The 60,948-nt window shown below is 37.5% G+C and overlaps 1 protein-coding gene across 1 annotated transcript; it reads right to left on the bottom strand.

The window, feature by feature from the left end:
- Window positions 1–5,705: 5,705 nt before the first annotated feature.
- On the bottom strand, window positions 5,706–44,949 carry TMPRSS11A (transmembrane serine protease 11A). The gene is made up of 10 exons (XM_054553605.1): window positions 44,871–44,949; window positions 42,941–43,059; window positions 30,285–30,352; window positions 28,185–28,345; window positions 22,436–22,474; window positions 21,065–21,236; window positions 17,269–17,528; window positions 12,890–13,032; window position 10,802; window positions 5,706–5,710 (listed from the first exon to the last, which is right to left on the bottom strand). The coding sequence occupies exons 1-10, from the start codon at window positions 44,947–44,949 to the stop codon at window positions 5,706–5,708; spliced, it is 1,047 nt and encodes a 348-aa protein (XP_054409580.1).
- Between the last annotated feature and the right edge of the window lie 15,999 nt (window positions 44,950–60,948).

Genomic DNA, 60,948 nt, shown 5'->3' with positions numbered 1-60,948 from the left:
CCAAAAACTCTTAATTTGCCCTTTTTAGGCCATTTTCTAAATCTTGTAGGTGTGCTTTTTTTTTTTTAATTCTTTCTTCTTTTGTTTCATCTGACTGAATTTTCAAATACCCTATCTTCAGGCTCACTAATTTTTTCTCCTGTTTAATTACTTCTACTATTAAAAAACTCTGATGCATTCTTCAGTATGCCAATTGCATTTTTCAACTCCAGAATTTCTGCTTAGTTCTTTCTAATTATTTCAATCTCTTTGTTTAATTTACTTGATTGCATTCTGTATTCCTTCTCTGTCTTGTCTTGAATTTCTTTGAGTTTCTTCAACATGGCTATTTTGAATTATCTGTTTTAAAGTTCACATGTCTTTCTTTGTCCAGGATTGGTCCTTGGTGCCTTATTTTGTTCATTTGATGAGGTCACATTTTTCCTGGATGTTGTTAATGCTTGTAGATGTTCTTCAGTGTCTGAGCTTTGAAGAGTTAGGTATTTATTATAGTTTTCTCAATCTGGGCTTATTTGTACCCATCCTTCTTGGGAAGGCTTTCCAGATATTCAAAAGGACTTGAGTGTTGTGATCCAAGCTCTATCTGCTTTAAGGGGGCACCCGAGGCCCAGTAACACTGTGGTTCTTGCAGATTCATAGAGTACCGCCTTGATGGTCTTGGACAAGATCTGAAAGAATTCTCTGGATTACCAGGCAGAGACTCTTGTTCTCTTTCCTTACTTTCTCCAAAGTGAATGAAGTCTCTTTCTCTCTGTTCTAAGACACCTGAAACTGGGGATGGTGTAACACAAGCATCTCTATGACCAACACTACTAGAACTGTGCTGGGTCAGACCCAAAGCCAGCACAGCTCTGAGTCTCACCCAAGGCCTGCTGTAACCACTCCCTGGCTATGACCTATGTTCATTCAAGGCCCTGGGACTCTACTATCAGCAAGTGGCAAAGCCAGCCAGGCCTGTATCCCTCCCTTCAGGGTGAGTTCCCCCCACCCCTGGGCATGTCCAGGGTGCCTTCTGGGAGCCAGGGACTAGAGTCAAAAACTTTAGAAGTCTACCTGACTTTCTACTGTACTGTGCCTGAGCTGGCACTCAAACCAAGAGATGCAGTCCTTCCCTTTTCCAAAGGCAGAGGAGACTCACCCCATGGCCATCACTGTCACAGGCCCATGGGAGTACTGCCAGACTACTATTGATGTTCCCCTAAGGCCCAAGGGCTCTTTTGTCAGCATGTGGTGAATTCTGCCTGTCCTGAGATTCAACCTTTAGGGTGAATAGGCTCCCTTCTGGCCCAGGGAAGGTCCAGAAATGCCATCCAAGGGTCAAGTCCTAGTTGGAGACCCTAAGGGCCCACTTGGTGCTCTATCCCCTTGTGGCCAAGCTAGTACCGAAAGTGCAGGGCAAAGTCCCCTTTGCTTTTCCCTCTGCTGTTCTTAAAGGAAAGGAGTCTCGTAGCCACCACAGCTGGGAATATGCTGAGTCTCATCTGAGCCCAGCACATCTTAAGAGTCTTACCCAAACCCTTCGACATAGTACCTAGGTATTGCTGCTGGCTCTTCAGGGACCAAAGGCTCTTTCGTTAGGGGGTGATGAATCCTGCCAGAACTGGGTCCTTCCTTTCAAGGAAACAGGGTCCCTTCTGGCCCGGGGTGTGTTTAGAAATATCATCCAGGAGCTAGGACCTGGAAAGGGGGCCTCATGACTCTGACCAGTGCCCTATCCTGCTGTGGCTGAGCTTGTATCCAAGATGCAAGACAAAGTCCTCCCCACTATTCTGTCCTCTCTCCTCAAATGGAGGGAATGATTATCTTTTGGGGCTATGAGTTGTGCAGCCTGGGCTTAGGGGAGAGGTGATGCAAGCACTCTCTCAGCTGGTGTCTCAGTAGGTTACATGTCCTCTCCAATCCACTCTCTCTGGGCCCAGTTCAGCACTGGAACACACCTAAGTGTTTCAATCCTTGTTGCCTAGCCTGCCTGTCAAGTTTATTTGGAACCACAGTGCACTTTAGCCCATGGTGGTGAGGCTCGCAGGAACACAAGGCTGGACCACTGGGATAGACTATTCTCCTCTGGTTACGGCTGGTTTAGATACTCCCTCCATGGGTGGGTGTCAGCTGAGTTTAGTCTATGTTTGTTTTCTGTTATAATAGGGCAGCACTGAGTTTAGTGCCTCAAAAATACTGTCATCTCTCTCTGCTTAGCACGCCAAAATATTCTTTGCACCACACCGCTGCTTCCAGGGTACGGGGGAGGCATGGTGCCAGTGATTCAGTACTGTTTCTCCTACCTTTTCAGTGCTTCTTTCAGTGATATAAAGTTAAAACCAGATACTGTGAGTTCTCACCTTATTTTTGGTCTTATGAAGGTGATCATTTTGTGTAGATAGTTGTTAAATTGGTTTCCTTTGGGAAGGGGGACAATCAGTTGAGGCTTCTATTCTGTTATCCTGCTCCACTCCTCCCCAAATGAATGTTAATAATACACTAAATGCTCAGACTTCACCACTGCACATATATCCATGTAACAAAACTGCACTTTGTACCCCTTAAATTTATACAAATAAAAAATATAATAGTGAATGATTATTTGAGAACATTTATTGGCATTGCCGGTCATGATTGATTAGATTGTGAAATCAATTTAGTCGACAGGGTAAATGTTTCTTTAAAAGTAGAATAGAATTGAGTAGCATAGAGTACAATAAAGTAGAAAATATTAGATTTCATTACATTTTGTAATGGTAAGTATTGTTTTATGAAACTTCTGTTTCAATTTTTGTATATATTTGGTTGTATATGTAGGGAGCTGTGATATATGGGTGAGCTGTGATATATGGGTGTATATGTAGGGAGCTGTGGATTTTGGTCAAGGTTGAGAAACTCTGCTAGAGGGTGTTTTTCATGAAGCCCTATCTTCATGGAAAACTTTAATGGTGCTCTATGACTATACTCTAGTTCAGGCAGAAGCATAAGACAAATTCTTTGAGGACATTACGTGTGGGGAGATCAGTCTGTATTTGAAACAGCCACAGGCTGAAGCACCAGTCATGTATTCTGTTATTTATTTTAGGAACATGATAGTGAATGTTCAGCTTGATCAGAAAACTATAGTTTCTGAATATTTGATGTCATAACTTTGAGTCATCTCTCACATTTCTAAAAATGATCAAGTGAATCCAGAATAGTGGTTCTCAAAAGGGGACAATTTTATACTTTAGGGGACCTTTGCCAATGTCTGGAGATATTTTTTATTATAATAATTTGAGAAAAGGGGTATGCTACAGGCATCTAGTGGGATGCTGCTAAGTATTCTACAATGAACAGGATAGCCCCTTACAATAAAACATTATCCAGATCAAAATATTAATAGTGCCAAGTTTGTGAACTCAGCTTCAGAGTGATCCAAACTAGTTATTTAAAAGAAATGTGATTTTAATGACAGTTGAAAGATTCATGATATTGACCTAAAACAAACTCAGTGATATTGTTTGTAGAATGCTCTGATCACCAACTTTATTAGATTAAAAATGACATATCAATATCTGCTTACATGTGACCCAAAATGAAATGCTGCACCAAATAGTTTAAAAATACAAAGTTTATAATTCTAAGATCATTTCCTGAATCTGAACATCCAAAGTCAGCATTAAATTTTACCACCATAATATAGAATAATTTATATGCCTATGTATATTTATATATGAAGAAGAAACTTTGTCTTGAAGTGAATTCAGAGAATTGGCAGCCAGCTGCCTAAATGAATCTCATCATTTAAAATTCTTAAGAGTTTTCTACCTTAATACAGGTTCAATAGCTCTCACTTAAAATTTTATAGATCTCATGATTCAATAAAAATAGGCAATAATAAAGATACTTTGTAAGCAAAAGGGAAGGTGAAACTGGTATCTGTGTTCTAGGCCCATTGGTGATTCAGACTACCTATTGCTTCACTGAGTCATTTATGTTTTCTGGCTTCAGTTCTCTTAAACATAAGTATATCGGCCTATGTGACATGCAATCTCTTCTCAGCTTTAAAATTCTATGAGTCTAAATTATGAATCAAGTGTTTTATGAGTGAACTGCATATCTCTTTTAGATATTTTGGGATTATTTTCATGCCTTCTCAATAGCATGTGAGGGAAATTATTATAAAGCAAGTTCATCGTTCCAATGATTTGTCTTATATTTGGGCTAAATGAGTAAATGACTCCCTAGCCTGCAGACCATAATATTTCACAGACATTGCCAAGCAGAATAATTGCTTCCATAAAGCCTTAATTTAATTGTATTACAAAATACATGAGCCTTACTCTCCTAATGACTTCAGGAGACACGTTGCTTATGGAGTATGTTTTCTCTTGTGGACCACATATAACAAAGTGGTCCAAAAGAGAAAACATACTATATGTTATATGTTATAGCCACATGTGTTATATGCAGTAGGTGCTCAAATTTTATATTTATTTTCAAGTTTTTCTAAAACTAGGGTTTTATGATTGCAATAGTTGGGACATTGCCATAAGCCTTATAAGCTATTTGGCTGTAGCAATGCAAAGGCATAAACTTTTTCTTGCTACAGAGGAAGACGATGTTCTTTGATTTCTCAAGGTATTAGTAAATTCTTATTTTTTTTCAGACATTTAACCCTGCAATAATAATGCACAAAATGTCCCCCTTGTGGTCAAAATGTGTAAGTGCATCTGTGAAATGTCAAATTTCTTATGCCTGTGTTTTGGGACTACTCATGAAATTACTATCACCTTCTCCCAAATTTTTAACAAATATATAGTTTTGATTAACCAGTCACTCTATCTATCCATATATAATTCATTAATCGGGATTTTTCTGGTTATACCTGTAGGATAGGAATATCTATGTGACTGTGTGTGTGTATGTGTGTGTGTGTGTGTGTGTGTGTGTGCGTGTGTGTGTAGAAAAGTCACCAAAAAATTAGAGGTTTTATAACTAAAAAAAGTTAGAAGATCTCTGGCTTGTTTTACTATCAGACTTTGTTTCCTACATATGACTTTATTTTATTGGTGTCTCTCAAATGGGTGTAGAAGTAGAAAATTCATTTCTTATGGTGGAAAGGCACTTTGGAAAATCTGATTGAATAAGGAAAAAGAAAAAAAAAGTGTTTGTGAGCTCGAGAGAAATGTAGGGAATTGTACAAGAGTTTCTTGAACACTTTGTGAGTTCAAAAAGTTTCTCAGTTAAAAGGAGACCCTTGACAACGACATTCTAAAAATCCCATGGACTATCTTCAAAAATATGTATGAGTCTCACAGGTACTTCAACATTCGTGATTTAAAGAGCTAAGTATCTCTACTGTATTTTTCAAGCCAGATCCATTACTTTACAAATAAAAGTCCCTTATAAATTGGCTAAGGATTATTGGTTGATTAAAGTGATTCTAAATAACTTACGTTGTGTGTTTCATGTTGCTAGATCCAGTAATTTAATATCACTTTGTTGTACTACATCCACTAAATAGTTGAATTCTCATGCATATATGACCTGCATACAGCTCTCTTTGTTTAACTTTTATGGTGAATCAGACGCCTGTTTTTGAAGCAATCCAGTTTCGGTAATAAGTCACTTGTGTGTAGACTCCAGGCTTGTCCTTTTGACCACAGTTATCTCCCCAGCTCACAATTCCAATGAGATACCAGGTATCTTTCAGATCCCTTGTGACTAAAGGTCCCCCAGAATCACCCTGAAAATAAAAACGTAAGAAAAGAGAAAGAAAATTAGCTAAACATAAAGCTCATTTTTTAAGATATTTTGACGAATCACATATTTTGTTACTAGACAGTACATGTATAGACTATCAACACAGAATAATTAATTGAGACATGGATTTTAAAATTACAAAGAGCCCTAAGGTTTAACTTTCACATTTAAAAAATAAAATTTGTTTTGTTAGAGTAAACAGTACTTAGTTAAAAAAGGCAAAAACGAAAAAACATGAAGAGGCTTGAAAAGCAATTATGTCCCACGTTACCTCACGCAAGCTGTTCTCCAAGAGGTAGCCACTTCATGCTTGTTTAATAATTTCTTATAGTATCTAACTCCTTATCACTAGATAATATGCTCAAATTACAGCTTCTAGATTTAGACAGTAAATATTTATTTTCTCTTAGGTAGTTAGGGATTTAGTTGTTTTACAATTTCTTTGCAACTTTTCCACACCACATCTTTACATTATAGCATCTCTATTTTTGGTTCAATTAACAGCCTACGTTTAATACCAGTTTGTAAATTTTATTAATTGAAGAGTCAAATAACATATTTGGATTACAGAAATCTTTTTTCACTTTCCTAGAATTAATCACACAACTCTTTTTTCAAGTGGATAGTTTTCTATGTACCTGGTAAATGCTGAATGCTCCAAAAGATCTACCAACACCTGACAATAATGTTTACTAATGTTCAAGGAAATCAGATAGCTTGTTAGTTCTCTTGCTTCCTCTGAAGCTGTTCCACCATATCAACACACACACACACAATCTTTTCTTACTTCTGCTCAAATTCGAGCTGGTTACTTTAAGCCTGGTGCAGAGCTATGGTGTTGGGATTATCTGATACCACTCTTTAGTGTTGGATTAACAGTTTCAAGTCTTACGTCTTCCACTTTCTTGATTTATTCCCTCATTTTGCTGAGGTACCCTCTCAAGTAGTTTCCTAAGAAATAGGGTATCAGAAGTACATTTTTTTCAGTCATTGCTTGTCTAAAATTCTTAATTCCACCCTCACAGTTGATATTTAGTTAGCATGGGCGGGAATCTAGGTTGAAATAATCTTCCCTTTGAAATATGAATATGTTTTCCACCGTCTTCTACCTTCTAGAGTTACTGTTGAGGAGTTCTATGTAGTTCTGATGCTTCTTCCTTCAAAGTGTTAAGGTTGTTCTCCTTATCCCTGGCTTCTGACCCTTTACGATGGTATGTCTTGGAAAGAACTACTTCATTTATTGTGCCCAGCACTACTTGGACCTTTTCTTCAATAGGATGCACGTAAGCTTCAGAACTAGGAGCATTCTTTATTTTTTTTTATATTGTACACTCATGTTTTATGTTTTCAGAACTCCTATTCATTTGATGTTGGATCTCCTGAGCTTATCCTCTAATTTTCTTAATTTTTCTGGTTATTTTTCTCCTCTGTGTCTTTTTTTGTTGTTGTTCTTTCTGAGAGATTTCCTTGATTTTATCTTCCAATCCTTCCACTGGATTTTAAAAATTATGATTATATTATTGCTACATTTCCAGAGATGATTCTTACTGTTTGGTTCTAGGGTATGGTGCTAGAAACCAGATTGGAAGTTCTGTGCTTTTGTGCTGGGTAGTGCTATGGTTTGAATGTGTGCCCAAGAGTTAATAGGTTGGGGAAACTTAATCCCCAATGCCACAGTGTTGACAGATGGGACCTAAGAAGAGGTGATTAGGTCATGAGGGCTCTGCCCTCGTGAGTGAATTAGTATTATTACCATAGGGACGGGTTTGTTATCACAGGAGTAAGTTCCTGATAGAAGAATGAGTTTGGCCTTCTCTCCATCCACCCATCTTGTGTGCTTTCTTTGCCTTTTCACCTTTCTGCATGGGATGATGAGGCAACATGTGGGGCAAGGTGAAGAGCAGATTTGGGATCCTCAACCTTGGACTTTGCAGTTTCTAGAACTGTAAGAAATACATCTCTGTTCCTTATATGTACTTAGTCTTGGGCATTCTGTTACAGCAGCACAAAATGAACTAATACAGGTAGGTAGGAGGGCTTTTGGGTTGATACTCTTCATTCTAGTAGGGGCCTCTCAAATATCAGTATATGGCAGGGGTTTTTTTCCCCTTCTAGACTGTGGACTTCTCTAGAGAAGATTCCTGCAATCTCTTGCATCTGCTTTCTACTATGTTTAGTGCCACTGAGTTAAAGGGCCTCAGATTCAACTGCTACAGAGTACAAACTTCCCATCTCTGGAGCTTATACATTTGGAAAGAGGTGGTAGAGGTGGGGAAAGTAGAGATATGATATGGATTAGACTGGTTATTTAGAATAGGGAGAAACGGGGAGTTCCAAGTACTCTCTGTGAAGTCTTTACACATTTCTGCACCCATTTTCTAGCTCATGCCAGACCCCAAACTCCAGCTTTATAAGATCTCCCAAAATATTGGTTTTACTTAAAATTGGTATTCCACTCCCCTCTCCACCCAAGACATTTATGTTTTAACCTCTTCTTTACTAAGTCAGTTAAAACTCCTCCATCTTCTCTTTCTCTTTCAAAATTTTGTTGGGATTTTTTTCAGCTTTCTCTCTTTTGGTTTTTATTAGTTGATAGCTTTTTTAAAGTACAATTTGTAGATATATAGAAAATTATGTTTTGTAGATGATGCCAAACAATTTTTCAAAATGATTGTTACAGGGTTTTTCTGTTTTGTTTTTTTTTTTTTGAGCTGCTCTTTGTCTCCCAGGCTGGAGTGTACTGGCACAATCACAGCTCACTGTAGTCTCAAACTCTTGGGCTCCAGCAATCCTCTCACCTCAGCCTTCTGAGTAGCTGGGACTACAGGTGTGCACCACTCCACCCAGCTAATTTTTACATTTTTTGTAGAGATTGGGTCTCACTTTGTTGTCCAGGCTAGTCTTGAACACCTGGGCTCAAGAGATCCTCTCAACTTGTCCTTCCAAAGTGCTAGGATTATAGGTGTGAGCCACCACACCTGACCTTATCTGCCTTTATGGTCATTTTGATGGGTTTGGTGGAAAAGCAGAGATGAATTTGAATGTAAAATCTCCATGCTTAGATATTTCAATCTACACATTTTAAAGACGAACAAAGAAGAAACCTAGAAAATCTGGCTAATACAAAATCATAGCTAAGGGTGCAGTGGAATAGAGAAAAAAATAGGAAGTCCGACTTCTTGTCTAGTGTCCAACTGAGGGCAAATTAAAACCCACTCAAGAGTCATAAAATGCCAAACATAATTTAATCTTTCTTTATCCGTTCAAATGTTCCTTTGGGCTTTCATCAGGAACATCCATGATTACTGTACTGTACATGAACATTTTTTGAAGCTATAGTGGACTTAATTTATGTTCTAGAAATGGACTTTTCTTAAGTGTCTTCTAATAGCACCATGATTTCTTGACATTCATGGATGGTCAGCTTCTGCCTCCCTTTGAAGTATTGTTTAATAGAGTTTTTTAGTTAATGTGATACAGATTATATAGTTAACAAAAACAGTATAATGATCTTTTCACCATTTCCTTAAGTTAGAAAGTACAGGATTTAAAAAAAAAACCCCTCAAAAGATCAACTGAGATAAGATATAATGGAATATATTAAAATATAACAAGAAACATTCCATGCACTATGAAGGGTACGGAAACAGACAGGTGGAATTATTCAAAATCCTATTCAGAGCATTAAAAAGGCATTGGGCTACCTGTAGATGAGAAAAGATAATTGTATTACCATGAACATCCTGGGATTTATAACTGACATCAGTCTATCAATGTTTCTCAGACTTCATTCTGAATAAACGTTATGAAGGGAAGTTCTTAAATGCAGATCTCTAATGCCCACCTCTAAAGATTCTGTTGGACTAGGGTGGGATCCTAGACCTGCACTTTCAACAAGCATCCCCATTGATTTGGCTTCAGGCCAGCTGCAGAGCACTTCTAATTATAAATTTAGACAGATGATAGTTCAAATAGTATTACCTTCCCCTTCTTTCTCTCTTTCTTTTCACTACTTCTCATTTCCTATTCCTTAAATAATCAATCACTCAAGAAAAATTCAATTAGTAAGGAACCTCCACAGTCCTTACTATTTGAAGAGGCAGGGCACAAAGGCAGCAAGAAGCCATATTGAGTGTCAGGTGAATCGAGTGCCAGCTACTAACACAAAAGGACAGGGGATACAGTGGTAACAGACTTAGGAGTTTCACACATGAAAAGAGAATTACGCTAAAACTTAGGCTATCAATTGGTAGGAAGACAGAGGACATTCTTCTAGATAGGGGACTGGCATGGGTGGAGGTCCTCACTTCCTTACTTGTGTGTCTCAAAAGCACCTCCAACTCCATGTGGCTGATGCTGGACCCATGCTGTCTCTCTAGATCTGGACCTTTGTCACTCTTTCCTAACTCATTGATTATTAACACAATCCCTGCAGCCACTCAAGCCAGCAGTTTGTTTTATTTTTATTTTTTAACCATGAATTTATATATCATTCTTTGCCCCACCCCTTCTCTCCAACCATATGAAATCCATTACTTCATTTACCACTGTTACCTCTAAATATCTTTGTCTCCATGTCACCGTATTAGTCCAAACTAACATATTTCACCTGGATTTTTGCAATATCTGCTGATTGATCCTCAATTACCCTTTTCCAGATGTTTTCCTTACTTTGACCAGAACACTATTCACAATATTCAAATTTGATCATTCCACCCTTTTAATTTAACAAATGTCTAAATAGTACTCACAATATACCAGGCAGTGTTTGGGGAGCTTTACACATATTAATTAATTTAATATAAATCTCTTGATTAAAACTTTTTAGTGGTTTTCCACTGTCCTTACAAAACAGGGAATAATGATGTGGCTCACAAGGTCCTGCAAAGTCTGGCTTCAAACAAACTCTTCTACCTCTTCCTGTACCACTGGGTCATGTGAGTTCTGTGTTCCACCATGTGATGTTTCAGCTCCTAGAATTCTCCCTGCCCCATCATCATTTGCAGTCTTCCTAGTTAACTCCTACTCCTCTCCTAGATACTAGTTCACTCCATTCACTACTTAGCTTCACCACCCTAGTTAGTCATGTTCATTTCTTACAAATATACTCATAGAACAATGACCTTCTCCTTTCAAGTTTTCTTTTTCACTGGCATAATTGTTTGATTCATTCATATCTGGTCCACTAGACAGTAGTTTCCCTAAAAGCAGGTTCCAGGAAGGTTTTTGCTTGTGAGACTACCTTCAGTATATGTACGATGTATGGTAAAGAGTAGGGCACTCAAACTTTTTTTTAGTGAATAAGTGAAGAGAGTTAGAATACATGGGAAAATGACCAGGGATAGTTCTTGACAAATTTTCCTTTACAGCAGGTTCCCAGCAACCTGATTTTAAATTATACGTCCTTCAGAAAAATGTTGCCAACATCCACCTATCATTTTTTAAAATGCTTTTCAGTGTCATCTTGACAGAGTTCTCTAATCAGTGTAGCAGCTGCCTTTGTGGTGATTACAAAGGCATCCTTTTGTAATCCTTTTGTAGGGATCCTTTTCTAGGGATCCTTTTGTAAATGCTTGTAATCCTTTTGTAGGGATCCCTTTTCTAGGGATCCTTTTGTAAATGCTTAACTGAACTGGAAACAACAGCGGAATCACAAATCTCGATCAAGTTGTCAAAGCCTTTCATTTCTGGCTTTCCTATAAGCAATTCTGATCCTTTTCTCAGTTGTGTTTGGGTCTTGCTTGGCTAGACCTCTGGTTGAAAAATTAGGGGCTCTTTCTCTCTCCTTTCCCCCCAAAACAGGCTTTAGGATCAATCTTGCATATACAGGATGGGATTTATTGAGTTCTATATCAATAATTGGTAAATTGGAGAAAGACTAGCTGATGGTGGTGCTTGCACTTCTGTTGTATCAGACTAGGCCCCTCACCATGTGCCCCAATTACAATCACTGTATTCCTGTCTTGGATCCTTATACCTGAACCGCTGCCCTGATAACTTACTGTATTTTTCTATGACTAGAGCCTTGTTTTATCACTTACTTTGCACAGTTAGGCAGCAAGTTTACCTCTGCTCCCCAATCCAGTGAGGCATCTCTGTGACCACCAATCCCTCCTAAGGCTTTTCAGTAATGTCATGGTTCACCTGAATTCCCCGGTCCTCTCTGCTCCAAGACTCCTGCACCTTCCACCTGTTCCCTGTGGTATGGACCTTTTGTTGGAATCCCTAAATTCTGCCTGCCTCCCTCCACATTATCAGCAACCGAGGCTGGCTGTGGACCAGATCCTGCTTTTGCCCAGCCTCTATGTCACATAGGTCCCTGCTCCTTTTCTGATAGAGGTCGCACATGTGGTACAGTTTGTGGGACTCTGGACAGGACTTTCTGCCACCTGATATCAATACATCATTCCATCATTTCCACATAGAGTGGCCTCCTTAGAGTTCTAAAGAATCTCATGTTAAAAAGCAAGTGTCTCCAGGAAGAAACACACTGGTACCTTCATTGGGAAACATACATGTTAGAAGGCAGATGAGGGCACTGGGGAGGGCCCATGGAATCACAACATGGCCTAATCCACCTTCTCACGGTTATCTACTTGTTTCTCCTCTCATCCTCCTCATGCTGAGACCCAACCAATTACTTGGAGTTCCCTCAGATATGAACTGTAATTTCACACCTTCATAATTTTGGCTATGCTTTTTGTCTTTTCTATAACATTATTTTCTTATTCTGAAATTGGATGTTATATATTCTTCAGGCCTTATTTACATCTCATCTCTCTGACACTTGCTCCAAAAGTGTTTCCTTCAAGAAAAATATTTGCTTTTCATTATATTATTTATAACATCACTTTATACTTCTCTGTTTATGATTATTTTCTTTCTTGAATGTGAGCCCCTTGAGAAAATAAACTGTTTTATTAATGTTTGGATTTCTGGTTAAGAAATTCTAATTTTGTTTGTTTGATAGCATCAGAGAAACTCCTACTTCATTTATCTTAATAAAACATTTAAAAGTATTTTGTGCCATGAAATTTGCATTTGTAACTTTTTTGAGCTGACATGATATCTATGTTTTGTCCTTATGTAAAGAACATATAATATATCCTGAGCCAGATACAAATTTTTGAGTTAGTAATATAAAAAAATCCCTCCAACTTACCCTGCAGGCATCATAAATTCCTTCCATATATCCGGCACAGAACATTCCAGGTTTTATATCATTGCCATACACCTGTGGTTGCTTGCAGACATCATCACTTATGATTTTCACTCTGGCTTCTCGAAGATCATTTTGGGATTCCCCTTAAGGAAAAATAAAGTTATTCTAGTATTTACAATCAGCATCTTTGGCTAGTGTGAAGTGAGCAGACTTTCCTAATATTTTTTTCATAGCAAAATTGTCAATACAGGATGAAGTTAATATAAGCAGTTTCTAGAAAAAAGAATTTCTGGTTAAATCTGGCACATCTAATGATAATTATTGTCCAATCACATTTTTATAAAAACTTCTCAAAGCAAGAAAGCCATTTGGATTCTTTTTTCTGGAAAATCTAACCTTAAAAATAATCAATCAGCTTATATATTTCAGGAAGGCCTTTTATCTTTTGTAAAGCTTTTATTTGTGGGTTCCAGATTGTTCCCAGAAACTTTGCATGCCTAGATGGTTTTCTCCATTGGCTTGATAAAGTGCCTATAATACTATGTACATTTATTTTATTATTTAAAGTTTATGATGAGCCTTCACATATATAAAATATATGTGAAATATTCATATATATCATACATATATAAATGCATTAAATGGCAATGATTTCACTTCTAATGTATTACAAGTTGGTGGCTGCAGACTTTAAGCTAGGTTCTGAGTTTTAGAAACCATTATTACGGCAGGCTATGTAGAAAACTAAGAATAGCACAAGCATTCAGGGATTCTTTATACCAAACCATATATTGATTGGGAAACCATGACCCCATGGTTGGCAGAATTCTAGGATGGTCCCCAAGATTCCTGTGTGATTACCCTCCTCCTAAATATGGGCAGGATCTGTGAATATGAGGGATGCCATTCTCATGATTAGGTTATGCTATATGGCCAAGATGAGGGAATTTTACAGATGCGATTAAGACCTCTAATGAGTTTGACTTTGAATTAATCAAAAGGAGATTATCAAAAGCGGGCCTGACCTAATCAGCTGAGCCATTTCAAAAAGGGCGAGCCTTCCTGGAGTTCAGAGACACTTTCCTAAAGAGTTAAAGCAGCAAGCTGTCATGCATTCTACAGCTGCGAGTAAAGGAATTCTGCCAGCAAACCTTGAGGAAACCTTCAAAGGAGCCACAGATGTGACCACAACCCCAGCTGACATCTTGATTACAGTTTGGTGAGACCCTGAGAAGAGGACCCAACTAAGCTGTGTCTGAACGTCTGACATGAAAACAGTGAGATAAAAATAAATGAGTGCTGTTTTAAACTGTTTGTGGTTATTTGTTACACATTTATAAAAAACTAATACAAGAATACAATATATCATCAGCTATAGTCACCATGATGGATGAGAGATCGCTTGAACTTTTTCTTCCTAACTGCAAATATGAATTTGTTGACCAGCATCTCCCCAACTCCTTCCCCTGTAAAGACCCCCAGCTTCTGGTTGCCTACTGATGATATATTGTATTCTTGAGAAATGCTACAAGAGTAGATATTAAGTGTTCTTGCCACAAAAATGATAATTATGTAAAATAAGACGTTTCTTAGCTAGATTTAACATTCACAGTGTACATATACTATACTTCAACACATTATGTTGTACATGGTAAGTACATGCAATTTTATACATCAATTTTAAAAAAAAAACTAAGTACATTTGAGAAAACCCTAATACACCAGTTTCTTTAGAAGACCATTTGCAAGATTTATTTCTGAAGAAATGTTTGTAAACACATATTTAAAAGTGCTCAGAAGATTTAAGTGTGTAACTCAGAAGTATGCTAAGAGATTTTTCAGATTATTCTGTTATTTGAATACAATTGGTTTATATATATTATATATACACACACACACACACATATTTATATTGCCTACTATATCATCAGTTAAAAACATTCATGGCCTGGCGCACGGTGGCTCACGCCTGTAATCCCAGCACTTTGGGAGGCCAAAGCAGGTGGATCACGAGGTCAGGAGATCAAAACCATCCTGGCTAACACGGTGAAACTCCGTCTTTACTAAAACTACAAAAAAATTAGCCGGGCGTGGTGGTGGGCACCTGTAGTCCCAGCTACTCGGGAGGCTGAGGCAGGAGAACGGCGTGAACCCGGGAGGCGGAGCTTGTGGTGAGCCGAGATCGCGCCACTGCACTCCAGCCTGGGAGACAGAGCGAGACTCTGTTTCAAAAAAAATAAAATAAAAAAAAAATAAAAATAAAAATAATGGTGAGAAGAGTAAGGTGAAACTGACAATCTGCGTATTGTAAGTAGGTGACAGTGCAAATCCACAACTTCTTCAGCAAACTAAACTAGTTGGTAAAATGTATTCCAAGTCATGAAAAGCATAGCCCATAAATTCTGGACATCCCTGAACTATATCTCATCTTCTGTAAAAATGCTTAATGACATTTCTAGCAAAATATTGATTTTATCAAACAATCAGCTTTTTATTTATCAATTTTCTATAGTTTCTTATTTTTAATTTTATTCATTTCTATTCTTATCCTTATTATTTCCTTCCTTATGTTTGTTTTAGGTTTATTTTTTCTTTTTCTAGTTTCTTGGAGTGAGAACTTAATTATTGATTTGATATCTTTGATTATAATATGCATTTTCTGTAAATTTCTCTTTCTACACTATTTTGGCGCATCTGGCATATATTTATATATTTTTGTTTTCATTTAGTTGTATGTGTTTTTACAAATTTCTTTGAGATTTTCTCTTTATTTACATGTTTTTTAATTGGTAAGCATTTGGGGATTTTTATGTTATCTTTCTGTTATTGATGTCTAGTTAGATTCCATTATGATCAGAGAATATACTTTGTACAATTTCAATTTTAAAAAACTTCTTAAGGTTTGCTTTACAGACTTGAATATGGCCTCTCTTGGTGAATAACAAATGGGTGCTTTTAAACTATTAATGTGCTTAACAGATTAAGAATGATAGGTTAATTTAATCTATTTAATAGATTAAAAGCACCTGTGGGTCACTCACCAAGAGAGGCCGTATTCAAGTAGGGTGGAGTGCTCTATAAGTGTCAGATTCTGTTGCCACTCACAGCGCATTATGACAGGTATGTTTCTGTGCCAGTCTCAAACTCCTAAAAGTGATTTCTCCCACCAAGCCAAAGGGGATTTGTGATGTTTTTCCCACCAGTATGAAGCAGAGAATGCAAGCCCTATCTTCAGAGAAAATCCAACCAAGAGAGTGCAGACCTAGGGAGGTGTCAGGCTTACAGCAGCACGAGATCTACTAGAATTAATAAACTATAGGTAATATTTTCTGTGATTGGTAATACAACCTTAAAGAAAGCAATGCATGTCTCACTCTGTATAAGATGAAACAAAACCACATGGGACATCTGGAAAAAATCTAAAGACCCTAAAACCTATTGCTGCCTATGTGAGTGAAAGTTTATCCCTAGTTCCTTAATGGTAAACTGAGAATCAAAAGCTTATTCTTTATGATTTCTTGTATGTAAATAAATTGTATAGAATCCTGCAAATAAATTTAGTCATTCTCAGAAAGCCCTTTTGCATTTTCTCAAGCCCAGTGTTAAAGAAACTCTCTAGCTTTTGTTATACATATGTACCTGGACCACATGGTAGAATCCAGAGCGTGTCTCACTAAGATTGCCTAGAACATTCAGTAACTAAATCATTATTATTTCTTACAACACTAAGTTAGTATATCAAGTTGAATCCTTTTAGAGGGGGCAAATAATTTGACAATTTATCTCTACACTATTCTTATTCACCATCACACTTTAATTAGCCTCTTTAGTACTGAAGCAAATTTTGCTACATAGGCATAAAGAATATTTGAGTTAGCCACTCAATCTGAGTCCTCCTAGACACAGCTGTAACAATAGAAATTAATGTGAATTCTGGCAAAGAAAAGAAATAAATGTTCCTTTCTATGTATTTTTTCTTGGTTGAGGACGATGTGTTGAGGTGTTGTTAGCCACCTCTGACACTAGGTGAAGCTAGCATCCCTCTGAATGAAGCCAACATAGAGAAAAGCAGGGGCAAAAAATTCAAATTCAGAGACACAGAGCCAGATGACATCATATAAACCCCTGTGTCTGAAGTGAAACTTACTGCACTTTTTGACTTCCAAATTACATGAGCCAAATTTGTGGAAGTTTTTGTTTCTTTGTTTTTTATTCTGCACTGGTTAATGTGAATTGAATGTCTGTCACTTCCAAAATAAGAACCCTAACTAATCCAACCAGACTGTGTGGAAATGGCTGTCAGGATAATATTGATGGAGATGAAATCACATTGCCTTAGACAGGGCTTAGCACTCTGTTAGCTATCCTGAGATACCCACCACCATAGTAAAGTGCTCCAAATCCTGTGATGTAGACAGTCAAATTTGGTTGGAAGGATGCAGAGGCCTCTGGCAAACAAATCCGGCGTATGTCATCCGAAAAGGTGACTCTGGAAGAGACCTGCACAACAGCAATGTCGTACTCTCTTGCTGCGGAGCGGTACTTCTCATGGATAATAAATCTTCTGACATTTCTTTTCATTAAGGGAGGGTTGATTTTTGTTCCAAGACTAACAGTCCATTGATGTGGATTTTTATACCTGGAAGAGATTAGAAATTAACAGAATATATATAAGCTGCCCAAAGTATATGAACTAGATTAATTGCATTTAGGCTAATATAAGAGAAATACAATCCTGAGAACACTTGGCTGCAGTTATAGTTTTCTTTGATCATTTAAATATAATCTATTGCTAATGTTTTGAAAGATAAAATACATATAAACACCATATTAGAACTGGTATTTAATACAAAACTATTGAATTTTAGAACTGTAATACACATAAAATATCATTCATTTATCCCTTCCACAAATATTTACTGAGCATCTGTGTGCTGAGCCTTACCTGAACTGCTGGGGATAAAGCGATGAAGAAGACCTAAGGTGCCTGCTCACAGGAGTATAAGATTCCAGAGAAGGAAAAGGATCAAAGCAAGCAAACAAATAGATAAATAATCTTAAACATTGATAAAGGCTATGAACAAAATAAAATAGGGTAACGGAATAGAGTACTAACAGGTCGTTATGATTATTTTAAGAAAGCATTTGGGCTAAGACATAGTAAAAGAGGGTCAGTGTGAGGAGATGAGGGAAACAAGTTTCCAGGCAAAAATCCCAAGGTCTTGGGTTGGATGGGCTGCAGTCAGAACACAAGGGAAAGAATGGTTGGGGTTGAGCTTGGAGAGGTAAGCAGGAACTAGATTTTAGAGTGTTTTATAGGTCATAATATAGTGCTTAAATTTTATTCAAGTGATATGGGAATCTACTGGAAAATTAAGCCAGAGAATAATGTAGTCTCATTTACATTTTTAAAAATCATGTTGGTTATTTCTGGGGAGTAGATTCTTGAAGGTCAAGAATGGATGTGGTAAAGTCTATTAGATGACTGCATAGTCCTTTGAGAGATGACCAAATGTGGTAAATGCGGTTGACTTGTAGCTTGTGGGCTTAGGCAGTGGGTGGATTATGGTACATACAGGGATCAGAAAAATCATTTAGTAGCAATGAAAGATCATCTAGTAAAGACTGTGTTTTATACTTAAGGAAAATAAAGCCCGGATAGGTTAAACTATTTGATTCACATCACATATCTGCCTGCCTCTCTCTGCTCTTCCCTTTATAAAACACTGTCTCCCACCAATTTACATTATTTGTATTTTTCAGAAGACTTCCTGCTTTATTTTGTTATGTGTGACACTAGTCACACATCTGTCTTGGTGTATTTAGTTATTGGAAGCATATTTTAAGGAAGACACTGACAAAGTCTCAAATGTTCAGAGAATAAGAACCAATGTGGTAGGGCATCTGGAAGTTGGTTCTGGAAAAATGAGGTAATTTTTTATATATATATATATATATATATACACACACACACACACACACACACATATATGCATATATATACACATATATATGCATATATGTATGCATATATATGTGTGTGTATATATATACTTTTTTCTAAGTTCAGGGTTACATGTGCAGGTTGGTTACACAGGTAAACTTGTGTCATGGGGTTTTGTTGTATATATTATTGCATCACCCAGGTATTAAGCCTAGTACCCATTAGTTATTTTTCCTGATCCTCTCCCTCTAGCACTCCTCAGTATAGCAAAGACATGGAATCAACCTAAATGCCCATTAGTGATAGATTGGATAAAGAAAATGTGGTATACATACACCAGGGAATGCTATGCAGCCATAAAAAGAACAAAATCATGTCCTTTGCAGGGACATGGATAGGGCTGGAGGTCATTATCCTTAGCAAACTAAAGCACACAGTAATGATATTTATTTTCACTTATGGTTTGGATATTCTCCCTCATTTTATGTTTGGTCTGAAAAAGAGAAATTAAAGAATAGCTATTATATGAATGAAGAAATAAAATTGGTTCCTGTTGTTCCAGATTAAAAGAAAAACAAATATTGATGGTAGAAGTTAATAGAGTACAGATTTGGTGTTCAATGCTATAAAGATATTTGCAAAAATAGAACTATCTACCACAAAAATGGCTAACTTTGGCAAAGTAAGTTTCCCATTACTTTGAAAAACCAGACACCAGCATAAGGGATTTCTGGCTTTCTAATATATCAGCTTACTGAGCTCTCACATCTTTCAAACATTAAGAATTTATGTAGATTATTTTTAAAAATATATTACTATTTTTTTAAGATGGGGTCTTGCATTGTCACTCAGGCTGGAGTGCAGTGGTGCAATCATAGCTTGCAGGAGCCTCAAACTCCTGGGCTTAAGGGATTCTCCTGCCTTAGCCTCCCAAGTAGCTGGGATGATAGGTATGCACCACCATGCCCAATGGGGTTTCACTATCTTGCCCAAGCTGGTCTTGAACTCCTGAGCTCAAGTGGTCCTCTCACTTTGGCCTCCCAAAGTGCTGGGATTACAAGCATGAGCCACCATGCCAAGCCTAGATTCTCAATATGTATATTCTTTGGAATATTAAGAGTCTCTATAAAGATTTATGCTCTTAGGCAGATGAAATTTATTACAGTAACAAAAGTTAGAATTTTATAGGTCAAAAAGAATGTGAAAAGGTCTAACCTATCTATTACCTAATATACTAAGGTTCAATAATTTGCCCAGCTCTCCAACTGCCTGGGACATATTTTCCCCCTAAATCCTGCTGCCACCTATTATATAGAGATACTCAAGAAGTCTTTATTATTACCATAATAATTGGCAATGAAGAAGAAAGTCTATACAGTTAATCTACTTAGAAACAAATCTAAAATTCTAAATGTAATAGTGATAAAACTGACTGGTTATTATCTTGAAAAGTAAAATTAAAAGTTATAAAAAGTCATTTAATCTTATATTTAATAAAATGTATGCATTCAGAAACAATTATAGGATAGCACAACTTGCTATTCTTCACTTCAGCTTTGTCTTTTGTGGCACTATTGTGAAGAGATGCTCTATTATGCAAAGGTCACATTGAATAGCCCAAGGGCCTCTCTGAATCCTTTGATACTCAGAGGAATCTCTTTTGAAGTGCCTGTCTTTATCATGCTAGCAATCTCTCATTTTGGTTGTAAACTGTTCTGATTCTACAGATCTTCATATGTCAATGCTCTAAATTTGATCTGCGGTTCTCCATCATCACGGTTACCAACTTCCGGCATTTACTGAAAATTTCCATTTTACTTTGGAATTAGTTTGATTATTTAAGATCAGTATGAGACTGGCCCAAGTGTTTGGCAGACACAGACGCTAGTTTTAAGTGGAGAGCATTGTTTGACAAAAGATTAATGGTACATGTTTTTAGTGAATATTTTGTGTTAGGATGTCACAAAATAGTTCTGATTCCTTACACAGTTTCCTTATTAAAAACTTTGAGGAAATGATTGATGGATACGAGAATAATGAATGTTACTTCCTTTATTCCCATGAAATTTCTGATTAAGTATGCAAGTGTAACATTATTTTAGAAAAGAACCTGAAATAACTTTTTCTTATTTTACTTCAGTAATATTTGAGACATTAATTGTTACCAAGAATATGACAAAACTCAGGGCTTTTTAGCAGAAGTGGGTTCTAACTTAAGGTCAATAACTTACTTCTGGAAGCAGTGTGCTGCAGTGACAAGCCATGTATTACTAATCAAGGTGGCTCCACACTGATGGATGTTATCATACTGAAGGGAAGCTTGCCAAGGCCAGGCTGCCTTGGGTGCAATGACTCCAGATGCTATTCTGTTGACGTTTAATGGAACAACTCGTTTACCACAACCTGAAAAAAGATGAGATCATTAAGTTATAAGAAACATCTTGTAATTACAAGAAATGACCCCATTCTTACTTGCCTGAAGACATTTCTGTATACTCCTCCTACCCAGGACACTCACCCAACCTGTCACTGGATTCATGGCCTCTTCTCTCTGCATTTCAGGGTTCACTTTCTTACTCTGTGAGAACAGGTTAGCTGACTCTCTGATCAACTCTCATAGCACTATGCACTTCCTCTGTCATAGCATTTATCACATTATTTTCATACTTCTTGATTTATTTATATCTTTCTCTACTTTGGAATTCTAATTTTAGAGCAGGAATCATGTTTTATTCACAATGGTACCACCAACTCCTGGTCTAATTTCTGGCACTTGGTAGATGTTAAAAGATATTTGTTGAATGAATAAACACATGAATAAAAATACTTAGGGTGTTTGCAAGACACAGAGAAAAATGCATGAACATCACTGCTCAAATTCATCACTGTTTTTGTAAAATCTTTCAAAATTTAGGCCACAGTGATTTGAAGTGATTTAATGAAGCCACTGTTAGAGATTAAGATGAATATATTAAGCATTTTTTTTTCTTTTTTTTTTTGAGATGGAGTCTCACTCTGTCGCCAAGCCTGGAGTGCAGTGGTGCAATCTTGGCTCACTGCAACCTCTGCCTCCCGGGTTCAAGCGATTCTCCTGCCTCAGCCTCCCAAGTAGCTGGGACTACAGGCACCTGCCACCGCACCCGGCTAATTTTTGTATTTTTAATAGAGATGGGGTTTCTTCTCCACGTTGGTCAGGCTGGTCTCGAACTCCTGACCTCAGCATATTTCACAGATAACTTGTCTGTCACAAACAATGGGTTTTATCTCCTTCCTATTGATTACTTTCTTATTATTTTATTTTTTAGCAGAAAGTACATTTTATGGCATTTTTAAAAATTAGAAAAACAAGTCCAATATTCCCAATCAGAAATATATGCTTTCTTCAAATTGCCCTAGAAGGTTACCATGGCAATTTTTTTCTTGAACATGACTAAAAGATCAGTCCATGAGTTAGAAAAAAAAAGTATTTAAATCGATCATACAAATAGTTATTATCTCTCAAAGAAAATCTGGAGCACAGATGGGCAAGTATGAGCAAATATTTGAAAATGTCCTTTCTAATGTGAAAATTGAACTTGTTTATATAAGCTAACTCGACTTACTTGCTTGGACAGTTAACTCCCCTGTTGATGAGCTCATTGCTGAAAAACAAGATAAAACAAATAGTGATAATTTGATATTTTCCTGGTTGGTCTCAATGACCAGGAATAATCAGAGGATACTGACAATATATGGATTCTAGACAGTTGAACATATAGATTAATTAGGAGAATGGCTATCTGATATAACAACATCTGTGTACAGTTTTTGTAGAGACTTATAGGCAGCCTCTAATTAGGTGGATACTATCACAAGCAAAGGGTGAGTAAGGCACAAATAGTGGATGATTAAAACCCACAAATAGTTTGTATTAATAGAGAACTATGGTTTTCCAGCAGTTCGGGGTAAAGCTTCTTTGCATTCCACTTCAGAAGATGGATAAATGGGACAGAGGAAACAGGTTATATTCGTTTGTTTTCATACTGCTGAAAAAGACATATCTGAGACTGGGTAATTTACAAAGAAAAAGAGGTTTAATGGACTCAGAGTTCCATGTGGCTGGGGAGGCCTCACAATCGTGGAGGAAGGCAAAAGACATGTCTTACATGGTGGCAAGCAAGTCAGAGAATGTGAGCCAAGTGAAAGGGGAAGCCTCTTAAAAAACCATCAGATCTCATTCACTACCATAGAACAGTATGGGGGAAACTGCACCCATGATTTAATTTATCTCCCACCAAGTCCCTCTCACAACATGTGAGAATTATGGGGGCTAAAATTCGAGATGAGATTTGCGTGGGGACACAGCCAAACCATATGGCAAGTAAACTGTCTTACAGGTCTCAAACTCAGCCTCAGCCAGAACAGATCTGCTTTGATCTCTTCTATTTACTTCGAATTTCACATAAACCTTTTTTTTTTTTTTTTTGGTTAAAGGGTTTAGAATGAAAAAACCTTGAAAACTCTTGCATAAACGATATTTTAAATGCTTTTTAAACACAGTTCCTAAATAGTAAAATTGCTTTTTTTAAATAATAAATTGTTATGTGTTTCTTATCCAAAATATACTGAATAGTGGTAAAAGCTAGTTATTAGACAAAATCCAAGATTAAATTCTGTCAACTTCCAAAAAAGTGAGGAGTTTGACTAAGGAAACACAAATACTTAAACTTGTATACATTTATCAAAACATCATGTTGTATGCAGTAAATATATACAATTTTTATTTGTCAATTATATCTTACTAAATCTGGGGAAAAATAAAGTTGGTGGAAGGTTTCATGAAAATTGTGATGATTTTCAAGTTAAAATGACTTAGCTTACTGAGCAGATGAGAATAAACTGTTTTACTTTCTCCTACCAGTGCCATGTTTCTCAGACACATTCTCAGTATTCTATTCCTCATTATACAAAATAAGATTGTTTCATTCTACTAACTTTCTACAAATTCCACTGGGGAAACTAGTGATGATAAACTCTACAAAGTGGGAGCTTTTGAAAATATTCAAGTATACCCTTAAAGGCATCCCAAATCATTGTATGGTGAAGAATCAATTGCTCAGGACCATCAGTTGCTCTTAGTGGTTATTCTATGGAAGGAACTCAGTTACCATCAAATGTAGTTTAAGGCAGTAAATTTATTTCATTTTTAAGAAAACTATATATTTTGTCCTTAGTAATGCAATAAAGTAGAAAATAGCATAAAGTTAGAATTCTTCAGTTAAAACTTTGTCAACTTAGTCTGAGCAGGATGCAAGTTACCCATTTCCAGGAATGATACCAGGATAAGTATAATGGTCGTGAATATAACCGGATTTTTAGGGAGAATGATTACACCTGGAAACAAACTGTCAATACACAAGTAACTAGTTGTTAAAGATTTCTAATTTTGACCAAAGATTTTTACTTTCCAGGTATAGAAATGGAAATAAACATTAACACTTTAGTTTTGAAAGCAACCACCTCCTAACACGGTTCTGAGTTGGGAGACAGCTAGTTAATATTCAGGGCTCTATAGACTACAAGTATCATGATGAGAAATGAAGCAAAGTCATCTGACACGTAGGCAGTGAGCTGCTTGACTACAGCCTTGGTGTTTACAATGCCAAGAAGTTGATTTTAGCTTTGCTTTGTCACACTGTGTCTCCTGAAGGACCCACACCACACAGTTTTTTTGTCAAAACAAAATACAGATTCTTGACAAATTATAAATAAATCTTGGGCTACAGGATTATTTCTAGAATTAATCTAGAATCTCTACAGTTTTCTATTTATTGGTAGTCCAAAAATTATGTGTGCCCAGGAAACAATGTTTTTGCCTATAAAAAATTGACTTAAAGATTCTCCTGAGCTGTCCACTGAATGTGCCTTTCTTAAGCACTAGTGATGGCAGCTACAAGCTGTCTGGAGCAGTGGTAGTAGGAGCGGATGTGGGAGTAGCAGTGATGGTGGTGGGTCCCCTGTGTCTCCCATCCCTGAGGCAGCTGACTGTGCCGCCCCCAACCTCATGTGACCAGGCAGGACCCGCTCCAGGCCTGGAGCCTCTCCTGCTCCGGAACCTGGCCCCATGTTGCCATTCTTGACCATGGCCACTGCAGGGAGGGCATGGGGAGAAGGTGGACAGTCCTTGGAGCCCATCCCTGGGAGCCCCCCAGAGCCTGCCACCCTGGGAGCTACCACAATGGGGCTGGGCTGAGTTGCCCACTGGTAGGGGAGCAGCTTGGTCAGGCACAGAGGGGTGGGCAGAGAGGTGCCGGAGGCAGCATTGGGCCCTTGCAGATGGAGAGGTGACAGGGAGACCATGGGACTACCTGCCTGCAAAGAGATAGACCACTCTAGGGCTTACTGCCTACTGTCTGCTGAAAGCTGAACACTCAACAGGATAAACTGCCTGCAGAGAGGAGCTTCTAACTCCAGGGCCTCCTCTCTGCTAGGAGCTGAACACTTGTTGGGACACCCTGGCTATGAAGAGGAGCTGCCCACTGTGGGTCTCCTGTGAGCTGTTCTCTTGCTCAGTAAACCTCTTCTTCGTCTTGCTCACCCTCCACTTGTCTGCGTACCTCATTCTTCTTGGTCTCAGGACAAGAACTCAGGACCTGCCAAATAGCAAGACTAAAAGAGCTGTAACACAAACAGGAATGAAACATACCCCTTGCTCGCCACATTGTGGGTAAAAAGAGAGAAAAGCTACAGCCCTTTAGGGATCCCAGACCTGGGAGCTCCCCAAGCCAGGGCTGTGACTCCCTCTTTGGGACCCTGCAGTTCCTGGCATCTCCAAGCTTCCCGGGTGCCACCACATTCCCAGGTGCCTGCCAGGGAAGCTGCTTTCAGTGAGCTTTGTCCAGCCACAGCCTCACAGAGAGACAGCACACCTGTGCCAGTGCCTGGAGCTGCCCATCATGCTGCAGCCAGTGTGCCTGGCTGTGGGCAGTGGCCAGACCCTGTGCTCGCTCAGACAACCCTCACAGCTCCATGCCTGGGTTGGCCTTGGTGGGCATGGGATCCAGGCTGGTAGCGGGAGGCGGGCACAGTCTGCCAGGTCATGTGGGCAGAACGAGCCCAGTGGGCCAGAGCAAAACTTGGGCAAAGGCACCAACCACTGGCCACAGAGGTTTCTGGCCAGAAAAGCAACACCCCCTAGACTCCCATATCACTAACAAACACTGTTCTTTCTACATTTGAACGTTCTGAAACTTTTAAGGATCTGCCTTTCTGCTACTAGTCAATCACTCAAATTAATGATTTCAGGTTTCCAAAGCAGATGCACAACATAATAGCTTTCTCATTAGTAACAGCCTCTTTATTCCACATTGTGTTTTCTATTTCCTTGTTTATTCTTATAATCTCTCTGTGATTTCAGGAAGAACAAACATTATCATTGGAATTTTACAGATGAGAAAATGAAGACAAAGGCATGAGCCAATTATTTGGGTGGTCCTGTAGTGACTTAGTGGAGTTAGAATTGGTCAGGTAACTCTTTTATTTTTTATTTTTTTGGAGATGGAGTCTTGCTCTGTCAAGCCCAGGCTTGAGTGCAGCGGCGCGATCTTGGCTCACTGCAACCTCTGCCTCCGGGGTTCAAGTGATTCTTCCCCCTCAGTCTCCCAAGTAGCTGGGATTACAGGCGCCCGCCACCAGGCCTGACTAATATTTTGTATTTTTAGGAGAGACAGGGTTTCACCATATTGGCCAGGCTGATCTTGAACTCCTGACCTCAGATGATCCACCCGCCTCGGCCTCCCAAAGTACTGGGATTATAGGTGTGAGCCACCATGCCCAGCCTCAAGTAACTCTCAAATCAGGTTCTCCATTAGCATATCCTACCTTTTAATTTAGTACAATTATTAAAATAAGCTGAAGTTTAGAAGCTGAGCCTATAAAAAAAAAAAGACCAGGCAGCCAATGAACAATTTATGCTTTACTCTGGTTTCAGATAGTTCAGGCTTTTACATTCCTGACAAATTAACTATTTATTGGAAATTACACAGAACGCATCATGAAATTATCAGAATGCCTGTTGTTTCACAACTTCTATTCATTTGCTTCCCCATCTAACAAAGAAGATGGATTAAGCACTTGTCAGTTTCCTCCCTTCTGGCTGGGAGAGGTCCTCAGCTTTATTCCCTAAGTAGCTGACTCGTTCTCACATCAGCAAACATCTGCCCATTCCATTACCTCACATTTTTTACTTCCTTATCTGGTTTCCTCTTGAAGAGTCAGCTAGACCCTTACAAGGGCAGAGTGTCCTGTTTCATGTCTGATAAAAATCACCTGCCCTGAATCTCTTCTGTAACTCTTAGGTCTGGTATCCATTGAAATTTGTAGGAGAAATCTACACTTGTCTGTTGGAAGAAGATGCTGTGAAAACAGCTCAGTGGACGAGGGTAAGCAAGTTTCTCTCTAGCTGGCTGCCTTAGAATCTGTAATATGATACTATAAGGAAGAATTTCCAAGAAAAGAGTATCATAGCCAGAATTTTTAAGATGTGTTTGACTATAGAAACCTTTTTTAATTGGAGCCCTTTAAGAAATTAGAGATTTAAATTTGATTCTTAGCTCCTTTTAATTACTGAATTCCTCAACTCTTTTTGCGTGAATTTCACTTCTATAAAGGTGAATTTGTGTACATCACTGGACTATAAAAAGAAATTAGTTACTTCAGGTAAAGACCATAGAGATAGACCTTGATAAAAGTTTGTTCTCCTTAATTGAGGGAAGTGATAATGGTATAATGGGCTAAGGGTGAACAAAAAAAAAGAGAAAAGTGGAACAATGTACACATAGTTTCGGTAATGTTTTCCTAGACTGTGATTTTTAAAGCATTAATGGTAAAATGACTCTAACAACTTCAAAGTTGGCTTGCCATTTTCCCAAATGCCCATAGGAAAAAAAGCTAACGAAAATTTTATATCACCATATATAGAAACTATCAATAAAAGTATGGCAACAAACGAATTTGTGTTTTAGGAAGGTCCCACCCAGAAAAACAATTATTGCTAAACCCTTAGTATTTTCACTTGCTTAGTCACGGAGGCAGTGCCTGGGTAAGATTAACCCTCTGTTAATTGTAAATGCTTGCCTTTATTTTGGGATGAGTGCCAATCAATTACTTTTGGGAAAACCACTGGATGACTAACTTCAGACATGCTTATATTAGAGACTAATACACCTTGAAATGTCACATCTTTAACTTGAATTTTTTCATCTGAATTCTAGCTATTATTTGAAATGGAAATAATGACAAATAAATTTGAGTTTAGTCAAAACATGGACCTAATAGAGAACTTCATATCACATAGACGGGGGACCTCCTTACCATTAACTTGAACTGATGAGGCATTTATTGGCAAGGCTCTTAAATTCCTTATCTTCTGATTTAAGATGCTTTGGATTTTCTTCTCTCTTACTGCCCTTTGTTCAGTAGAGGGGAACTGGAACACCATAATGACATCTACTTTCACACCATCTTCCTCTGGACTATGACACACAAAAGAAAGGTACATTTTCAAAGAATATACCTGGAATTGTCCTTCAGTCTTTCCTGTATCTTCCTCCCCTGAATGATCCCTCAGTTGCTGAGAGTGTCAAGTGCTGATCCTCTCATGTCATTCTGACCCAAGGTCATTTCATATGTTCGCTCTTCTAGCTTTCATTATGTTTTCAGTGCATTTCCCCCATTAATTTGAAGGATTGTTACAGCAGCTAGGAATGACAGATACAAAAAATCATCATCAAAATTACAAGCTCTGAGAGTAAAAGAAGCCTTCATGTTTTCTTAGGCTAATCAATTGTATATTTGATAACTGAATCACTTCTACAGGGTCCATGACAATTGGCCCTCTAACGACAGTGCAGTAATTAAAAAGATAGTAAGTTTAATTTTCTAAAGAGGCTTGTTTCTCTTTGGTCAGCTCTGTTTTTAAGAGTTCATCATTTTGAGTTGAAATATGTCTCTCTATATCTCCCATTCCATAAGGCTTAGGTCTACCAGTTGGAACACACATAAAATTTTCTAGCCCAAATATTTGAAGATAACAATATTGTGGTCCCCGAGTTTTCTCCAAATCAAACATGCCCAATTTCTTGAACTTTTATCATATAAACAGGTTCAAGTTCTGTTACCTGAGGAACTAAACTTTTAAATACTCTTAAAATAGGAAAACCAATTACAGGTTTTTGTTTAAAAACAAAAAACAAAAAACCCTGAAACTAATACATATTGATCTGTTATCACTCCTATTTTTTTTTTTTACAAAAAAAAAAACAAAAAACTGAAAAACACTAGAGGCCCATCTCCCTGAATCTTTTGGCTAAAAGGAAATTCTGAGACAATTTATGTATTTTTGTTCATTTAGGCTCTGGAATATAAAGATCTAAATAACTAGAATTTTATGTCAAATTGGCAAACAAATGACTAATTTTACTCCTTAAATCTGAGGAATTAACATTTTTACCAAGTATTATACAGTGATGATGGCTACCATCCAAGGGAGTTCACAGGAGTATAATAATGTTGCTACAATAAGATGGCAAATGTGAATTCGAAAACAGAAAACATGAAATCTAGAAAGTTCTAGCATTTATATGCTTTTTCTCTCCTAAGTATTGTAAAAATTACCCAATTTATGTTATAAAATCCTTACGGAAGTCACTAGTTACTCAGTAAAGACATAAAGAACGTGGAGTACACCTGCCAACCAAGCATTATTAGTCTATTGGTAAGAAAGTGATAATTATTTTCTTCAAATAAATCAAAATCTGAATATATTATTTTTCTTTATCTTTAAGAAATATGAGTTATACAGGATCATGGATTTGTGTATATGACACATATGTTCTACTATGTAGTTTTTCAAAACACAGTTGAAACTTCTGAGCAATATCTGCAACTGATGTGAGTCTTCCCCCTCCACCACAACAGAAAGAAAATTTATTACAACAGGAATATCTTTTTGTTTAGGCATGCCTCATGTCATTAGGCTACGTTACAGGTAAAATTTGTGATCCCATTTTGTAGCCAAATTTTCCTGCTTAACATGTTTGAAATAATATAGTTGTCAAAATAATACAACTTGGTGCATGCAATGACAAGCTGCTGGGTTTTCCCCACGTCATGGGTTCTGGTAGGTTCCAGGCCTCACAATAAGTTGATGGGGTTTGATTCCTGGTTCTGTCACTTTGGGAAACTGTCAGTTGGTGAACTTTGAACATATTTCTTACTCTTCCTGAATCTTAGTCTTTTTGTTGACAAAATGGTGGTCAGCCCTATACTTCAAGATTGCTTTAAAGATAGTGTTTATGAAAAATTCTAGCCAAAAGCCTAGTCCATAGAGACATACAATACATGAGAGTCCCTGTCTCCTTTGTTCCTTTTCCTTCCAGTCTTGTGATTCCACCTTTGCTCAAACATACATACGTCAGTCTGACTACTCGGTTCTTGATATAGTTCTTCTTCCAGGCCGAATCTATAAATATCTCATCCACCTGTTACACAGCAAGAGAGAAACTATGTGTTAATAATATATTTTATAATAAGAATATATCCTTGATTAAATGTTAAAGCAATAGAAAATTTTTTCACAGAACTAATATCATTATTTAAATTGGTGCATCTCAGCCTTCACAGTGCAACAGAATCATTTGCTGAATTAAAAAAATTTATGGATGCCAGGGACCCTCTCCAAGAATTTTGGTTTTGATTGGTCAAGAGGGGACCTAGGCACTCATATTTTTTAAAAACCTACCCAAGTAATTCTACTGTGCTAGAGTAAGTTTCTGGAGTAGAAGATATCTTGCTAAAACACCGTAGAAGGAGTAGCAGAGAGATACAGAGCAGAGATGGGATATTCAGGGAGGCTTTGAGTGGTGACAAAGAAAACCCTGCCTCAGTCCTGGATTTGAGCGTATGCTACGTTTCACAAACTGGGCAATCTTGGCAAAGTTACTGAATCAATTTGAGCCTCAGTTTTCTAACCTGTAAAACAAAGATATTGATCTGCTACTCATAAGGCTATGAAGGTTAAACACATATAAAATGTTGGGTAAGTTTTGGTAGTTAATTGCTGATGGTCCTCTAGCCTCCATCCTGGCATTACAGGTCTTAGCTCTGCAGGTCTTTGCTGGTAAGGTGTAAGAAGGAGGCATTAGAGATTTAAGAGAGAGCCAAAATTTTAAAATTCTTGTCAACTGTGGACTCTAGGGTAAATCAGGGAGGAAAAAAGAATTAGGTGGTATTCCAGTATTAGGTCAAATTTGTTACTCAGTTTATGTCACCAAGGTAGGAGAAGCAAAGCCACTGCTTTTAGTCCATATGCACTGTTTAATCTACTGCCATGGTATTGTGATGCTGTGGTCTCTCACACCTGGCATTCGGCTTGCAGTATCCCCTAGCACTCACTTGGTAGAAATAGTGTCATCTCAATGTGGGTAAGGTACCACAGTTCATGTTGGACAGAGGAACCAAATGTGCGCACAAAATATCCTAAATTCTCAAGGAATGAGGAGAAAAACCAACTCGCATAACTGAAATACACACACACACACACACACACACACACACAAATATAGGGAAAGCTGTTTCAGGGATCAAGAAACAAGTTATAACTTCCTTAGCACGCTCAGGAATTCATAAATACTTCATCAGGAACCAAATTATTTGTTATCTTCTTTAACTCTTACGACAATTCTGCGAAATAAGAAGTATTTTCATTACTATTAGAAATCTGTGACTCAGAGGCATTATGTGAATTTCCCTGGCATCATGCAGATACTAGTAAGCTGGGACTGAAACCCAAGTCTTCTATCTGTAGGGTCCGCCTCTTCCCAGTCAGTCACACAACCACGCTGTTAAATGTGATGTAAATTTTACTTTGGTTTCTTTTTGTAGAACACATAGTAATAAGTTATCAAATAATTTATTGACCTAAAGTATAAAACTTGTAGAGATATAGATTTGGTAATAGCCTTAAACTTAAGATCAAAGATAGCATTTGGAAAGTAAATTGCTAGTATCCAAAATATGTCTTTATTGGTACTTAAATAAAGAAAGCCTAAATGGGCTGAGGTGGTGTGGGGTTTATATGCTAGAAACAAAATTCTTTTGGAAGACATGTTTTTGAAAGGCTTTGTTATAATAATTTCTCTCTCATCACCCACAGCCAGCTCTACTACTCAGTATGGAGGCGAGGGAGTCCAAAAAAAAAAAAAAAAAAAAAAAAGGCAAACAAGATGGAACAGGGAGAGAAGTGATACAATTTAGAAGGAAGAAAAGCAAATAGCAGTTGGGTATTTAAAGAAATTTGTTTTGTAATTACCCTCTGAATAAGTTCAACCACAATTGATTCCTGGCCATTTGTAACTTTTTGGTGAAGGCATTGGATTAAGTTTTTGACTCTGGATGACATCATCAATCTGGCAACGTGCCTGCTATGAATATCTAAACCAAGCACCAATTTTATCTTTGAATGGTTAGGTTGTCTGGGAAGATAGGAGCTGAAAAAATAACCTAAGAAGAATCTAGGCAAAAGTAACTTTGGTGATCACAATAATAAAAAGGATTCTTCTTTATAAAATTCTAGGACCCTCTTTCTAGAAAACTCTCATTTACTAGATCGGAGGAGGCCTTGGAATCTTTAGGTGATACAGGTAGTCTGAGGACAATGCTTTGAGAAATGGGGTAGAGGGACTGGTAAAAAGAATTCTTATAAAATGAATTTACAGCAGGAGGAAAATCAGAAAAAACATGAACATAAGCTTTATTGTTGAATGGAGCTTATGTATAAACTAGCTTTCTAAAGACCCTGAAATTGTTTCCATGGCAGATGATGGCTTTCATTATTAGAAGCATTCTTTCTGCCAACGTTCTGGCTTTCCAAGTTCCCAGAAGTTTCAGAGAAACTTATATATTTAAAGCTGTGTGCCAGGTTGTTATAAATCTATTATTATCCATACAACCTAATAGCATTAGCAATTTGTAAATCTATCTTACCTCCCTCTTTAGGGCATTTCTAGAATTTTGTAGTTGGAGTTTGTCTCCTAGCATTGAACAAAAGACCCTCTTTCAGGGTAGTATCTCTTTCTGCTTGATAATTTTGACATGTTGGAAATTACACTGAGATTAAGTTCCAGGAGGGCAATTGAAGGTTAGTTGGGTATTTAATGAAAGAGTGAGGGAGAGGCTGTCAACTCAAACAAACAGACTCGCCCCAGCCATTCAGCTCTCATTCCTGAATTAAGTCTGTTTATACATGTTGCCTGCTTTTCTCTGCAGGTGCTTCCTGACTGGCTCCCCTTACAGCAGTCAATGTATCCACTTAGGGAGTGTTTTGTGGCTAACACTGCAAACCTCAGATAGATATGTCACTGAAGACTGGCATATGGAATATAAATGAGATATAAAAGCTGTTTTTTCCAACATAACACCAGGTGAGCTCCTTAGAATTAAAGAAACCAAAACCATGCTGTGAAAAAAAACTTTAGATCCTATTGCTTTCTCCTAATTATAACAAGAGTAACATGCAAAGGATATTATATAAGAGGGCTTTTTAAAAGACACTTCTAGCCTTAAATGAAGCTTCACTGAGGTTTCATTGCCACAAGGATTGAACTCAAGGTAAAAATAGGGAATTTGAGCCTTTGAGCCTCTGTCCACAATGTTAGACATTCAAGGTCCTCTCCCTCTGTGACCAGCTTGCCTGGCTCCATCTTCAACACCACCAGTACTTTCAGGCATGGCCCTCATTTTCCTGCATACTCACGCCTCTCAGGCTGTTCCTTTGGTCTGTAGCAACCTTCTCATTCTGCAAGTTCTGTGTCCCTGAATCACAACTATCCTTCAAGGCCAATCTCAGATAATACCGTCTTCGGGGATATTCGTTAATCTCAAACTGATCTGTCTTCCTTCTGTCACTTTTTCTTATCCCTCTTACACCTTTTATTCTTTAATGTAAACATTCATTATATATTTATGCAATATATTCACTATATATTTATGCAAATATATAGTCTGTTATATTAAATGGCAAACCCTTTAGGCATAGAGATGGCAATTTATCTTTTCATACTCTATAAAATCTAGTATAGTGCTTTGCGTGCTGTTGGTATGTAGTATATTTTTGTTGAATAAACAAATGAATAAAAAGATGAGAATTTATTTATCAGAAAGTTTTGCATTTACCAGGAAAATTTTACAAGACTTTTTAAAGTGCTTGCTTTACATCAGGTTGTGATCAATGCTCCTAGAGAAAAAAGAAAATTACACATGAATTATTGGAAGGGATTTTTTTTTCCTGTTTGTGGACATTTTAGGTAATTGATTATTTGTGGAAACCTCCTCCTTGGTAAGACTGCAATAATTATAATAGCAGGAATCACTATTGTCTGCCATATATGCACCAAGCACAGATGTCATTGTGTTTGAGCTCATTTGCTTTCAAATCAGCCCTCTAAGGTGAGTACTATGATTATTCACATTTCATAGACTTGCCCAAGTTGACACCACAGAGCTCACTGAAACCAGGGCTGTGTAGCTTCAGAGCCTGTTAATGCCTTCACAGTGCCTACCTCAGGATGAGCATGCAGGTAGGTTCTCACTAAGACCTCCTACCCACTGATGGGCAGCAAGCAGTTTGTAAGCGGATCAGAAACTGTTGCACCCCTCTCCAAAGGCAGCCTATTTTCTTTACTCTCCAAAAATAAGAATCATAATCTTGGTAGTTTTTACTGCAATCCTTTAAAGTTCGTATCATATCTGTATAAAACTCTAGGTGTTTTTTTTTGTTTTGTTTTTGTTTTTGATCCAAGAAGTCAGCTATGAACCATTCTCTCAAGCCTGGATAGAGCTTAGTCAACCTGAGCACTGAGTGATGCTCACAGAAGACTTTTTGGCCTTCTTGGGGTCAGGTCTAACTGCCACATCTTTAAGTGCTATGTCTATTGGAGAAAGCAGTTGGATCCAGTGTCATACAAGGTGTGTGGGTGTGGAGGGTGCCATGAAACTGTGACTTTCTGATCACCCTAAACAAAGAGGTAATCAGATCATCAAATGGAATGTGATATTTTGTGATGCCATCAGTCATTTCTTTGATTGCACTGGACCTTCTTCAGTGTTTCTTTGTGGAATGTCAGAAAGAAATGGACAGACATCTGTCACTAATCACATGTAACAAGTAGCAATATATTAGATATCCATATCCCAAATTGGTTTATATTTCTGAGATCACAAGGCAAAATATTTATAGAATTTAAAGATTTGCAATTAAGGATTTTAAAGAATAAAATATTAATTTTCAGTGTACCACAAAAACCTAGATCTTTGAATTGCTTTTTTAAAAGAGGAAAATATCTCATTTGGATCTATTTAAAGCTGTACTAAAAATATTTAAAACCAGGATACCCAAAGCAAGGGAAGGTCATTATTTAGAAGGTTCATGTCCTCTCCAGATTTATTGTCTTCTAAATCTCTAAATTGGATTAGTTTATGAAAGAGAGAGAATCATTTTTCTTAGCCTTTTATAGTGCCTAACATCATGCTGTATTTGCTGAATGATGAATGATAAACTAAATAGATTCTCCTGCGAAGACTATGCTGTATTTACAACTTTATCAGGAAATTTAGAAATAGTTCATATTACTTCTTTTCTCAAAAAAACTTCCCTCAAAAACATACCCATCCACACCTTTCTTCCAGCTATAGATTATTCACACTAGATATACACACATATGTCAATATATCCATCAGCTTCCTTCATCTCTCTCTATTACAGTTCCTTCTACCTTTGCCTTCTTCAACAAAAACCAATACAGGGAAATGAGAAAGAGAATATTTTTCTATAATAAGTATACCTAATGTATCTGTCAAGAAAAAGTGAGCTAGCACAGCATAGAGGATTTATAATCTTCATGGATTTAAAAAATGAAATGAGAGAAGAATTGATTTAGATTTTAATAATTTTATCTTCTATCTTAGCCGAGTCCCTTCCTGACAGTAGAACAATTTAGTGGAAAGAGCACTTGTGTGGAGTTGCCTAGATGACTTCAAATCTCCCCTCCATCATTTTCCAGCTATGGACCTTAATTTCAGAAACTTGGTTCTCTTACCTGTGAAGAGGAGATAATAGTGCCTTCCTTGTGGTGTTACATCCGTGTTGCTGCAAAGGACATGATTTCATCCTTTTTTTATGGCTACATAATATTCCATGGTATGTGTATACATATATATATATACACACATACATATGTATCTTATATATACACATACATATGTATCTTATATATACACATACATATATATACATACATAGATACATATGTATGTATCTTATATATACACATACATATGTATCTCACCATTTCTTTGTCCAATCCACCATTGATGGATATCTAGGTTGATTCTACATCTTTGCTATTGTGAATACTGTGGTAATTAATGTGAGAGTGCAGCTGTCTTTTTGGGAAAAAAGTTTATACTCCTTTGGGTATACACCCAGTAAGAGGATTGCTAGGTTGAAGAGTAGTTCCATTTTAAGTACTTTAAGAAGTCTCCAAACTGCTTTCCACCGTGGCTGAACCAATTTACATTTCCAACAGTATTTAAGCATTCTCTTTCCTCCGCAGTCTCATCAGCATCTGTTAATTTTTTACTCTTTAATAATAGCCATTCTAACTGGTATGAGATAGTATCTCACTGTAGTTTAGATTTGCATTACTTGGATAATTAGTGATGTGGAGCATTTGTTCACATGTTTCTTGACCGCTTTGTATGTCTTCTTTTGAGAAGCATCTTTTTATGTTGTTTGCCTACTTTTTAATGGCGTTATTTGGTTTCTTCTGCTTGTTGAGTTGTTTAAGTTCTTCACAGATTCTGGACATTAGACCTTTTCAGATGCATAGTTTGCAAATATTTTCTCCCAATCTGTAGGTTGTTTGTTTACTCTGTTGATAGTTTCTTTTATTGTGCAGAAGTTCTTTAGTTTAATTAGGTCCAACTTGTCAATTTTTGTTTTTGTTGCAGTTGCTTTTGAGGACTTAGTCATAAATTCTGTGCCAAGACTGATGTCTACAACAGTATTTCCTAGGTTTTCTTCTAGGGTTCTTGTATTAATTGTTTGTGGTCTTACATTTAATTCTTTACTACATCTTGAGTTAGTTTTTGTATTTAGTGATAGGGGTCCAGTTTCATTCTTCTGCTTCTGACTAGCTAGCTATTCTAGAACCATTTATTGAATAGAAATTTCTCTCTCCATTGCTTATTTTTGTTAATTTTATTGAATATCAGATGGCTGTAGACGTGTGGCTTTATTTCTGGGTTCTCTATTCTGTTCTATTGGTTTATATGTCTGTTTTTGTACCAATGCCATTCTGTTTTGACTACTGTAGCCTTAAAGTATAGTTTGAAGTCAGATAATGTGAGGCCTCTGGCTCTGTTCTTTTTTATTAGGAGTGCTTTGGCTATTGAGGCTTTTTTTTTTTTTGGTACTGTATGAAGTTTACAAAAGATTTTTCTAATTTTGTGTGGAAAATTATGTTGGTAGTTTGATAGGAATAGCATTGAATCTGTAGATTGTTCTGGGCAGTAGGGACATTTTAACAATATTGATTCTTCCAATCCATGAGCGTGGAATGTTTTTGCATTCATTTGTGTCACCTCTGATTTCTTTCAACAGTGTTTTTTAATTCTCCTTATAGAGATCTTTTACCTCCTTGGTTAAATGTATTCCTAGGTATTTCATTTATGTGTGTGTTGCTATTGAAAATGGAATTGTGTTCTTGATTTGGTTCTCAGCTTGGACATTATTGTTTAGAAATGCTACTGAATTTTGTACATTGATTTTGTATCCTGAAACTTTACTGAAGTTGTTTATCAGTTTTGGAAACTTTTTGTAAAGTCTTTAGGGTTTTCTAGGCATATAATCATATTGTCAGTAAAGAGAGATAATTTGACTTCCTCTTTTCCTATTTGAATGCCTTTTCCTTCTTTCTCTTGCCTGATTGCTCTTTCTAGAACTTCTAGTACTATGTTGAATAGGAGTAGTGAGAGTGAACATTCTTGTCTTTTTCCTGTTCTTAAGGATAGTGCCTCCAGCTTTTGCCCATTCAGTGTGATGATGTCTGTGGGTTTGTCACAGATGGCTCTTATTATTTTGAAGTATGTTTCTTCTATGCCTAGTCCAAGCTTTTTTATTATGAAGGGATGTTTAATGTTATCAAAAGCTTTTTCTACATCTATTGAGATGATTGTATGATTTTAATTTTTTTAATTTTTTAATTTTTTTGAGATGGATTTTTGCTTTGTCACCCAGGCTGGAGTGCAATGGCACAATCTCGGCTCACTGCAACCTCTGCCTCCTGGATTCAAGTGATTCTCCTGCCTCAGCCTTCCGAGTAGCTGGGATTACAGGCATCTGCCACCATGCCCAGCTAATTTTTGTATTTTTAATACAGATGGGGTTTCATCATGTTGGCCAGGTTGGTCTCGAACTTCTGACCTCAGGTAATTCGCCCACCACAGTCTCCCAAAATGCTGGGATTACAAGTGTGAGCCACCGTGCCTGGCTAATTGTATGGTTTTTGTTTTTAATTCGGTTTATGTGGTAAATCACATTTATTGATTTACATATGTCGAACCAGTCTTGCATCACAGAAATAAAGCCTACTTGATTTTGGAAAAATTAACTTTTTGATGTGCTGCTGGATTTGGTTTGCTGGTATTTGGTTGAGGATTTTTATATCTATGTTCATCAGGGATATTGGCATGTAATTTTCTTTTTTCAGTGTGTCTTTGTCAGGTTTTGGCATTAGGGTAATGCTGACTTCATAGAATGATTTAGGAAGAAGTCTCTCCTCAATTCTTTGGAATAGTTGCATTAGAATTGGTCCTAGCTATTTCCTGTACGTCTGGTGAATTTGGCTGTAAATCCATCTAGTTTGGGCCTTTTTTTTCCTTTTGGTTGGTATGTTTTTTAAATTACTGATTTAAGTATGAACTCAATATTGGTCTGTTCAGGGTTTCAATTTCTTTCTGATTCAATCTTGGAAGATTGTGTTTTTCCAGGAATTTACCCATTTCCTCTAGATTTTCTAGTTTATCTACATAGAAGTGTTCATAAGAGTCTCAGATGATCTTTTGTATTTCTGTGGGATTGGTTGTAATGTTACCTCTATCATTTCTGATTGTGCTTATTTGTATCCTCTCTCTCTTTTTTTCTTTGTTAATATAGCTAGCAGTCCAGACTGGTTTTGGCTGACTCACAGAGGATGCATAGTAAGGGTTTTGTGTCCTCCGCTTCACCTTTGAAAATCAAATGGCTGAAAACTCCACCCTTGGATCATGCTAATGCCACCATTTTTTGAACGTGCAACACATGAAGAGACATAAAGCTCAATTGCACATGGTTATGTTTCTCCTTTCATAAGTATTTGTGACTTCCCCTAGAACTTATTGAACATGTATACTAAGCCAGCTTATTCAGCATAAATTCCTGGCTTATCCTTCCCTCCCTCAAAGTGCATGCTGTCAGCTTCTGCTGGATGCCATGCTTCTCCACCTGCAGGATGGCCACCCGGCAGTAATCAGACATCAGTAATGTCTGATTAATGGACCCTTCTCTGAAGGATGATATGAGAGATGATATATGTCTGCTCCACTATCTCAGGGAACAGGAGTGGATTATAGCAGTATCTGAATATGAATGAACTCATTTTACTTTTGCATCTCAATTTGCATTCAAATCAGTGAAGCCCAATGTGAGGAAGAACAGGACCTGCAACCTGTCTTCCTTGGTGGTCTAATTAGCACCCATATAGGAGTGAGAGAAGAAGCTGGTTGTATTCATTGGGATTTAGCAACAAACAGGTGTGGCTCAGGATGAGGCATAAACTCTTCCTGTAATTCTTCTAAAGCTAACCTGGTGCGGGATGGGAGGAGAAAAACACCTGTCTTATTTAAACAGAGGTAAAATAATATAAAGCCTTTTCTGACCATGGGAACCCTTGTTCGGTTTTGAAGTTTTTCTGTACTTACTGTCCTCAACATATAATTTAGCCCTTAATTATATCATGTCATGATATTCAATTCCATGTGTGTTACTCACATCTCTCCAAAAAGATTGGAAGCAATTTGAGGAGACAGATCATGTTTCCTCTTCTGCAAGACCCAGGTGCCAAGAAATGCATGCAATGAACTCAATAATAATACCATATATTAGGAAAAGCCAAGATATTTTAACTAGTTTTATTCAAAAACTGGCTCACTATATGAATTAAAAAACTGAATCTACCTAACACATCCAAAGGTGGATTCCACATGTATTAGAGACCTAATGTAAAAGATAAAACTGTAAGGTTAATAAATAACGTAGTAAAATATTTTTATGTCTTAGAAGAGAAGGACTTCTTAAAGAAAAGCTTCAAAATACAATCATAAGGCAAAACAGTGAAAAAATGATTACTTCAGTTACAGATTTCTGTTTCACAAAGAACAACATGGTCAATATTAGTAGAAGACAGAATGGATAAGTGCAGTGTCTACAACCAACGCACTATCAATATCCAGAAAATATAAAGAACTTCCGAAAAGCAATACAAATAAGGCAAAAAAGCAATTTTAACAGAAAAATAGGCAAAGAATATGTACAGGCAATTTATAGAAATGAAAGTACAAAAAGTTAATAATTATACGTAACAATGCACAAACTCATTAGTAATTAGAAACATGCAAATTAAATCACAAATAAAATACTACCTTATACATATTAGGGTGGCAAATTTAGAAAGCCAAATAATACCAAGTGCTGTGGACTGAATGTTTGTGTTCCCCTGAAATTTATATTTTGAGATCTTAACTCCCAAAGTGATGATAGAGGAGATGGGGCCTTTGGAGGATAGTTAGGTCATGAGGGTGGAGTTCTCATGAAAGTCATTAGTGTCCTTACAAAAGAAAGTTCTCTTATGGCTTCTGCCATGAGGGACACAGCAAGATGGTATTCTATGAACCAGGAAGCAGGCTCTCACCAGACATCTGCTAGAGGCTTGATCATCTTCATCTTGGAATCTTCAGCCTCCAGAACTATGAGAAATAAGTGTTTGTTGTTTAAGATACCCAGCCTATGGTATTTTTTGTTGTAGTAGCCTTAACATACTAAGACACTAAGTGTTGGTTAGATGTGGGGGCATAGAAATCCTCATGCATTGTAGATAAGCATGCACACTGAGTCAGCCATTTTGAAGAGCAAACCTGCACCAATTGGTCAAGTTAAGTATATGTACATTCAGTGACCTAGTAATTCTGCTTCCAGAAGTACTTGCATAGGTCTATAAGCGGGTAAGTAGGAGTCTGTTTAGTGTGGCATTTCTTGGCATGACAGGCAGGTAAATATGGTAAATACACACTATGAATAAGCAGCTAACAGCAATAAACTACAGGTATATTTAGTAACATAGATCTTTTAAAAAGTTCTCAGTAAAAAGAGATGAAACAAAAGTGATTTATAACACAAAATATAAGTTAAAAGCATGTGCACGCAAAACAACAAAACATATTTTTGTAAGAATGAATACAAACAAAAGAATACCACATGAAACATAGAATGGTTGCCTGCAAGGGGGAGGGTAAGGGCTTATGCTATGGTGACAAAGGAGGATAAATAAATAATGACAACCAGAGAAGGGCCTTGCAGGTACCCATGATGATGTGTCCTTACTTAACTTAGCCTTAGCCTTTGAAGGAACACATGCTTAGCTGAAACTTAAAACTCCACTTTTAAATAGAGTTTCTGTTCAACATGCACCTCTGCATTTCTCTCACTTCTTTTAAGACCTATTGCATTCTTGTCCATTTACTTCAGTAAAGACAGAATTGCTTAGTTAATTTACAACAACAGTAGCAGTAATGTTGGCCATAAAACATAAATGAAACAAATTTCAAAATTTCCCAGTAAATTGTAACATTTTCCATCATTCAAAGATGTGTTTACCTTTTTAACTAAGGCAAGTTAAGAGTTTTCTTTTTTTACATTGAGGAGGTTATGTGGAGTCACTTAGGACTGGAGGAGTAGAGAAGGTATTTGGGTGTATTGGTGCAGGCTCCACGTTCATCCTAGCACAACTCAAGAATTGATTGCAAATGCTCTTTTATAGGATGCTCTGCATGTGAAAGAATGAAGAATCTATATCAATCTGTAGACATTAATTATTGGTTGGGAAAGATGAAGCCACAAAATTAAAAAATTGTGCATGATTTAATGTTAACTGAAAATAGAGATTATAAACTCTATGACATTATTGTAAATATGATGCCATTAGGTATACTATGGACAAAGAGCAAATGATGACAGGAAAAAATGATAGATGATTTGAGAAAGAAAGTGTCTTAAAAATGGTTCTTTGATTAAAACAAACCAATACATTTGTCATTTCTTTCTTTTGAAAATAACTCTCTGCTTCTGTGCTTCCTTGTTGGAAAAATTAATCTGAACCTAGTTTTTGAGTGAGAGTTCGTGGGTATTCTGAGTGGAATGATTATACAACTGAGTGTGCTTTTTTTGGGGGGGAGCAGTCTTGCACTTTAGCTTTAACAAAATTATTAGCATTTGACTTGATTACTACAAAATAAGTCTGGGTTTTTTGTATTTATCAACATATTTACAAGATGAATGTAAATTCTGAAAATACTCAAAATCTTAAAACGTAGTCTTACAAACAAGTGTGTGAACTTATAAAAGCTAGTTTTTGTATGATTAGGCTTTTCTACTGGGGAAACGTGGTGGAATTGGGGAAGAAATGGGCTAGGATATCCTGGCCTCAATTCTCTTACCTTTAAATAAGGTAGCTGAGTTAGAAAGAGAGGCTTATTAGAATTACCCATTTGTTAGACATGCAGATTCCCTTACTCTCCTCTCCCCACCTAACCCATCTCATCATACTCTGATTAAGCAGGTCTGGGATGGGGCCTAGCAATCTGCAAGATGATTCTAATGTTGGTGGTCTGAAAATCATGTGTTTAGAAATGGAGAAATGATCCAAAAAATCCCTTCCACTTGCATTATTCTATGATAAAAAGAAGTTTATCTGACTCACCAAATTTTCGGTCGTCTCTCGTAAGTCCTTAAGTCGATATGTGTTGCTTTGTCCAAAATTGTTATTGATTTGTGGATCTAAAATTTTAAAGGAGCCGTGATAGTACTCCATTTTTTGGTCTGCAATGGAAATGAAAAATAGGAAACTAAATGGTTTGGACAAAGATTTCAGAACCCATTACAATGGGGCCAATATAAAGTCTTGAATACGTCCCTGAGCCTCTTCATAACTGAGTTTTATTTAAAAAATAACAGTTAATGTTTTATATTAATTATAATAGCTCCCATTTATTGAGTTTCTACAATATGCCAGGCACTGTCCTGTGCACTTTTCATGTATTAGCCTATTTAATCCCCATACCAGCTCTCTAAGATTGGTATCACCTTCATTTTACAGATAAGGAAAGTAAGGCACAGAGGCATTAAGTAAATTGTTCTGTAACTAGTAGGTGCCCTGTCCAAGTTTTAAATCCAGTCTAGCTGTAGAACTTGAACATTTCATTGCTACCTTGCTCCTTGCTGAGTTGAAATGTGTACCACCATACACTCTAGTGGAAGTAGAGATAAGTGAACGTCCTTGTGAATTTTGATTTGTAACAAGAGAGCCAGGCACACTAAGAAAAACCTGAAAACAAAGCATAGAGAAGAGCTGTCTGAGATTGAAGACGAGACGAGTGTGAAACAGGGATAAATCTATTAGGAAATGTAAGAAAGGAAAGCAGTTGAGACTCCTAAGGAATTTGGTAATCTGAGGAGTAAGGCCCAGAGAGGGTAAGAAAGATGCAGAGTTAAAGATAGAGAATGGGAAAAATACAAAACAACCTCAATCCTTGAGAAGCCTGGCTCAGGGAAGAGGCAGTGGGTTTCGAGACTACAAACCAAGGAAAGAAACAGGGATATCAGGAAGGCATATGTCTTAAGTGGGAAATCTCTGGACCTTGTAATACTTTTTTGGACGTCCTGATTACTTATCCATATAATCCATACTGTTAACAAACCTTACTCTTATTGTAAACGGGCTTTCATGCAACCAAATAAACTGACCTGAGAATCTTTTGCCAGTGGTATAAACTACAGCTGGGGTTGTCATATAAGGCCTAGGACTATGATCTTAAGCCCTTTAAGGCTCCAAATAGAGTCTTTGCTCCCCCATTGAGTCTATGAAGGTGACAGCAGATAAGACCATTAAAGTGAGCAGCCTGAGTTATTTGTTTTAGCACATACATCCATGTGAGAGTGACATTGCAGAGATTTGCGAAAAAATGTTAATGGCTTGTATTCTCCCCAGAAAGAGACTCAATATAAAAAGAGAATCTTGAAGTGCATCATTTGTGTAATTACAAATACATTAATTGATAAAAATATAATCCCTGCATATTGTTTTGGAAAGAGTAAAATTTTTTTCTCTAAAAATAAATGATAATATTGTGTCATACTTACAGGTTTTCAATCATTTTGAAATTCCTTATTTTATTAGACAAGTGCTTTTCTTTTGCCTTAGAAATGTTGGACAGAAAATGATGGTTCATGAGTAAAAGAGCCAATTTTAATAACTAATTTATCATAGCTTTTCATTTTAATATATAATAAGTGATGAGTTGTTTATTATAATTACTAGTAAGTTTCAGACAATTACAATTTTTGATCTTTTTGTGTAGATTCTCAAAAGAATTCTGGATTGAGAGCTCTAAGGAAATTAGAAATCTGTCTACTTTGCTTAAAGCTGTATCTTGAGTATCCAGAAAAGTACTCACATATGATAAGAATTTAGTACTTGTTTGTTGATGAAATGACTGAAACAATTAAACATACTCTGTGGAAATTTGCAGGTAAATGTGCAATTTTTTAGATGAAATTACATTTACATATATTTAAATGAAGCTTTGCAGAAAAGTAAAATCAAATAGAGTGAAATCTTTAATTTTACCTACCAAATACTAGGAAGTGAACCAGGAGACCTATGGTCACTGCCACCACCGTCAGGAAGAACACAATGAGAACAGCAATCATCCATGGCTTCAGATTTCTGCTGTGGGTGCCAAATCCTACTGTCCTGAAAAAAGGAAGGGCCCACTGGTTACTCTCAGATAGTAATGCTTGCAGGTTTTCCAGCTCTCCTTAGACAAGTTCAAGTTGCTGTAGCCTGACTTTCCCTGCAAAAAGTTGTTGGTCTTTAATTTTGTTCAATGTCATCTTGGTCTGAGAAGATGTGTCAAAAAAAAAAAAAAAATCAGGATCTGGGAATCCTGATGTTGCTCCTGGTTTCTATTCTAGAGGCATTTGGCGGCCTCTTTGTGATGGTCAGGAATGGTTTCTCTTAGCAGCATGGTCCAAGGCGGCATACATGCTTGAAAAGGGACCATTCCTCCTTTCTCCAGCACTTTGTTATCTCTTTTATCTGTCTATCCTTTTAGAGTTTACAAAGTGATTTTAAATCTATTATCTCATTTATTTTTATCTTTTTTATTTTTAAGTATTATGAAAATGTTCAGACATAAAAAATTACTAAGAATAGTATAATTGAACATCCATATATATATCACATTAATATATCAATTGTTAACACTTTTACTGTATTTGGCTCATTTATTTCTTTCTGCTGCTATACTTTAATGTGAAATAAAACATCATGACTTTCTACCAAATCATTATTATAAACAATTAGGATATATCCAAGATAACCATGATACTCTTAACACTCCTAAAAAATTAATGATATTTCTGCCATATCATCTAATACCCAGTCCATCTTCAAGTTCCATCCATGGTTTCATTATAATTACAAATGATTTCTAAAAGCCAAGACATAATCGAGGACAATGTAGTGCCCTTGGTTGTTATGCCTTTTTAATCTCTTTTAATCCAAAAGAGTCCTGCTTCTTTTTTAGTTTTTTTTTTAATTATACTTTAAGTTTTAGGGTTTTTAATGACATTGACCGTTGAAGAGATCAAGCTGATCGTCCTTTAGAATATCTTACTTTCTGGACTTGTCTGAATGCTTTCCTATAGTATTATTTAACTTGTTCTTCTATATCCCTCATTTCCTATACATTGGATAACCTTTAGATTTTCTTTAGATCTGAAGTCTTGATTGGATTTTGGTTAAATTCATTTGGCAAGAATACTTCAAAGGTGGTGCTGTGTATTTTACATTGCATCACACCAGGAATAAAATTGTTTCCACAATTTTGGAGGAAAAAATAACTCTTTGCTGTTCTTCTGGCACCTATGATCAACAACAGTGCTTATCACATTGAATCAAGTATTAGTTTGCATGTATGTTCACTTACAGATAGCTTCTCAATGGGCTGCATTAGTCTTGTTCATCTTTTTACCACTAAGACCCAATAAGACACCTGGTATAGAGTAGGAATCATATAAATCTATGAGAGTCAGGCAGGAATGATACCAACATTACACAGGAAATAACAGAGGATGAGAGAGAGGATATCTGTTTAAGGGCCCAGGTTGACTAACTCCGTTGCTTGTTCTCTAAAACTTGCTATTATAGTGAATTTTATTTATCCATTTTATTGGAGTTTATCTCTTTATGTGTATATACTGATAGCCTAAATTTTTTTGGAAACAGGATATTTTTCATATTTTCTTCACAGGATTGGTTGATTTATAAAAAGTTTTTCTTTTGACTATAAAACAGTTTTTTTTTTTTTTGAGACGGAGTCTCACTCTGTCACCCAGCCTGCCAGGGTGGAGTGCAGTGGTGTGATCTCTGCTCACTGCAAGCTCCGCCTCCTGGGTTCACGCCATTCTCCTGCCTCAGCCTCCCGAGTAGCTGGGACTACAGGCGTCCACCACCACGCCCGGCTAATTTTTTGTATTTTTGGTAGAAACAGGGTTTCACGGTGTTAGCCAGGATGGTCTCGATCTCCTGACCTCGTGATCCGCCCACCTCAGCCTCCCAAAGTGCTGGGATTACAGGCATGAGCCACTGTGCCCGGCCTTATAAAACAGTTTTTTATATATAAATGCCAGGATAAAAGTTAAAACTGTTTGGACCTAAAATAGTTAAGAAGATAATAGTTTTAGCATAAGTAATAAAATTAATTAAGAATCCTAGTGGAATTTGAGAAACCTGAATTCTATTGAGTAAATATTGACTGTGTGTGCACTGACTGATTAAAAATAATCTAGAGAACTGGCTGCGGAAAGGCAGCAGGTCCTCTGATAGACACGAGCTAACATGCTTCAATAGAACAACAAACAGAAGTCCGATGGGACATGACATTATTTAACCTCTTAAATGGCTTGAAACATACATTCATAAGTGAAAGAGACCTTAAAGATTGTTTAGTGTGATTGAATTACTTTCCAAATGAGGAAAATGAAGTCCTGTGATGATTAAGTAATTTCTCCAGTATGATAGAACTACTAGGTATCTCAAACTCAGGTATTCTAACTTCTAGGACACAAATTTATTCTCGGTGCTTCTCGATTGGTTTCTTTCAAATTTTTTAATAAATTTATCATTTATGTATTAATCTATTCATTCACTCATACATATTCAATTTGTTCAACTCTTCATTTTCTCATAGAATCTTATCAATATGTCTTCAAGTCATTTGAAAAGAAAAAAAGACCAAAGGAGAAAAGTTAAAACTCAAGGAAATTTATAAGCTTTCAATCTATTTCCCTATTAGAGCACAGTTCCTCTGAGTAAGATAAATGGAGAAAGTAGATGAAAGAATCACATCTCCCACCACCAAGACACACATAGTCACACCGATAGGAACTGAATCATGGAATCAGAGCTGAAAAGTGGTTCAATACCCATTGACATACTGATCAAGTGTCATGGAAGTCATATCTTCAAATCCCACGGAAGGAGCTGTGAGCATCTGAGGGAAAATGGTGGCCAGCAGACTAGGGTGATAAGTTGTTAGAGTGTTTCTCCTTTTGAGGAAACATTTAGATAATATAGCAGATGTACACTGCCAGATTACAAAAGCTGCAGAAGCCATAGGTTAAAGCTGCAGCTACTAAATCCTATATGAATAAATTTTCAACTTACTGCCCACTTTTATGAATATAAACAAGGAATACGTAAAAACAAAAGCGTATTACCACTGGGCGTGGTGGCTCACGCTTGTAATCCCAGCACTTCAGAAGGCTGAAGTGGGCAGGTCACTTGAAGTCAGGAGTTCAAGACCCTTGTGACCAACATGGTGAAACCTCGTCTCTACTAAAAATACAAAAATTAACTGGGTGTGGTGGTGTACACCTGTAATTTCAGCTACTCGGGAGACTGAGGTACCAGAATTGCTTGAACCCGGGAGGTGGAGGTTGCAGTGAGCTGAGATCGCGCCACTGCACTCCAGCCTGGGTGACAGAGTCAGACTCCATCTCAAAAAAAAGTATCATCACCTTCTCATTCTGGAGAGGCCATATTAGTCATTTGTGTAATATTACTTCAGATTTGAAAAGAAATACACTTGGTAAATCCTTTTGGAATCTAACCTTTTTGAAATTAAAGATGAACCATTTTGCTCCTGCATTTTTTTGTGCTTTGCTTGTGCTGATAAAACAAACACGGGTGTATTAATTTTCTATTGCTTTGTAACAAATTACCACACATTTAGCAGATCAAAGCAACACCTATTTATTAGCTCATAGCTCTGTATGTGGCATGGATGGGCTTTCTGCTCAGGATCTCACATGGCTGAAATCAAGGAGTTGATTGGGCCTGCTTTCTCATCTGAAATTTGTGATCCTCTTCCAAGCTCATTTAGTTATTAGGCAGAACTCAGTTCCTTGAAGCTGAACTGAGGTCTCTGTTCTCTTTCTGGCTGTGAGTCAGAGGCCTCTCTCAGCTCCCAGATGCCATCCATTACTTGCTACTTGGCCACCTCCTTCTTCAAAGCCAGCGATGGAGAATTTCCTTCACATCAAATCTCTCTCACACTTTGAATCTCTCTACTGGGGAAGCCCAGGCTCTTTAAAATTGTCATCTGATTAGGGTAGGCCCATCAGGGATACTCTCCCATCTTCAAGCCAATTGATTTGGGAACTTTATTACATCTGCAAAATTTCCTCACAGCAGCACCTAGATTGGTGTTTGATTGAATAATTGGGAGAAAGTGTATGTACACTGGAGGGTGGGAATCTTGGGGGCCCTCTTAGAATTCTGCCTACCATAATTGAAAATACTATGACTTTCAGGAAAATGAACAGAAACCTATAGCCTTCAAAGAAAGCATGTGAGATTTAAATATTCTTTCATTTTTGAGGGAGAACTATTCGATGAAAAGAGAATTTTATGGTAAGCATAGAATTAAAAATAACTAAGGGATATTTTACTGAAATAGTAATTTTGGAAATACAAAGTGCTTAAAAATTAAAATAGGAAGAAAGCTAAAAGTAATCCCTGATTATGACTACTTGGCACTCTGCAGTCTTTGGGGATGTAAAGGTGGCCAAGAAGGAGCCCCTGGTGAGGTGGAAGAGCCTTGGTGGACCAAGGCAAAGGCAGGCATCACCTTTGGAAGTCATCTGGCCAAACAAGAGATGGGGAGACCCCTGTGGGACAGACAGCCCCAAAGGATGTGGGTCCCCAGAGTACAGATGATCCTTATTCACAGTAACACATTATCCTTACTCAGAGTAACACAACCTATAATTTCCGTGAAATCCAATTAGACCAATCCAAATCCATTAGACCTTCATTCAGTTTGATTATTTGGGATTTAGAAGGATGTAGTCATGCCAGGTTTTTTCTAAAGATGCTGTCAATGAAAACATGGTGATAATTTGAATAATTTCATGACTTTGCTTTCTGCAGTCTTGTAGACTGAAAGACACATTCATTGAAGAATACATAAAGCGGTATGGATTGTTAATGATCAGAGCTGGGAATTGCAGTTTTTCAGTAACAAAGTTCTGAGCTGGCAACTTCTGTGTATGTGAGTTCAAAGATAACTTGAGTCAAGACAAAGACATTGTAAACCCTTAACTTCACAAGGATCTTACTTTTCCTAGAAAAGCCTTCCCTGAAGGCAACCACTTTGGCCACTCCAAGATCAACCACATGCTTTTGTCATTTTATCTCTAAGCTCCAAGTCTCTTCTTTTGAGGGGATTTTTTTTTGCTTTCTTGTACATATATATTAACAGTGTATAAATGTAGATGCATGTGACTATTACACAAGTGCCAATTTACAGACAGGATATTTTTCCACAAGTCTTCATAAAGAAGTCCAAAATACATTAACTGATTTTAAAAGAGATTATTGGTCAGCTGTCCAGGCCAAACTACAAGTCTACTTAACTCCTAATGTAACTGAACAAAGGTGCTAAGGTACTAAATTCTATGGAGCCATCTCATCCAGAAAGCTTTGCTTCCCTTTTCGTAGCCTAGGACCTATTTCTAAAAGAAAGTTCTTATAGAAGCAAAGTGATAACTCTCCTTTTACTAAAGGAAATTGTGGTTCTCTTTGAGGGACTGAACTTAGTCGTTTGCTACAAGGAAAGCAACCTTTTGTGGTGGCTTAATATACTCTGATATGTGGATATCTGTCTGGGTATGCTATGACTCTTTTAGAATGACCATTTAATACTCGAAATGATAGAATATAGAACTGCTATTTAGGAAGTGCTGACTTTGTAGGGATTGTTGATATATTTTCCCATTTTATTCTCCAAACACTGCTGTCAGTAGAATTATTTGGCATCGTTTTATAGGTGAATAACTTACTCTGAGAGAGCAATAACTTGCTCAATTCACACAGCCAGTACGCAGAATTAGAACCTACTGTGTGGCTGCTATGACTTAGAAGCCTATTTTCTCTGTTATGTCAAATTGCCCTTGAGAAAGATTCTTTTTCCTTCTTCAGAATAGGCTTCCTTTTAACCCAAATGAATAATTGTGGAACTTCAAGTAGCATAAAAGGTAAGTGAAAGGATTTATAAAATGAGTGTAGAGGTGGTTTTACTGATATGAAGCTCCACCAAATCTTCATTGTGATTATGTTTCAAATTTGATTTTGCTTTCATATCTCCTCCCTTTCCACTGGCTTTAAATTCTTACATACTTTCAAAAGGTTAGAATGCCTTTCCTCCCCATCCCCACAGAGGTTCCCATAATGGTGGCCAAAGTAATGTCATGGAAAGGAGGCCTGTGAGGTAAGTGTGTATGGAAAAATTAGTGACTATATTTGGGGTTGTTTGTAAACTTCAAAGGCTTTTATTTAATTTGACGCTTTTTTCTATGCTTCCAAATATTCTCTATATGTTTCAATTCTTGATATGTTATGTGTATGCATATCTTCTTCCCCCTAAGTGTGCAAGATCCTGAAGATGGTGAATAAATCATACACAGCATTGGGGCATTTCTCAAATAGTGTTTCCAAGTAGTGGAGGGAAGAGAGGTTTCATGCATTCAAATAGATTTGGAAAAAAATGGTTTAAATCAGCAGCCCCAACCTTTTTGACACCAGGGACTGGTTTTGTGGAAGACAAGTTTTTCATGGACAGGGCTTGGGGGGATGGTTTGGGAATGAAACTGTTCCACCTCAGATCACCAGGTATTAGATTCTCATAAGGAGCTTGTAACCTGGGTCCCTCGCATGTGCAGTTTACAATAGGGTTCATGCCTCTATGGGAAGCTAATGCCTCTGCTGATCTAACAGGAGGGAGAGCTAGGGTGGTAATGCTCCCTTGCCTACTGCTCACCTCCTGCTGTGCTGCCTATTTCCTAACAGGCCATGGACAGGTACTGATCTGCAGCCTGGGACTTGGGGATCCCTGGTTCAAATGAAGTTAAATAGAATCCTCACTTAGGCAAGTCTTAGCGCCTTTACTGGTTTCAAATGAGATTAAAGATGAGCAGCTTTTCTTAGTTTTTTTAATATATCTGATAACAAATATAACCCCAGGGCCTAATACACCACCTAGCTCTTACAGACTTGAAAACTACTTGTTGAATTAGATTGAAATAAAAGTTTTCCAAATGTACTTTTTTACTCCCATCTCTACTGGGATGGTGGTAAAAAAGTATTTCTTGGGGCCAGGTGTGGTGGTTCACGTCTGTAATCCCAGCACTTTCGGAGGTCAACGTGGGCAGATCACGTGAGGTTGGGAGTTCGAAACCAGCCTGACCAACATGGAGGAACCCCATCTCTATTAAAAACACAAAATTAGCTGAGTGTGGTGGCACATGCCTGTAATCCCAGCTACTGGGGAGGCTGAGGCAGGAGAATTGCTTGGACCCAGGAGGCAGAGTTTGCAGTGAGCCAAGATTGCACCATTGCACTCCAGCCTGGGCAACAAGAGTGAAACTCCATCTCAAAAAATAAAAAAGTATTTCTTGGGATCCTTCTGCTCCACAGAACAGTTTTGAAAAGTTGGCTCTAGATGTATTCTCATGGGATATCTCGTGGTCAGATAGGTCAACAGAAGAGGAAGAAACAAAGAAAACATTTTCTATTCCTTCTGCCTCTAACTCCCAGATACAAGTAGGGGTGAGGTGGAGCAAAGAGGGAATTACAGCATTGAATAAAATACCACTGTGAATCCAGACCAAAGGTAATTCTCTGTGGAAAATGATGAAGAGATTCAGGCTGAGCTGAGTTCAAGGAACTCAGGGAAGGAAAGTTAGGAACCAAGAAAAGAAAATACTTCATTTCCTCACTTATCTAGAAAAATACCTTCATCCTGGTCCCAGGGACAGAAATTAAGCAAACTAACCAAAACAAAACAGAAAAACGGAAAAATTAAAGCATAACTCAGGAGACTGAGGCTGAAGGGGACTGAGAGCACCTTTCCTGGGTTCCCCATGGATGTACTTCATCCCCATGGAGGGATATTTCAATCCCCTGCCACTTCAGGACAAGCACACAGATACTCACTGTTGATCACATCTGGCCTGCGAGGCTGGAGTTACTCCAAGTTCCTGTAGCCCTGTCTTTCCTCTAGCATCCATCCAACCCTAATCAGTGAAATTAATTTCAGTTTCTTATCCCTTCTAGATCTCCCTGCCCTCACTCAGTTAAAGGTCCCTCTCTAGCTGTATCCTGAGCTATGACTGGAATTTAACTCCCTCTCACCTTGAGATATTAGCAAAATATGGAGTTTTATCATCCTAGCTTATAGCTGCAGAGGCTTTATTAAATAGCATTGAACTTAGACTTTGAATTAATGATAGAGCATAGTCACATATTAGTTTAAATTAATGTGACATGAGTGAACTGACTTCTAATTGGGAGTGGTACAGCATTAACAATAAGAGCCAAAATCTGGAGCCAGCCTGCTTGAGTTCAAGTCCGAGTTGGCCACTTGGTAGCTTTGCAATGTGAGGCAAAGCATTTGGCCCTTTTGTGTCTTAGTTCTTCCATTTGTAAAATGCAAATAAAATTGATACCTATCTCATAGGATTTGTATGAAGATTAAATGCATGAATACATATTAAATGTAACCCACATAGAGTAAATAATATATAAATGTGAGATGTTATCATTCTTTTTATTGTTATTATTATTACATACTTGATAGAAATCAGCCATGCTGAGAAAATGAGCATTTTAGTGTGAGGATACATTTTGTATGTAATTTTCATGACAGTAGCATTTTGGATTTCAAGATCATCTTGGAGTTGCCCCATAGGAGGGAGTTTACATAGGTAAGGTATCAGGAAGTACCGGAACATTGTTAATGCAACATTAACCAACACAAAGTGTACTCCAGTGTGGCTTAGAATGACATAATAAAAGGAAGATGCTGTTTAATTAGTACGATATTAAAAATGGAATAAAGGGTTGAGCCACAAAGTAAAACTTATTATAAAATGTTCTACTTTCTAGAAATGGTAGGTAGTGCTTAACATTGTGCAGTGTGTGTGTGTGTATGTTTGCACGTGTGTGTACACACACTTAGCTTTAACATGTTTTGGCACTAGGTACAGTATCACCTATTAAAGTTTGTATGATATGGTATCAGGTTGGAGGTTTAGGCTCATGCTGAAATGATATGCCTGCATGCAAAAGGAATTGTTTGTATTCAAATGCCTGTGTCAGGGTCCTGTACAACATAAATATGCCTTGACAAACTACTTCTATGAATTTACCAGCCATTACAATATTTATGATTTCTTCTTTGTCCTTTCTTTTGTCTGTCTTAGGATCCATTTAACTGTCCATCTATCCATCCATCCATCCATCCACTCATCCACCAATTTTTGTTTCCCACAATGTTTTAGTGGGCCTCTACTATATCTTAGGTGCCGTGTTTGGATTAGGGAGGCAGGAATGAGTAAGACATGGTTTCTCTACCCTCATGCAATTCATGGTACAATCTTTAGTACTTTTGTCTCAAGTTGTGCTATGACATTGAAACTCATGAAGCATTGTAAACTTATTTTCTGTAAATATTTAAAATAACACAAATAACAAATTTCCATTAAGTTAACAAAAATGAGAGTTTAAGATTTTAAAAAAGAGGCCTTCTATAGGCATCTTGGTATTACAGATATGGAACTACCTTTTAGGGTCAGTAGACTTTCGTGTCAGTCCTTGCTTATGACCCTAACATGTATCTTGAGAAGTTTATAAAACCTCTCTAGTTATCAGTTTTCTTCCCTGTAAATTGGTGATAATAAATACTACCTAGAGATGTAAAGCCAAGAAATGAGCAAATGAGGGACTCTAGCATAAGTCCTACTCTGGGTCAGGAGTTGTCATAGAAGTGATCTCACGTAATTGTTGCTACAGCTTGATGTGGTAGGCTTTATTATTAACAATTTACTAATGAGGAAACTTGGGTTCAGAGAGGAAAAGCAACACAAGTGGCAGAGCTAAGGTAAGGGAAAGATTTATCTGTCTGACTTCAAAGCCATCTGTTCTGTTTGTAACCAGATCACCTTGATAATGATGTAAAAAAGCCTTTAATAGTGTATATTCAGATCTTGCTTATATTACTTCCATATCTCCAGTGGGTCAATTTCTTGTCATTGCCAGAGATATTTCAGAAACATATCTATGAATCTGTTGGGAATAGGAAGATAAGGATAGCTTCAGTTTAACGTCCAGTAACTGTGATCTAAGGCAGCATTTTCCCCCTATAAAATAGGGCAGGCACAGGGACTAACTCATATGAAGATTGTAAGAAATAAATGAGATAATCTGCACGAAATGACTCAAATTTAGTAAGTATATAATAAATGGTAGCTGTTGATGCATTACAAATGAATCATCACCCACTGTGGAATCATATGCTTATCTGATCATAAATTCTTACAAACTAGGCTTCCAAGTACTTTATACACATTTCTGTCATCCTCTCTCTTTTATCTATCAAATATTATTCCTTTTACGGCAGTGATACAGTTTGGCTGTGTCCCCACCCATATCTTAGCTTGAATTGTACCTCCCACAATTCCCATGTGTTGTGTTGTGGGAGGGACCCAATGGGAGGTAATTGAATCATGGGGGTGGGTCTTTCTTATGCTATTCTCATGACAGTGGATAAGTCTCATGAGATCTGATGGTTTTATAAGGGGGAGTTTCCCTGCACAAGCTCTCTTCTCTTGTCTGCCACTATGTAAGACATGCCTTTCATCTTCTGCCATGATTTGAGGCCTCCCCAGCCACATGGAACTGTGAGTCCATTAGACCTCTTTCTTTTGTAAATTGCCCAGTCTTGGGTATGTCTTTATCAGCAGTGTGAAAACGGACTAATACAGTAAACTGGTACCAATAGAGTGGAGTGATACTGAAAAGTTACCTGAACATATAGAAGCAACTTTGGAACTGGGTAACAGGCAGAGGTTGGAACAGTTTGGAGGGCTCAGAAGAAGACAGGAAAATTTGGGAAGGTTTGGAACTCCCTAGAGACTTGTTAAGTGGCTTTGACCAAAATCCTGATAGTGATCTAGACAGGAAATCCAGGATGAGATTGTCTCAGATGGAGATAAGGAACTTGCTGAGAACCAGAGCAACGGTGACCCTTGTTATGTTTTAGCAAAGAGGCTGGTGGCATTTTGCCCTACCCTAGAGATTTGTGGAACTTTGAACTTGAGAGAGATGATTTAGGGTATCTGGAGAAAGAAATTTCTAAGCAGCAAAGCATTCAAAAGGTGACTTGGGTGCTATTAAGGCATTCAGTTTTATAAGGAAGACAGAGCATAAAAGTTCAGAAAATTTGCATCCTGACAATGCAATAAAACAGAAAATCCCATTTTCTGAGGAGAAATTCAAGCCAGCTGCAGAAATTTGCATAAGTAATGAGGAGCTGAATGCTAATCACCAAAACAATGGGAAAATGTCTCCAAGGCATGTCAGAGGTCTTCAAGGCAGCCCCTCCCATCACAGACCTGGAGACCTAGGAGGAAAAAATAGTTTCGTGGGCCAGGTCCAGGGTCCCTCTGCTGTGTGCAGTCTAGGGACTTGTTGCCCTGTGTCCCAGTTGCTCTAGCTGTGACTAAAAGAGGCCAAGCTATAGCTTCAGAAGATGCAAGCCCCAAGCCTTAGCAGCTTCCATGTGGGGTTGAGCCTGCGGGTACACAGAAGTCAAGAATTGAGGTTTGGCAACCTCCACCTAGATTTCAGAGGATGTATGGAAATGCCTGGAAGTCCAGGAAGAAGTTTGGTGCAAGAGCAGGGCACTCACGGAGAACCTCTGCTAGGGAAGTGCAGAAGTGAACTATCAAGTCAGAGCCTCCACACAGAGTCCCTACTGGGGTGCTGCCTAATGGAGCTGTAAGAAGAGAACCACTGTCCTCCAGACCCCAGAATGGTAGATTCACTGACAGCTTTCACCATGCACCTGGAAAAGCCATAGACACTCAATGCCAGCCCATGAAAGCAGCTGGAAGGGAGGCTATACCCTGCAAAGCCACAGGGTTGGAGCTGCCCAAGACCATGGGAACCCACCTTTTGCATCAGTGTGACCTGCATGTGAGACAAGGACCCAAAGGAGATCATTTTGGAGCTTTAAGATTTGACTGCTCTGATGGATTTCAGGCTTGTATGGGGCCTTTAGCCCCTTCGTTTTGGCCAATTTCTCTGATTTGGAATGGGTCTATTTATCCAGTGCCTGTCCCTCTGTTGTATCTAGGAAGTAACTAACTTGCTTTTGATTTTACAGGCTCATAGGCAGAAGGGACTTGCCTTGTCTCAGATGAGACTGTGGACTTTAGAGTTAATGCTGAAATGAGTTAAGACTTTGGATGACTTTTGGGAAGGCATGATTCGTTTTAAAATGTGAGGACATGAGATTTGGGTGGGGCCAAGGGCAAAATGATATGGTTTGGCTATGTCCCCACCCAAATCTCATCTTGAATTATAGCTCTCACAATTCCCACATGTCGTGGGAGGGATCTGATGGGAGGTAATTGAATCATGAGGGCAGATCTTTCCCATGTTATTCTTGTGATAATGTATAAGTCTCACAAAGTCTGATGGTTTTATAAGGGGGAGTTTCCCTGCACAAGCTCTCTTCTCTTGTCTGCCACTGTGTAAGAAAGACAACCATGCCTTTCACCTTCTGCCATGATTGTGAGGCCTCCCCAGCCACATGGAACTGTGAGTCCATTAAACCTCTTTCTTTTGTAAATTGTGCAGTCTCAGGTATGTCTTTATCAGCAGCATGAAAATGGAATAATACAGGCAGAGTTTTGGAAAAGAAGGAAAACAAATCAAGAAGAGGATGCTACAAATCTGCCTTTAAATCTGAATGATAAGCACATGTATTTCAATTCATTGACTATAGACAGAACACTATTGAGTGACTAGTATTGTGAATGTTTTACTCAAATTATAGAAAACCTAGGAAATAACCTTCTTAACATCAACCCTGGTGAAGAATTTTTGGTGAAGCCTCCAAAAGCAATTGCAACAAAACAAAAATTGACAAGTGAAACCTAATTAAACTAAAGAGTATCTGCACAGCAAAAGAAACTATCAACAGAGTAAACAGACAATCTACAGAATCAGAAAAAATATTCACAAACCATGCATCTGACAAAGGTCTAATACCTAGAATCCATGAAAAACTTAAACAAATCAACAAGCAAAAAACAAATAACCCCATTAAAAGTGGGCAAAAGATATGAACAGACACTTCTTAAAAGAAGACATACAAGTGGCCAATAAACATGAAAAAATGCTCAACCTTACTAATCGTCAGAGAAATACTATCTCACATCCATCAGAATGGCTACTATTAAAGAGTCAAAAAACAGCAGTTGCTGGCAAGGCTGCAGAAAAAAGGGAATTTTTATACACTGTAGGTGGGAATGTAAACTAGTTCAGCCACAATGGAAAGCAGTTTGGAGATTTCTCAAAGAACTTAAGACAGAGCTATTTAACACAGCAATCCCATTACTGAATATATATCCAAAGAAAAATAAATCATTATACCAAAAAGATACATGCACTCATATGTTTATTGCTGCACTATTCACAATAGCAAGACATGTAATCAACCTAGGTGCCCTTCAATAGTGGATTTCAGTTTTTTAAAATGTGTTACATATACACCATGGAATACTATGCAGCTGTAAAAAATGAAGTCATGTCCTTTGCAGCAACATAGATGAAGCTGGAGACCATAATCCTAAGCAAACTAATGCAGGAACAGAAAACCAAATACCACATGCTCTCACCTATAAATGGGAGATAAACATTGAGCACACATGGACATAAACATGGGAATAATGGACACTGCGGATTACTAGAGGGGCAAGGTTGGGAGGAGGGCATAGATGGAAAATCTACCTATTGGGTGCTATGCCCACTACCTGGGTGCAATATATCTATGTAACAAACCTGCAGATGTATCCACTACAGCGAAAATGAAAGTTGAAATTAAAAAAAAATTAAATTAAAAAACAGTTATTCTTCTCTTAGAAATTACTAAAAAGAAAGAAATAAAGTTAAGTTACCCTATTCGTTAAACTCAGGCTCTGGCTCTATTTTTCAGGTTGAAATTCCAGCTCCTTCACTTATTAGCTTGTGATATTGGGCTAATTTCTTCACCTATAAAATGGAGATAATTTTACCTAAGTCATAGGATTGATGAGATAATTAAATGCACCAACATAATGTAATATTTATATTACAGTTTGAATGCTTATTTATAGTAAGCACTATGAGTTTGCTGAAAACTAAACCAAAAAGTAATTTTTAATTGATAATTTATAACAAGTTTAGTAATTAGTAACTAACATGGTGAGTTTGCTATTTTTGTTTTAATTCTGAAGGTATAATTTCAGAATATATTAGGAATTGCTCATGGCAAATTAAAAGTTGATTAAAACGATCATCTGAAGTGAAATTAAAATATAAAACATGAAAGCTTACAAAGGACCTGCCCAGGACTATCTTTTTCTCTAAACATGATGAGGAAGAGGAGAATTCTGATTTTTTGCATTTATTAAACCATACTGAAAATAAAGGGCTATGGGAAAAAGAGATGCCAGACTTCTGGGAACAGGATAAGAATCTCACCTGAAGAAGTCATTTGGTATTTTATCTTTTGTAAGAAAGATAATTGAGGTACTTAAGTGAGTGAATCATTCAATTAACAAAAGTACAGGAAAAAGTAGGTGTATGGCTATTCTTAAAGGAAAATTCAAACAGAGATTCACACCAAAACAGAGAGAATCCCTGCAATACACAGAAGAGGGTAACAGAACCCATAGAGAAGAGATCCAAGGTTCATGATAGCAGAAAGAGCAAGGATACAAATTGAATATATTTGACAAGGCTTCCATATTGTGTTTCTTGTTAATGGAGAAGTAAGAATGGCTAGCATGACTGTAGAACATATTGTAGAATGACTGTAGGTGAGACATAGGGTATTGTAGTAATTGTTATCCATCTGCTTTGCCTCAATCCTTAAGCCTACCTGTTGGTGTGACCTGACATCTCCTGCAAATCTTCCAAATCCTAAATTAATATTGCATGAATATGGCTTAAAGAAACCATAACCATTCAATGTTTCCCACCATTTCCTTTCTTTTTCTTTTCTTTTCTTTCCTTTTCTGTTCTTTTCTTTCTTTTTTTTTTTTTTTTTTTTTGAGACAGAGTCTTGTTCTGTTGCCCAAGCTGGAGTGTAGTGGCATGATCTTGGCTCACTGCAACCTCCGACTCCCAAGTTCAAGTGATTTTCTTGCCTCACCCTCCCAAGTAGCTGGGCCTACAGGTGCATGCGCCACCATGCCCGGCTAATTGTTGTATTTTTAGTAGAGATGGGGTTTCACTATGTTGGCCAGGCTGGTCTCTAACTCCTAGCCTCAAGTGATTTGCCTGCCTTGGCCTCCAAAACTGCTGGGATTACAGGCATGAGCCACCACGCCCAGCCTGTTTCCTTTCTTTATCAGCAGGTGTCACTGATGTCCAGAACAATGGCATTGACCACTGATACTACCCTTGTAACTTACTTCCCTAAGCTGCAAACACTCCTATAAATATATTAATGTTCATAGAAAAGGACATTTTTGGTGCCCATAATTATGAGTTTGATATTTTAAAAGAATGATTTGGAGAATATGAAATATGAAAAACTGGAAATCCTGTCTTACAATATCGTGATTCTATAAACATGGATATGCATTTTCACATTCAATATACTTTAATAATTTAATAGTAAATTATTAATTTTTAAAATAATTTTTAACAGTAAAACATTAATGCTAGATATTTACATCTGCTTGCCCATTCATTTGTTCAACAAATATTTATGGAGTACTGGTTATGTTTGAAACATTGAAGACCCTTTCTGAGGGTCTCAGAGACTTTTTGTTAATTACTATGTGGTTACTGAAGGACTGATGCAAACATGCATTTTATGAGTGGGGAAGGAAGCCTAGTGAAGTTCACTAACTTAGTGGCCAATCTCGTATCAAATTATCATCTCTGAAATTCACCGGATGGAATCCTTGCCACCCAGACAGGCTGCAGTAGCTGATAAGGAAGACTCGACTCCAAGAAGTTGAGGACTCCAAAGAATTATAGCCATGATTCTGGCTTCTGACAGCCCTCTAGACCTGGAGACGTCCCCT

The sequence above is a fragment of the Pongo abelii genome, chromosome 3, assembly GCF_028885655.2.
Source record: "Pongo abelii isolate AG06213 chromosome 3, NHGRI_mPonAbe1-v2.0_pri, whole genome shotgun sequence".
Lineage (NCBI taxonomy): Eukaryota > Metazoa > Chordata > Mammalia > Primates > Hominidae > Pongo > Pongo abelii.
This window is presented reverse-complemented; position numbering and strand designations above follow the sequence as displayed.

What these genes read in the sequence shown, in the direction of transcription:
- TMPRSS11A (XM_054553605.1), bottom strand. Translation starts at nt 44,949, where the DNA reads ATGATTGCTGTTCTCATTGTGTTCTTCCTGACGGTGGTGGCAGTGACC. An exon ending in GCAGCACACTGCTTCCAGAA is followed by an intron (nt 17,529 to 21,064) that starts GTAAGTTATTGA and finishes AATCTCTTCCAG; the next exon opens with GTATAAAAATCCACATCAAT. An exon ending in TGGAGCACTTTACTATGGTG is followed by an intron (nt 13,033 to 17,268) that starts GTGGGTATCTCA and finishes TTTTTCCTTAAG; the next exon opens with GGGAATCCCAAAATGATCTT.